The sequence below is a fragment of the Zonotrichia leucophrys genome, chromosome 18 (genome assembly GCF_028769735.1).
Source record: "Zonotrichia leucophrys gambelii isolate GWCS_2022_RI chromosome 18, RI_Zleu_2.0, whole genome shotgun sequence".
Classification (NCBI taxonomy): domain Eukaryota; kingdom Metazoa; phylum Chordata; class Aves; order Passeriformes; family Passerellidae; genus Zonotrichia; species Zonotrichia leucophrys.
In genome coordinates, this window is record NC_088187.1 from 10843122 (window position 1) to 10904069 (window position 60948).

Sequence of the window (60948 nt, forward strand, 5' to 3'; positions counted from 1 at the left end):
CCCATCCCATCATCCCATCCCACCCCAAATCATCCCTCCCATCCCATCCATCCATCATCCATCCATCCCATCCCATGGATCCCATCCCATCCCATCATTCCAATCCCATCCCATTCCATCATCTCAATCCCATCCCACCCCATCTCCCATCCCATCATCCTACCTCATCCCATCCCATGGATCCCATCCCATTTCATCCATCCCACCGATTCCATCCCATCCCATCCCATCCCATCCCATCCCATCATTCCAATCCCATCCCATCCCATCTCCCATCCCATCATCCTATCTCATCCCATCCCATGGATTCCATCCCATCCCATCCCATTTCATCCATCCCACGGATTCCATCCCATCCCATCCATCAGCAAGGACACTTCCACCACCCCAGCTCGCTCCAAGCCTCACCCTTAAAAACCCCTTTAAAAATGAGTCTTTAAAGGGAGATTTAAAACCCTATTCTTGATGGGGTTTTGCCCTTACAAAGCCTCCTGAACATCCAGAAATCCTCATAAAAAACGAGGATACGAGCGGAGAAATGAGCCAGGGAGGGCAATGTCACCTCCTGCAGCTCCTGCTGCTCCTCCAGGAGCCCAAGGAGCGCTGGCAGCTCTCAGATCCAGGTCCAGGCTGGTGCTGGGCTGATCCCCAGGGCTCAGCTCGGCTCAGCTCAGCTCCGTGCCCAAATCGCTTGTGACAGGTTTGGCCGTGGGCAGCGGCTGGGCCGGATTAACCCCGCGCCTGATGCGCTCCTGAATCCCCCGGGGCCACCCAGGGCACCGAGAGGCAGCCGCAGGCAGGGCCACCCTGATCTCACCCCCGAGAGGTCTGCAGAACAGAGAAAAGTAAAAAAAAACCACAAAAACGAAGAAAAAAACACCCCCCCGCAAAAAAACGAACAAAAAAAAAAAACACAAAAGAACCCACAAAACACCAAACCAAAAACAAAACAAAAGCAAACAAAAAACTCCCCCCCAAAAAACCTACCAAAGAAACCACAAAAGAACCCACAAAACACCAAACCAAAAGCAAGCAAAAAACTCCCTCCCAAAAAACCAAACAAAAAACCACAAAAGAATCCACAAAACACCAAACCTAAACAAAAAACAAATGCAAACTCTCCCCCCAAAAAAACAAACAAAAATGACCCACAAAAGAACCCACAAAACACCAAACCAAAAACAAAACAAAAGCAAACAAAAAACTCCCCCCCCAAAAAACCTACCAAAGAGCCCACAAAACACCAAACCAAAAAAAACCCAAACCAAATAAAAAACAAACAAAAAACTCTCCCCCCGCCAAAAAAAAACAAGCAAAAAAACCACAAAAGAATCCACAAAACACCAAACCAAAACCAAAACAAAAGCAAACAAAAAACCCCCCCCCAAAAAACCTACCAAAGAAACCACCAAAGAGCCCACAAAACACCAAACCAAAACTAAACAAAAAGAAATGCAAAACTCTCCCCCAAAAAAAAAACAAAAAAATAAACCACAAAAGAACCCACAAAACACCAAACCAAAACCAAAACAAAAGCAAGCAAAAAACTCCCCCCCAAAAAACCTACCAAAGAAACCACAAAAGAGCCCACAAAACACCAAACCAAAAAAAAAACCCAAACCAAATAAAAAACAAACAAAAAACTCTCCCCTGCCAAAAAAAAAACAAACAAAAAACCCCCCACAAAACATCAAACCAAAAACAAAACAAAAGCAAACAAAAAACTCCCCCCCCAAAAAACCACAAAAGAACCCACAAAACACCAAACCAAAAAAACCCGAAACCAAATAAAAAACAAACAAAAAACTCTCCCCCCGCCAAAAAAACCAAACAAAAAAACCACAAAAGAACCCACAAAACACCAAACCAAAACTAAACAAAAAGAAATGCAAAACTCTCCCCCCAAAAAAACAAACAAAAATAAACCACAAAAGAGCCCACAAAACACCAAACCAAAAACAAAACAAAACGAAAACAAATAAAAAACACCCTCACAAAACATCAAACCAAAAAAACACCAAATCAAAACAAACAGAAGAAACCCACAAAACACCAAAACAAAAAAAAACCCAAACCAAAACAACAAACAAACAGACAAAAAAAACCACAAAAAAACACAAAAAAACCCCCAAAACAAACAGCAAACAAAAAACTAAACCAAACCAATAAAAAAGCAATAATTGCAGAAGAAACCTGCACAGGGCAGAGATTTTGAGGTGATTGAGGCAGGCTCGTGTTCCCTGCCCTGGGGCTGATATTGGGGACACCAGAGCAAATAATAATAATAATAATAATAATAATAATAATAATAATAATAATAATAATAATAAGCCCACAATACGCATCTGGTGATTCTGAAGGGTTTTCACCCAAATGTTTCTGGGGTGATGAGGACACGGAGCTGTCCTGGTGAGGAGACACAGCCCAGCCTGGGGGGAACGGACACTGCAACCTCAGAGTGGGAATAACGGGAATAATAATGGGAATAATGGGAATAATGGGAATGGGGAATGGGAATAATGGGAATAATGGGAATAATGGGAAGGGGAATGGAAATAATGAGAATAATGGAATGGGAAATGGGAAAACGGGAATAATGAGAATAATGGGAATGGGGAATGGGAATAATGGGAATAATGGGAATAATGGGAATGGGAATAACGGGAATAATGGGAAGGGGGAATGGGAATAATGGGAATAATGGGAATAATGGGAATAATGGGAATAATGGGAATAACGGGAATAACGGGAATAACGGGAAGGGGGAATGGGAATAATGGGAATAATGGGAATAATGGGAATGGGAATAATGGGAATAATGGGAATGGAAATTATGGAATAATGGGAATAACGGGAATAACAGGATGGGGAATGGGAATAATGGGAATAACGGGAATAATGGGAAGGGGGAATGGGAATAATGGGAATAACGGGAATAATGGGAATGGGGAATGAAAATGAGGACTGGGAATGGGGATAGGGAAAGAAAATGGGGAATAGCAGTGGCAATGGGCAAGGAATGGAGATGGGCAGGGAATGGAAATGGGAATGGGAAAGTGAATGGGGAATGACAATGACCATCGCAATGGGAATGGGCAGGGAATGGCAATGGGGATGGGAAGCACAGCCAGGGTTTGGGGGCTCAGGACCCGAGAGTTCCCAGGGATTCCCTGTGAGTGCTGCTCCCCCTCATCCCCCCAGGAATGCTGGTGGGACAGGGGGAGCAGAGCCCAAACCCTGCCAGCCTGGGAGCAGCTGGGAGCACTCGGGAATGGGCAGGGAAGGGATCCTGGGGGGTTAAAGATTCCCTCAAAAAGTGATTGACAACATCAGGGAGGAACTCTGGGAGGTGGGGAGGGGTCCCTGGGGTGACCAGCAGGGTCAGGTTTGATGCGGTTTGATCACTCCCAGCTCTGGTGGGATGAGTTTGGGACAACATTCCAAGGGATCCTGAGGACCAGGCCCAGCACAACCCAGCAGAGCTCCCTGATGCTGCAGCGGAGCAAGGAGAAACCTCCAGGAACAGGCTGGGAGAACACCAGGACAGAGCAGACCTGCACCACTGCTGATGCCAAAACTCCTTAATCCTAACCCTTAACACCTGAGCTGCCAGGACCTGGCTCCTGTGGAAAACCTCCCTGCCAGGACCCTGCAGGGACATCCCCAAACAGCCAGCAAACCACCAAAACCCTCAAAAATATTCCTGCTTTTCCTACAAGGAGCTGGGGACATTTGTGCCCTGCTGCTGCTTGAGGAGGATGCTCCGCGTGGCACAGAAGGATCTGGAATCCTCTGGAGAAGGATTTTCCTGCTCTGCCTGGGATCCCATGGATCTGGAACAGTTTTGTTGAAACTGGCAATTTAATTAGTGAGGGGGGAAAAAAAAAAATCTCCGGCATAATTCAGGAAGAAACATCATTTCCAAGTTAATGAGAGAAATATTTTAATTACGGCGCTTAACAAGTTATGACTTTGCCAAGGGGTTCTCTCGGGGAGGCTGCACATTTTTTTCCATGGATTTCAAGCAAGGAAAAGTGGGAGAGGAGAGGGGAGGAAGCAGAGGAGGAAATCCATGGAAAGGGAGAGAGGCAGCAGGAAAGGCTTTGGTGGGAGCAAAAAATGGAGATTTTTCAAAATGAAGAGAGAAGGATTTTTCAGAATGAAGAGAGACCAGGGAACATCATCTCAGGGGGGCTCTGGAGAAGGATTTAGGTTGGATTTAGGTTTGAATTTTCCCCAGTGAGGGAGGGGAGGCTCTGGAAAAGATTCCCAGAGAAACTGTGGCTGCTCCTGGATCCCTGGAAGTGCCAGCAGGGAGCCAAGAAAATTCCATGATCTCCTCAGGATCCCACCACAGCTGGAATAAAAGAGGAGCTGGGATCAGAATGGAACAGGGTGGACACTGGGCTGCTCACAGAGGAACATCCAGAGCCTGGAGTTTTCCAGAAAAACATGAAAATCCAAGAGGAGGAAAACCATGGAAAGGGAGAGAGGCAGCAGGAAAGGCTTTGGTGGGAGCAAAAAAAAAAAAAAAAAGGAGATTTTTAAAAATGAAGAGAGACCAGGGAACATCATCTCAGGGGGGGTCTGGAGAAGGATTTAGGCTGGATTTAGGTTGAATTCAGTGAGTGGGGGGAGGCTCTGGAATGGAACTCCCAGAGCAGTGTGGATGCCCCTGGACCCCAAGGTCAGGCTGGACAGGGCTTGGAGCAGCCTGGAACATGGAACTGGATGAGCTTTGGGATCCCTCCCATCCAACCCCTCCCCTGAGTCCCTCCAGGCTCTCCCCAGCCCGTGGGTGCCAGGGCTGAGCCCTGGGCAGCTCCCAGGGCAGGAATTTCTCCCTTTGAAGGCGGCTCCTGGGGGTGAGATTTGTTTTCTCTGCACGGCTCAGCAGAAACAGCAATTTCCTCCTCCCAGCCGCAGCCCTGGCTCCTGGCAGCTCAGGTTTCCTTCCCGGTGAAGTCCTTCGGTGGCAGCCAGGTCTGTGCTCCTCCTGGGGACACCTGGGACTGGCTCAGTGTCCCCAGTGCCACCAGCCACCACCGCAGAACCAGTTCGATATGAGCTCAGCTTGACAACTTCACCATCTCTGGCAGATGATTCACTGGTGCCCATGAGCTCCTCAGGTCTTTATTAGTCCTGAATCACATCTGCTCATAAATACCAGAGGGGTTTTTCACACCTTGGGTTATTATTGAAGGAGGGCTCGTTTCGGCTGCCTTAGAAAAATATTTCCTGCTCTTTTCGGCTTCTGCGGGATTCCAGGAAGGGCTCGGCAGCAGAGGCTCCCCCAAACACATCCTCACATCTGCTGCAGCCACGCTTGGAGCAACTGAAAAGTTAAATAAGAGGAGCAGGAGAAAGGACTGGAAGCAAAGCAGAGTCATTGTTTACCTCCCGTGTTGGTTTTGAGATGATATCGAGCGGCAGAGCAGGAACTCAAACAGCAGGGACTGACTTTGATAAAACACATCCTTCCTTCCCTCCCTCCTGCACCTGGGCAGGAGCTGCTGCAGCCCGGGATGCCCCGAGAGGGACAGGGGCACTGCCAGCCTGGGTGAGGGACAGGGGCACTGCCAGCCCTGCAGAGGTGCCAAACACCGCCCTGGCACTGCCAGCAGGGAGCCAAGAAAATTCCGTGTTCTCCTCAGGATCCCACCACAGCTGGAATGAAAGAGGAGCTGGGATCAGATCCCACCACAGCTGGAATCAGGCTGGACACTGGGCTGCTCACAGGGGGACATGCAGAGCCTGGGGTTTTTCAGAAAATTCCAAGTTTCAGCACAAAAAGTGTTCCCCCAGCCCTCACCTAAGGGTACAGAACTGGCAACAGCCCAGGAAAATTTCCACCCCATTCCTTTGTGGGAAGCAATGGAGTGATTTCCCCTCTGCCTGGGGGAATGACTGGGCCAGGGAGGGGAAAGGATTCCCTGGAGGAAACTGAATTCCCTAGAGGGAACTGAATTCCCTTGGAGGAAACTGAACATCCTGGAGGAATCTGAATTCCTTGGGGGAAATTGAATTCCCTGCAGGGAACTGAATTCCCTTGGAGGAAACTGAAATCCCTGAAGGAGAATCTGAATTCCTGAGGAACTGAATTCCCTTGGAGGAAACTGAACATCCTGGAGGAATCTGAATTCCTTGGGGGAAATTGAATTCCCTGGAGGGAACTGAATTCCCTGAAGGAATCTGAATTCCCTTGGAGGAATCTGAATTCCCTTGGAAGAAACTGAATTTCCTTGGAGGAATCTGAACTCCCTTGAGAATGAATCCTGGAGAACTGATTCCTTGGAGGAATCTGAAATTTCCTTGGAGGAATCTGAACTCCCTTGGAGGAATCTGAATTCCCTTGGAGGGAACTGGATTCCCTTGGAGGAATCTGAATTCCCTGGAGGAATCTGAATTCCCTTGGAGGAATCTGAATTCCCTTGGAGGGAACTGAATTCCCTTGGAGGGAACTGAATTCCCTGGAGCCAGCCTGGCAAGTTCACCCACAAGCTGTTCTGGCTGCAAGCCCAGGAGCCCAGAAAGTCCCAAATCCCTGAGCTGACACCCTGAACCCACCTTGAGCAATCCCACAGCACAACCTGCCCAGGTGAGTGTCACTGCCAGCCAGGGCTGGCCTTGGCTGCAGCCTGTCACCCGTGTCACCTGTGTCACCCGTCCTGTTAAACCACAGCTCCCAGTTTCCTGAAACTGGAGAGGGTTGTTGGCTTTGGCCTGGCTGCAATGTGCTCCAGGCTTAACCTGGGATTTACCAGGAGCCCCTAAACCCCTTTCCAGGCAGGAAGGAGGCTCCAGCTGCCTTTCCCCAAGCTGCATTTTCCTTCTAATGCTGCTCCCTCCTGCCTCAAAGCAGCCCCCAAAGCTGCAGCTGGGACAAAGCCACTGGTGCAGCCTCACATTTTGTGTGTGCAGCCTTGCTCTCCCCCAGCCCAGAAAAACCCCCCAGAAACCAAAGGGAAAACTTTGGGAATCCATCCAGGATCCAGCATTTAGGGAAATCTCCCTGTAAAAGCTCCCAGACAGAACCCAGAGGCCTCAAGGCCAGGCAATGGGCTGCTAAAATTTGTTTGGGTTTTTTTAAGCCTCCAAGTTAGTATGGAGAAAATGTCCCTTATTTTAGAAGGCCCAAAGCTCCAGGCGTGGTGGGCCAGCTCTGAGCTGGATGTACACAAGGAATAAAGGAAGGGATTCCCAAAAGTGCACCAAAAACTTCTCCAAGCTGGAGCCAGGCCTGGCCTGGAGGCCTCAGGGCACAGGCCTGGTTATTTATTCCTGAATTTGGCTTTTCCCAGGGGGCATTTTGCAGGTTGGGCAGGCCCAGCTCCCTGGGAAGCTGCACTGGGATGGGATGGAACAAGGAGAAGGGAAATCATCCCTTTCCCCACAGGAGACTGCTCCACTCAGCAAAAATGACCCCAACCTCCCTCTTTTGGTGCAGCCAGCCTGGGAATGTCCCTCCTTTTGTCCTTTTGTCACATCCCCCACGAGCAGGGACACCTCCACCACCCCAGCTTGCTCCAAGTCTTACCTTGAAAAACCCCTTTAAAAATGGGTCTTTCAAGGGGATTTTTAAAACCAACTCTTGATGGGGCTTTGCTCTTTCAAAGCCTCCCTGAACATCCAGAAATCCACCTCAAAAATGAGGATATGAGCAGAGAAATAAACCAGGGAGGGAAATGTCACCTCCTGCAGCTCCTGCTGCTCCCTCGGGACCCCAAGGAGAGCTGGCAGCTCTCGAATTAAGGAAATATGGAGATGGGACATGGCTGTGCTGCCAGGGAGGTGCAGGACACCTGCAGCTGGCACTGGGGACACCGTGGAGGTCCCCAAGGTGTCCCCCCAAGCAGGACCCGGCTCCTGAAAACCCCCAGAGCTGGAAGGAGTTAAACTCCTCATTTCTGAGGGATTTCTCCCTAATCTGTGCACATGGCCCAGGGGATCAGGGCTGTGGGTGGTGGTGCAAGCCTGTGGCAGCGCTCAGGCCCTGGGCCCAGCACCTGACTGCTCTGCAAACCCTCTTAGCGCAGCACTTTTCAAATTTAATTAAGAGGCTCCTCTGAAGGGCTTAAAGCTGCTGCTGTGCCAGCCCCAAAGCGCTCCCAGGAGCCTGACAAGGGCAGGAGGCAGCAGGGACACTCAAATTTGCAGAGTTTCACCCAAATCACAAAGCTAAAAATGCTCCCAGGAGCCTGACAAGGGCAGGAGGCAGCAGGGACACTCAAATTTGCAGAGTTTCACCCAAATCACAAAGCTAAAAATGCTCCCAGGAGCCTGACAAGGGCAGAAGGGAGCAGGGACACTCAAATTTGCAGAGTTTCACCAAAATCACAAAGGCAAAAGCGCTCCCAGGAGCCTGACAAGGGCAGGAGGCAGCAGGGACCCTCAATTTGCAGAGTTTCACCCAAACCACAAAGCCACAGGAGGAAGGGGGGAAAATATAAAAAAAAAAACCAACAAAAAACCAAACCCTGAAGGTGATGCTGAGAGCTCGGGGTCAGATTCTTTTCTGTGGAGGTAATGGGGGAAGAGGGAGGAAATTCAGGTTAATAAAAAACGGGCTGGGGTGGTTAAAGTTTGCCAGCCCTGAGGATGGATGGGCTCAGGCTGAGCCATGGGGCTCCCAGGGCAGGGCAGGGCAGGGCTGGCAGTGCCAGGGCACAGGGCAGCCCTGCAGGTGGCAAAACTGCTGGAAATCCCCATCCCTCCTCACCTCCTCTGCCATCCTGGGAAAATCACAGCAGCAGCATGCCCTGGGTTAACAGCTGAAAAGAATTATATAGTTATAAATCAAGTATTATGTAGTTATACATATGTGTATATATATATATATATATATATATAAAAATACAGGTACAATATATGAAAATACACGTATGATATAGTTATAAATAGATATAAAAATACAAGTATAATATACACGTGTAACACATATATATACATCTATAAATACATATATATACATATAAAAATACAAGTATAATATATAGAAATACATATATGTAAATATATAAGAATACAAACATAATATATAAAAATACAAGTATTATATATTTATAAATATATATAAAATACAAGTATAATATACAAGTATAATACATATATATGCATATATAAATACATATATATACATATAAAAATACATATATATATACATATATAAATACAAATATAATATATCAAAATACAAGTATAATATATAGAAATACAAGTATTGTATATTATACTTGTATATATATATTTATAACTAATAATACTTGATTTATAACTATATATAATATCTGTATTTCTCTATATTATACTTGTATATTATACTTGTGTGTATATATATATTTATAACTAATAATACTTGATGTATATCTATATAAGTATTATATAGTTATATATATATATTTATATACACACATATATAAATACAAGTATATAACAATACAAGTATAATATATAGAAATACAAGTATTATAAATCCAGGGAAGTTCTGTATCACTTCCCCAGATTTCTCCCCACTCCAAACCCCAACCCAGCCCCATTCTCCTCTCTCTCCAGGAGGATTTCTCCCAGGAACAGCAGCTCGATGCAGGCAGGGAGCCCGGTTTGGCAGTGGCAAGGTGAGAAGCTCCAAGCACCACCCAGGAGGAAGATCCCAGCTCGCCCAAACAGCCTCTCCCTTCCCAAAATTAGCCCCAGACCGAGCTCCCACCTGCAAGTTCTGCCAGGAGCTGCAAACTCAATTACCTGCATGACAGCACCTCCATGCCCTGACTTGAAATTTGAAGTTTGGGGTTGAGGAGTTTGGGTTCCCGCCCCCACCCCCCAACCCCATTTTTGGGCTTCTTGGCAAAGTTCCCCCAGCAGGAAATTCGGAAGAGAAACAGTCTCAGTGTCAATAGTGCCCCGAGCTTATTTACCCAGGGCTATTTGCACGAGATAATCGCTCACAAGTGTCTCACCTCCTCCACTCCAAGTGATGTCATGGAAGTGGCATCCAGGGCAGGAGCCAAAGTGAACCAACATAACCCAGGCCCGGCAGGAAACGGCTCAGGAGCCTCTCCACGTGCAGGGAATGGAGCTCCCCTTCTCCCCAGGGCTGTTCAGGACTTGGAACCTGCTCCCCTTCTGCTCTGCGACTGTCCAGGACATGGAATCTGCTCCCCTTTTACCTTTGGGACTGTCCAAGACATGGAATTTGCTCCCCTTTTCCCCTGGTACTATCCAGGACATGGAATCTGCTTCCCTTCTCCCCAGGGCTGGCCAGGACTTGGAACCTGCTCCCCTTCTGCTCTGGGACTGTCCAAGACATGGAATTTGCTCTCCTTTTACCTGGAATAGAAATTCCTGTCCCCCAGAGCTCCCCTTCACATGAATCAGCTCCCCTTTTCCTTTGGAATTTCCATGTCCAGGACATGGAACCTGCTTCCCTTTTCCCCTGGGACTGTCCAGGACATGGAACCTGCTCCCCTTCTCCTCTGGGACTGTCTAAGACATGGAATTTGCTCTCCTTTTCCCCTGGGACTGTCCAAGACATGGAATTTTCTCCCCTTTTACCTTTGGGACTATCCAGGACATGGAATCTGCTTCCCTTCTCCCCAGGGCTGGCCAGGACTTGGAACCTGCTTCCCTTCACCTGGAATAGAAATTCCTGTCCCCCAGAGCTCCCCTTCACATGAATCAGCTCCCCTTTTCCTTTGGGATTGCCCAGGACATGGAATCTGCTCCCCTTCTCCCCAGGGCTGTCCTGGACATAAAATCTGCTCCCCTTTTTCCCTGGGACTGTGCAGGGCATGGGATCTGCTCCCCTTTTACCTTTGGGACTGTCTAGGACATGGGATCTGCTTCCCTTTTCTTTTGACTCTGTCCAGGAATGGAATCAGCTCCCCAGGACTGTCCAGGACTTGGAACCTGCTCCCCTTCACCTGGAATAAAAATTCCTTTCCCCCAGAACCCCCATTCATTCCATTCACATGGATTCATCTCCCCTTTTTTCCCCTAGGATTGCCCAGGACATGGAATCTGCTCCCTTTTCCCTCGGGAATTGTCAAGGATACGGAATCTGCTCCCCTTTTCCTTTGGGACTGTCCAGGACATGGAATCCGCTCCCCTTTTCCCCTGGAACCCACAGCAGCAGAGCACTGTTTTGCATATAACTGAAGGCAGCTTTTGTAGGAGAAAATAAATAAATTTAAAATAAAGAAATAAAATTTTGTATCGTTTCCCACAAGCACAGCCAGCAGGGTCCTGCTTGGAGGGCACCCCTGCACCTGGGTGGATTTCCAGAGCTCATTCAAACAAGGACGAGTGGGAAGCTGCCGTTCCCTCCAGCTCCTTTCAGCTCTCCAGTGTTCCCAAAAGCAGCTCAGGGACCACAGGGACAGCCCTGCTTGGCAGCCCTCAAAAAGAACCCTCTTGCCATTTTATCCCATTCTTTAAACACTAAAAGCCAAGAGGGAGGTGGAGCCCGGGGGGGTATCACACGATTAAATATCCCCAGCAGCCCGGAGAGAGAAGAGCACAGGAACAAAAGGGTGGGGAGGGAAAAAAAAAGAAAAAAAAAATCTGCTTTTTATTATTAAACTATTCTCTCAAATTTCTAATAAGCAGGTTGAAGTTTAAATTACCAGATCTCTGACAAAGTCAGGATCCAAACAGCTCAGGAGGCTGCAGATAACAATCGGCCTTCCCCCAGATCGCTTTCAAGGCCCTTTCTGCCGAGACAAAGCTCCCATTCAGAGGGGCACAGGCACCTCGGGGCTTCGGTTTCCCCCAGCCCTGCAGCCCCAAAGGCTCGGCCAGGGACAGGGACAGGTCCTGCACCTGCAGCAGGACGGCACAGAAAGGATCAGGAATGCTGGAAAACCCAGGAGCCACAGCAGATTCGCACAGCCCCTATAAATCCTCACACAGCCCCTACAAATCTGCCAGATTTGGGGGGTAAAAAATGAAGGAATGAGGAGCCCTGGGTGCTCCCAGAGCTGCCCCACAGTTTGGGTGCTGGGGAGGATGAGGCAGGGCCGGAGGATGTGCCACAGCTTGTCCCAGGTGGGATTAAAGCTGGAAACATTCCTGGCCTGGGAAGGTGGCAGGAAGGATGAAGCAAATCCCCGATCAGAAAAGTTCTGAGGGAATGGAAGGAAAAAGAGACATTTGATAGTGGATCAGGAAGGTGAGAGCGGGATGGGAGAAGGGGCAGGTGATAAACACAGAGCACCTGGGCAAAGAGCAGTGAAATCTTCTCCATTTCCAGCACCACAAACACATCCAGATCCCAAAAGCATGGAAGGATCTGCAGATCCTGGGCTGATTCCTTCTAACCCTGTGTCACCCTTCCTCTGGTGTGGTACAAGAATGCGTGGTGCAAACTACAAGAATGTAAAATTTGGTTGATGATTGGTTGATGATTTCCGATCATGGTTTGTATTTGGTTGATGATTTCTGATCATGGTTTGTGTTTTTGTTTGGGTTTTTTTGGGGGGGCTGGTTAGTTCTGGGTTAATTCTCTGTTTGGGGTGGTTATGGAGGGGTGGTGGCACAGGGTGACAGACACAGACACCCAACCCCATTTCCAGCTGGGGCCAAACCCATTTTCAGCTCAGACCCACGGGTTGTGTCACCATAGGAGCCCCGAGGTGCCACCAGCTGCTGGGCAGGGCTGTGCCCCAGCTCCCCCCAACCTGTGCCCCCCGAGGCACCAGCAGCGGCGCTAATTGGGGTTAATTAATCAGGAGCCAGCTGGGGGAGCCCGGCTCATCCCTCGGGATCAGCTGGCAAGCACCATCCCCATTCCTCAGCACGGGAATTGAGGATTCTCCAGGAAATGCCATCCCTTGCACCTCCCCTCGCCCCCGGGCTGCTCCTTTCCGTGCTGAGGATAATCTGCTGCTCCCAGCTCCCCCTGCTCGGCTTTGGGGCCGATAATTCCGATAATTCTGGCTGGAAAGGCTCCACATTCCCTTCCCTCTCCCCTGAGGAACCTGGGGCAGGTGAGATCCCAGGGATGCTGCACAGCCAAAACCTGCAGGAATTTCCCTCTTCCTTCCCGGCAATGTTCAGTCCCACCTGCCCAGCAGCCCAGGGAGGTGAAGGACAAGAACAAACCAACATCCCCTAAATCCTCTTCTCCTCTGGAGCTGAATTTCCTCCCCACGCAGAGCCCAGCACTGCTCAGCCTCAGGGTGCTGTGTCCCTCCTCCTCTACCTCAGAAAGCACCAAAACTGCCAAAAAGAGGGGAAATGCCCTGAATCACAGAATTTTTAGGTTGGAAGAGACCTTTAAGATCATCGAGTCCAACCCATGTTCTAGCACCTCAACTAGATCATGGCACCAATGCCACATCCAGTCTTCCCTTAAACACATCGAGGGATGGTGACTCCACCACCTCCCTGGGCAGATGATTCCAGTATTTGACCACACTTTCTGTGAAAAACTTCCTCCTGAAGCAGCATTTGGGATTTGGGACAGCTTCCCCAGGGAAGTGAGGTGAAGGACAAGAACAAACCAACGAACAAGAACAAACCAACATCCCCTAAACCCTCTTCTCCTCTGGAGCCTGGAATTGAGGCTGAATTTCCTCCCCCATGTAGAGCCCAGCACTGCTCAGCCTCAGGGTGCTGTGTCCCTCCTCCTCTACTCAGTAAGCACCAAAACTCCCAAAAAAAGAGGGGAAAAGCCCTGAAGCAGCGTTTGGGATTTGGGACAAGCAGTGCTCAGCACTTTCCCCCCTGCCCGCCCCAGTCGTGGCTGAGAGCGGCTCCAGAACCAGCCTGGGAAGGCAGAGGAAGGAGATTTAATTCCTGCTCTGCCAAGAACCCACAGATCACCCTGGAAAAACTCCCCCCACACCTTCCCAGCCCGGCCTGCCGTCACAATTCCTCCTAATTAATTCAGGAGAAAATTAATTACGGCGGGATTTGCGGCAGCGCAGCATCTAATGACCGACTCCAGTGCTCCAAAGCAGATCATCCCAGCTCCCGCCTGCGCTGCCAAAGCCGGCCCTGCCTCCTCCCCCTTCCCAGCCCTGCACAAAGCCCTGCTCTAAATTAGGCAGGGAAAGAGTGGCTTGGCAAAAACCAGGCAGAGCACCGAGGTCAGGCCCTGCAAAACAACAGCGGTGCCCAAAGAAACGCCGGCCTTAATCCCGTCATGCTTCCGCCAAAGATTCCCCTTTTCAAGGGTTTTCTTCCTGGTAAACAAAGTGCTCTCCATTGGGCTGTGAATTTTAGGACATGGTTGCTTGGTAATGCCAGGCTGCAAGGCAGGAGGTTTGTGCTGCACAGGATGGTTGGGGTTTAGTGAGGGAATTCAAAAGGAGTTGGAGTCTCGGGGCGGGCAGAGCTGATCTGCACCACAATTGCTCCAAACTGAAGCTGAGTTCTGCTCCTGAAAATTTGGGTTTTTGTGAGGATGCTCTCCCCATCCTTCCTCTGCAGCCGGCTCTGCCCATCTCCCCCTGCTCCTGAGGAAATTCCCAAAACTTTGTGATGCTGAGTGCCCAAAATCCAAGATTTACCTCTCCCACCAGGCTGGCACTGCCCCAGCCCTGCCCTGCACCTGCTCCTCCTCACCCAGGGGCTGAGGTGTCACCTCCCTGTCCTGGGGTCACTGCACCATCTGAGCCCCCTCCATACCCACACTGGCACCTCCATCCCCCAGTGCCATCCCAGTGTCCCTAAACATCCCCCAGTGCCATCCCCAATGTCCCTAAACATCCCCCAGTGCCATCCCAGTGTCTCCAAACATCCCCCAGTGCCATCCCAATGTCCCTAAACGTCCCCCAGTGCCATCCCCAATGTCCCTAAACATCCCCCAGTGCCATCCCAGTATCTCCAAACATCCCCCAGTGCCATCCCAGTGTCCCTAAACATCCCCCAGTGCCATCCCAGTGTCCCTAAGCATCCCCCAGTGCCATCCCCAATGTCCCTAAACATCCCCCAGTGCCATCCCAGTGTCCCCAAACATCCCCAATGCCCCCCAATGTCCCTAAACATCCCCCAGTGCCATCCCCAATGTCCCTAAACGTCCCCCAGTGCCATCCCAGTGTCCCTAAACATCCCCCAGTGCCATCCCAGTGTCCCTGGGCATCCCCCAGTGCCATCCCCAATGTCCCTAAACATCCCCCAGTGCCATCCCAGTGGGGTGAGGGGGTCACCAAGGGTGTCACACTCACAGGAGCAGAGGTTTGGGAATTCTGGAGCCATCCCATTGTCCCTGAGGGCACTGCAGCCACAGGAGCAGAGTTTTGCACAAGCCTGGTGCAAACCATGAGAGGAGCACTCGCTCCCTGTGCCTGCCTTGATTATTCCCAGCAGCTCTGAGAGCTCAGGAGGACCCAGAGATGTCCAAGATGCCCTTGGTCCCACAGCTGAGGCCAACAATGCTGCTGAGCCCTCCTGAAATGGGTCAGGAGCCTCTCAGGGCCGGGCTGGCACTGCCCTCACTCCCAAACCCCAACCCCACTGATCCCAAGGGAGCTCAGTGCCCAAATCCATCTGGCCCCAACTTCAGAGCATCCCCTGAGTCTGAGCAGCTCCTGGAGCCCCCAGCCCTGCAAACACCACCCTGGGCACCCAGCCTGGGCACAGGGCTGGCACAGCCTCTACCCCCAAACCCCAACCCCACTGATCCAAAGTGCCCGAATCCATCTGGCCCCAACTTCAGAGCATCCCCCGGGTCTGAGCGGCTCCTGGAGCCCCCAGCCCTGCAAACAACACCCTGGGCACCCTGCCCCTCTCCTGGGCCAGGGCACAGGGCTGGCACAGCCTGCAGCCGCCCCAGGAGCCTTTTGGGGAAGGGTTTGTTGAGCTCCTGCCAGCCCCACTCACTGTTATATAACGGGGGAGCCGTGCCAGGGCCCGAGTGGCACTGCCAGCCGCCAGCCTGGGGAGGGCACAGAGCTCAGCTCCAGGGCCACCCCAGCAGCAGAAAAATTTTCATTTTCAGCCCTAATTTATCCCCTGCTCGGATGAAATGTGAGGAGATCAAAGCAGGCTCGCACTTATTGCAGCCCCTGAAATCTCCATAAATTTTTGATGGAGTGACTTTACCCACGCTGGGGAGACACCAGCTGGGGCAGGGGCGTGCAGAGCATCCTGCTCCCACCCCCTCCTCTCCCCCAAGTCCATTTTCCCCAAATTTCTGCTGGAGGGAGCAGAACCAGGAGCGGCAGCCCAGGAAAATTTGCATTTTATCGATATTCCCACTGCAGGGAAAGCAGCCAAGGAAACTGCACAAAGTTCCAGAAAGGGCCAGGGGATGTTACAAAGTTACCTCTAAAGTTGTTTGGAATTTTGGGCAGTGGGGGCGTTTTTCATTAAAAACGAAAAAAAAAAAAATCCCAAAGCAAACTTAACTTGTGCACAACTCAGCTCTTCACCCAAACAGCTCCTAAACCCAGATTTGAATAAAAACCTGATAAGATTTGCAGGGAAAACAGAAAGGATTATAGCAGGAAAAGCCTCTCTCCCCTGAGAAAATGAGGGCTGAGGGAGCTCCCGCAGCCCCAAAAGCAGGGACTGAACCCCAACACGGCACTGGGGAGCCCCAAACGTGGCAGGGAGAATACAAAACCCCAGCTGCGCCTCCAGCACCCCCCCAGCTCCTCGGGCTGTTTGTTTTCCCAATTTCCCCGCAGCAAACCAGGCCAGTTGGAAAGAAAAGGAGCAAAAAACAGAGAGGAGGGGGAGGGAGGGAGGGAGGGAAGGAGGGGGAATTAACTCTTTGCCACCGCGCCGTCCATCTCCAGCAGGTTTTAATCCTGCCACAGCAAGGTCAGGGTTGAAGCCTGGGCTAAAGGGCTTTGTTTTGTCCTTGGGAATCGCGTGTGACCAGCGGCAGGTCGGGGCCGCTGGAGGAGGAGGAGGCGGCAGAGGCGCTCCGGGCACCAGCTGCTTTCACCTCCCACATCCCCAACACCTCACCCTTGAAAAACCGCGGCGCTTTCGCTAAACTGTTTCTTTTGTGGCGTTTGAAAAAAGTTTCTTTGCAGCTTTCTCCTTCGGCAGGCCGGGGATTTAAGGAGTGTGATTTGGGGGCTGGGGAGAGATTAAACCGCGCTGGAGGAGCTGAACGCGGCTCGTTTGACTCCCAAAGGAGGCTGAGGGTGGGAAAGGCGCCCCCGAGGTGCTGGAGGGGTGGGCTGGGGGCCGGAGGAGGCAGAGGAGCCTCTGGCACCCCGAATTCCATCAGGACAAACCCGAATTCCACCGGGATCAGCCCCGGGTGCCGTCACTGAAGGCACAGGAGCGGATCCCCGCCGGTCCCACGCTCCCCGCGGGCATCCCGTTCCCATGGCAACCCCGCATCCCGCCGGGATGGGAGGGGTGACGTCATCCCCCCGGCAGCCAATGGGAGGCCGCCGAGGTGATGTCATGGCCGCGCCCCGCCCGGCGGGAGCGACCCCCGGGCCCCGCTGGGGCGGCACCAACCGGGGACGGCGACACCGGGGACAGCCCGGGGACAAATCCGCGCCCGCAGCGCTGCGGCCCTGCCGGATTGGGGCCAAATTTTTGTTTTTCCTTTTCCTGAGATTTTCCCCGAGCTCGGCCAGGGGCTGGGAGCGCCCCAGGCCGGGCCCTGCCCGAGGTGATGCTCCGGGACAGCTCAGCCAGGCCGGGAGCTGGAGCAGAACAGGAGCAGGGAGAGGCTCGGTGGCACCAGAAGGGACCCCAAAAACCCTAAACCAGCTGGTGCCAAAATCCCAAACCAGCCAGTCCAAAAAAACCCAAACCAGCCAGTCCCAAAAAACCCAAACCAGCCAGTCCCAAAAACCCCCCCAAAAAACCCCAATCCAGCCTGTCCCAAAAACCCCCAAAAAAAATCCCAAAACCTCAATCCAGCCTGTCCCCAAAACCCCCAAACCAGCCTGTCCCAAAAACCCAAATCTATCCTGTCCCAAAAACCCCAATCCAGCCAGTCCCAAAAATCCCCCAAAAACCTCCAAAACCCCAATCCAGCCTGTCCCCGAAACCCCCAAACCAGCCTGTCCCAAAAAACCCCAAACCAGCCTGTCCCAAAAACCTCCAAAACCCCAATCCAGCCTCTCCCAAAACCCCCCAAAAAACCCCAAAAACCCCAAACCAGCCTGTCCCAAAAACCCGCCAAAAAACCCAAAACCCCAATCCAGCCTGTCCCAAAAATCCCAAAAACCCAAACCAGCCTGTCCCAAAGACCCCCCAAAAAAAACCCAAAAACCCAAACCAGCCTGTCCCAAAAACCCCAAACCAGCCTGTCCCAAAAACCCCCCAAAAAAACCCCAAAAACCCAAACCAGCCTGTCCCAAAAACCTCCAAAACCCCAATCCAGCCTCTCCCAAAAACCCCCCCAAAAAACCCCAAAAACCCAAACCAGCCTGTCCCAAAAACCCCCCAAAAAAAACCCAAAAACCCAAACCAGCCTGTCCCAAAACCCCACATCTCTCCTCTCTCCTCTCCCACCGTGAGTCACCTCCTGCCATGGATCAGGAATCTCTAAAAATAACCCAGATAAGGATCTCGGGCTCGGGGTGGCTCCCAGGCACGGCCAGGGCTGAGCCCCACCTGCGACTCAGCCAGACACCCATGGGTGCTGGGGGAGAACAAAACCCAAGAAGACAAAATAACCCCAAACAAGAACCAAAAAGAGAACAAAATAATCCCCAAAACAAAGGAACCCCAAAAAGAAGAACAAAATAATCCCCAAAACAAAGGAACCCCAAAAAGAAGAACAAAATAATCCCCAAAACAAAGGAACCCCAAAAAGAAGAACAAAATAATCCCCAAAACAAAGGAACCCCAAAAAGAAGAACAAAATAATCCCCAAAACAAAAGAAACCCCAAAAAGAAGAACAAAATAATCCCAAAGAGAAGAACAAAATAATCTAAAAAACAAAATAACCCCAAGAAAATAACAAAAAATCTAAAAAAAGAATGAATAATCAAAACAAAATAACCCCAAGAAAAACAACAAAATAATCCTAAAAAGAAGAATGAAATAACCCAAAGAACAAAATAACCCCAAGAAGAGGAACAAAATAATCCTGAGAACAAGAACAAAAAATAAGAGGAAGAACAAAATGAACCCAAGAAGAAGAACAAAATAATCCCAAAGAACAAAAAAATCAAGTAGAAGAACAAAATAATCCCCAAAACAAAGGAACCCAAAAGAAACAAAATTATCCCAAGTAGAAGAACAAAATAATCCAAAAAAACAAATACCCCAAGAAAAACAACAAAATATCCTAAAAGAAAGAATAAAAATAACCCCAAGAAAACAAAATAATCCCAAAAGATAGGAAAGAACAAAATAATCCTGAGAATAAGAACAAAAAAAATAAGAGGAAGAACAAAATAAACCCAAGAAGAAGAACAAAATAATCCCAAAGAACAAAATAATCCCAAGTAGAAGAACAAAATAACCCCAAACAGAAGAACAAAAACTAAGAGGAAGAACAAAATAATCCCAAAAAAAAAAGAACAAAACAATAAAAAAAAAATAATCCCAATAAGAAAAACAAAATCATCCCAAGAACAAAATAATCCAAAAAACAATATAATCCCTAGAACAAAATAACCCCAAGAACAACAAAATGATGCCAAGAAAATAATCCCAAGAAGAACAACAAAATAGTCCCAAGAACAAAATAATCCCAGGAACAAAATTTGCTGCCCCTCTTCCCTTTCCCGACAGGAATTCTGAGATTAAATCAGATTTTCTGCCCCCTGCCCTTTCCCGACAGGAATTCTGAGATTAAATCAGATTTTCTACCCCCCCTGCCCTTTCCCGACAGGAATTCTGAGATTAAATCAGATTTTCTGCCCCCTTGCCCTGTCCCGACAGGAATTCTGCGATTAAATCAGATTTTCTGCCCCCCTGCCCTTTCCCGACAGGAATTCTGAGATTAAATCAGATTTTCTGCTCCCTGCCCTGTCCCGACAGGAATTCTGAGATTAAATCAGATTTTCTGCCCCTCTCCCCTGTCCCGACAGGAATTCTGCGATTAAATCAGATTTTCTGCCCCCTGCCCTGTCCCGACAGGAATTCTGCGATTAAATCAGATTTTCTGCTCCTTGCCCTTTCCCGACAGGAATTCTGAGATTAAATCAGATTTTCTGCCCCCCTGCCCTGTCCCGACAGGAATTCTGAGATTAAATCAGATTTTCTCCCCCCCCTGCCCTGTCCCGACAGGAATTCTGCGATTAAATCAGATTTTCTGCCCCCCTGCCCTTTCCCGACAGGAATTCTGAGATTAAATCAGATTTTCTGCCCCCTGCCCTGTCCCGACAGGAATTCTGCCGGCTGGGCAAGGGGAGAATTCTCAGTTCTGGTCACTGAGAGGGAAATCAGGAAATGTTTCATTCTCCATTTGGAATAATCCTCCCCTGAGGGTTTTGGATACCCCCGGGCATCCCTGGGGCTCCTTTGGGTGATCGCTGATCCAACCCCTGGAATCACCACCCTTGCCTGGGGCTCTGCTTTAATTAGCAGGCACTAATTACCATTTCAATCCCCGCTGGGATGTATTTTTAGCCCAAACCCAGGAGATCCATTGGGGTTTCTTTCAGCACCCGAGCCCCAAAGCCACAACCCCACGAGCACCACAAGAACCACGGGAGAACATTCCAGCGCTTCCCACACCCACACCATCCCCGGCAGGGCCAGCCAGAGCTCCCCAATTACAGCAATTAACATTATTAATAAACCAGCCCGGCTTTCCTAACAGGGGAACCTGCAGGGGCTTGTCAGAGGAATGAGAATTTCGGGAATAATTGGAATTACAGGATGACACCGTGGGGTCTCCAGATGTTTTGGAAACACATCCAGGTGTGGGGAGACCACGAGTGTCCTCCCCACCCCTAAAGTTCTTGCAGAACCTGGAACCAGGAAGGTGAAGCTCCATTCCCATCCAGGAAGGTGATAACTGCACCTTTATAAATTAGAAATATACTACATAAATATATGATATAAATACGTATATATTATATATACTTATATTTATAAAAATATATAAATATACATATATTGTAGAAATAATATATTTATTATAATTCTATTTATTATAATATATATATTATAATAATTTATTCATTATATTTATTATTATAATCCCCCCTTCTAATTCCTCCATGGAATTATCCAGTGGGGATTTCTTATAATTATATTTATTACAATTATAATATATTTATTATATTAATATATTTATTATTATAATCCCCCCTTCTAATTCCTCCATGGAATTATCCAGTGGGAATTTCTTATATTTATTATAATTATAATATATTTATTATATTTATATATTTATTATATTTATTATTATAATCCCCCCCTTCTAATTCCTCCATGGAATTATCCAGTGGGAATTTCTTATATTTATTATAATTATAATATATTTATTATAATAATATATTTATTATATTTATTATTATAATCCCCCCCTTCTAATTCCTCCATGGAATTATCCAGTGGGGATTTCTTATAATTATATTTATTATAATTATAATATATTTATTATATTAATATATTTATTATATTTATTATGATAATCCCCCCCTTTCTAATTCCTCGATGGAATTATCCAGTGGGGATTTCTGTGGGATTTATGGGCCCCCACATTCCCTGCAGGAATGCACTGCAGGAGGAGAGCAAGGAGACAGAAAATTGAATATTTCCTCCTGCGGGGCCAGCGGCAGCTCCTCACCCTCTCCTTCCAGCCTGGGAAGGTTTATCCCATTTTATGGGGTTTTTTTTCAGGTTCCAAGCCCTGCCCTCCCTCCTCTCTTTCCCAACACCTCGGTGCCTGTTTTCCTTTTCCAAGCACCCGAGAAAACACTCGGGAGCAAGACCAGACACAGAGAGAGGAAGCAGCAGCTTCCTTCCCCATCCAAACCAATTATCCCAGCGTTGCACAGGGCTCCATCCCCACCCCAAACCTTGGGATTGGGATCCTCCACCTTCCCTGGAAATGCCCATCCCGAAGGAGATTTCACTGCAAAATCCCCAGGTGGAAAATTCCCTGGAAATCCCGGGATCCCCAGAGCTCCCCTGAGCCCAGGCATTTACATCCCATTTTATATGGAAAACACTAAAAACGGGATCACACCTTTTAAAACAGATATTTCCACCTCGCTGCAGCCCAGGCCCTGCCTCTGCCACCACCCCCCCTTCCCACCAGGCCTCAGATTTTAATTGAAAAAACGTGATTTAGGTTAATTGGCTGCAGATGAGTTACGGGGGAACATTTGATGCAGATTTGCAGATTTATGGGACTCGACCATCCCAGGTTTTGCATCCCCCTCACAGCCCCACTGCCAGAACGGCTCAGCTGGCCAAAAAAAAAAAAAAAAAAGTAAAAAAAAAAAGTAATTAGTGTTTAATTTCTTAACAATTTTTTTTTTACCTTCCTTTTAATTGCTCCACATAAAACTGTCCTAGAATTTTACAGCCTGGCCCAGTCCTCATCGCTGGATTTAATTAGGCTGAGGCAGGGCTGGCACTTCATTTGGAGAGGGGGAGGATGCTCAGAGCAGGCGTGGGGAAGGTTTGGCCATTCCAAGCACCCAGCAAACATCAGCAGGAGCACCAGGGAGAGGAGCAGGGTTCCAGTTGGGGTGTCCCTCTGTCTCATCCTGTTCATGATTCCATGGAATTTCTGATGGAAAGGAGCAGAGCTCTCTGCCAGCCGAATTTCCTCTCCTTGAGGGCGACCAAAGCACATTTTAGAGGGAAAATGAGCTTAGGTCAGAGCAGCTTTGGGGTAATTCCCATTCCCAGCCCTTCCTCAGAGAGGGGATCTGACGCCTTACAGAGATCCCAAACCTCTCCCAGCCTGGAGGAGCAGCCAGGGAATTCCCTGCAGGACACCAGAATTCCCTGCAGGACATGAGAATCCCTGCCCAGCAAGGGTTAATGTTTGCATTTGGGAAAGCAAACCCACAAACCCATGGATTCCCCCTTCAGGACACCAGAATTCCTGCCCAGCAAGGGTTAATGTTTGCATTTGGGAAAGCAAACCCACAAATCCATGGATTCCCCCTGTAGGACACCAGAATTCCCTGCAGGACACCAGAATTCCCTGCAGGACACCAGAATTCCTGCCCAGCGAGGATTAATGTTTGCATTTGGGAAAGCAAACCCACAAATCCATGGATTCCCCCTGTAGGAAACCAGAATTCCCTGTAGGACACCAGAATTCCTGCCCAGCGAGGGTTAATGTTTGCATTTGGGAAAGCAAACTCACAAATCCATGGATTCCCCCTTCAGGACACCAGAATTCCCTGCAGGACACCAGAATTCCCTGCAGGACATGAGAATCCCTGCCCAGCGAGGGTTAATGTTTGCATTTGGGAAAGCAAACCCACAAATCCATGGATTCCCCCTTCAGGACACCAGAATTCCCTGTAGGACACCAGAATCTCTGCCCAGCCAGTGTTAATGTTTGCATTTGGGAAAGCAAATTCACAAATCCATGGATTCCCCCTGTAGGACACCAGAATTCCCTGCAGGACACCAGAATTCCCTGCAGGACACCAGAATTCCCTGCAGGACACCAGAATCCCTGCCCAGCCAGGGTTAATGTTTGCATTTGGGAAAGCAAACCCACAAACCCATGGATTCCCCCTGCAGCCAGGCTGGGTTTCCTTCCAGCTGCTCACCCAGCAAGGTCCCACCTTTCCCTGGCTCTGTTCGCTGGGGGATCCAAAGGGGAACATTCCTTAGGAAGCCCAAAAATCCCAAATCCCACATCCCTGGATCCATGCGGGATTCTGTGCTGGAAAAGGATGGCACAGGGGGAGCAGAGCCTCAGTGCTCTGGTTTAATGCACAAGGTGGGGATCAGCCTTGGAAACCTTTCCCAACCTAAATAATCCTGGCAGAAACTTCCAGTCACCCTGGCTGCTCCCAAATCATCATTCTGAATCCATGCTCATCACTCTGTGCTTTTTATATAACAAGAACCCTTTTTTTGATTAAATAATGCTCAAAATCCTAAAAAAATTAATGATCATAAATGGATATTTCCACCACCTAAATATCCCTTTCATGTTCTGTCCCCACAGGGCACCTGCTGGTGCTCCCAGGGTAGGAGGGAACAGGATCCAGGCACGATTAACAACGGGATTTTAGGGAAATAATTTGCATTTCAGTGGCTTTTGGGGCAGGAGGGGTGGCAGTGGTGGGCAAAGGCTGGAAAGGAAAGGGGAGAACTTTCCTGCAGAATGAAGGTGCTCAACTGCTGGGCTGGCTTTGTTAGCTTGAGTTTCTCATTCTCAAGGTTTCCTGGACAATCCAAAGCATCCCCAAAACCCCCTGGAAATGTGGGAAAACAACATCCAGCACTCACAGAGCCAATGGGGTTTATTAAATTAATTAAATGCAGTTTAATTGTCTCTGAGGGTGACACTCCCCATGCTGGGTTTGGCTTCCCCCCATTCCCACCCTGGGATCCTCTGGGATGCTCCAGCTGTGGCACCAGGACCCTCCTGAGCCCCCCAGCCCAGAGCCCCAGGCCCAGCTCAGCTCCTGCTCCTCAAAGGCTCCAGTCCCACCATGGATCCACTGCAGCTCCAGCAGCCTCAGGAAACACCCAAACCCCAAAAAACAGCAAAAATAAAAACCAAAAATATCCATTGGAAAGCAGGGAAGGGCTTGGTCCTTGCCAGAGAAAAGCACTGAGCTCCTGCTTGAGCCAGGAGCTCTTCAGCATCCATCCATGGCCAGGATCCACAAGGAAAATTCCCAAATTCCCAAAGTCCAGCAGAAATTGCTCCTGAGTGCTGTCAGTGCCATGGGGAGGAGCTCAGCTCCTGCAGGGATGTGCAGCCCAGCACTGTCTGTCCTGTCCTTGGGAGATGGTCCTGGCTGTCCTGGATGTCCTTCTGTCCCTCTGTCCAGCTGCAGTGTCCATCCTGTCCTCAGGAGCTGTTCTGGCTGTCCTGGCTGTCCTTCTGTCCCAGCTGCAGTGTCCATGCTGTCCTTGGGAAATGCTCCTGGCTGTCTGTCTGTCCCAGCTGCAGTGTCCATCCTGTCCTCGGGAGCTGTTCTGGCTGTCCTTCTGTCCCAGCTGCAGTGTCCATGCTGTCCTTGGGAAATGCTCCTGGCTGTCTGTCTGTCCCAGCTGCAGTGTCCATCCTCTCCTCCTGGCTGTCTGTCTGTCCTTCTGTCCCTCACTCACCCCGAGCCTCCAGCAGGGACCCTGCAAAGCAAAAGCAGCGTTAATGGAAGGGCCAGGCTGGGCTGGAGCTGGAGCCGGGGCTGATCCTCCCTCAGCACCAACTCCAGGGTTTGCAGGGATGTGGGAAGGAGCAGCAGCCCCAAACCCTTCTCCTCCTTTCCCCCAACCTCTCCTGGGCACTCCCAGAGCTGCTGGGGAGCTGAGAGTGCAAATCCTCCTGCCCCAAGCACCACCATGGAGCCCTGCAGGGCACTGACCCCAAACCCCCAGGGCTGGGCACCACTGCCCAGTGGGATCTGGGATGGGCAGGGAGGCAAAACATTGATGGGAGCATCCCTGAGCTCTGCAGGGCACTGACGCTGAACTTCAGGGGCTGGGGGTCACAGCACAGAGGGATCTGGAACGGGCAGGGAGGTGAAAAACTGCTGAGGACACCCCTGAGGCACCTCCTGAGCTCTGCAGGGCACTGGCCCCAAATTCTCAGGGCTAGGGACCAAAGACCGTGGGATTTGGGATGAGCAGGGAGCTCAAACATCAGTGGTGGCATCCCAGAAGCACCCAGTGCCCCCTAAGAAGGTCTAGAGGACCCTCATGAGCATCACTGGGATTTTCAGGGCACCAACCCCAATTTTCCAGGCTCTGGAGATCTGCGCACAGCAAGATGTGGGACAGACAAGGACACTGGTGACACCCCAGAGGCACCCAGAGCCCCCTAAGAAGGTCCAGACGGACCCTCATGAGCATCACTGGGGTTTGCAGGGCACCAACCCCAATTTCCCAGGCTCTGTGCACAGCGGCATGTGGGACAGGCAGGGACACAGGTGACATCCCAGAGCACCCAGTGCCCGAGGAGAACATGCAGAAGGTCCAAGCCCTGGGCTGGCAGCTCACAGGGGCTCAGGGGGTGCAGGGTGGGTACAGGATGGGTGCCCCCAGCCCGGGGGTGCAGGTTTGTGCCCCCAGCCCAGGGTGGGTGCAGGATGGATGCAGGGTGGGTGCAGGTTTGTGCCCCCAGCCCAGGGTGGGTGCAGGATGGATGTATGGTGGGTGCAGGTGTGTGCCCCCAGCCCAGGGTTTGTGCAGGATGATGCAGGTGGGGCAGGTTGTGCCCAGCCCAGGGTTTGTGCAGGATGGATACAGGGTGGGTGCAGGTTTGTGCCCCCAGCCCAGGGTTTGTGCAGGATGGATACAGGGTGGGTGCAGGTTTGTGCCCCCAGCCCAGGGTTTAGGGTGGGTGCAGGTTTGTGCCCCCAGCCCAGGGTTTGTGCAGGATGGATGCAGGGTGGGTGCAGGTTTGTGCCCCCAGCCCATCCCAGCCCAGCCCAGGGAGTGCCGGGCACGGCCCCGTTTGAAGGCGCCGCGGCCGGGAGCGATCAGAGGCCACGGGCCGATAGCGCAGCCCCGGGGCTGCTCTGATCTTCTGATCTCTTATCTCGGGCTCCGGCGGGGGAACAGCCGCACTTCAAAGCGCTTCCTGCCCAGCCCAGCCCAGCCCCGAGGGGCCGCGGGCAGCTCGGGATGCGGCCGGGGCTCGGCGAGAGCCGGCACTCGGGGAGGGAGGCACTGGAGAGATGTCCCCTCTCTGTCCTGGGGACATCACAGCACTGGACACACCAGGACCAATGTCCCCTGCCCATCCTGGGCACACCACAGCACTGGACACATTGGCAGCGACGTCCCCTGCCTGTCCTGGGGACATTACAGCACTGCGGGGAGAGAGGTACAGGAGAGATGTTCCCTGTCCATCCTGGGGACATCACAGACTGGACACACTAGGGGCAATGTCCCCTGCCCATCCTGCCCTGGGGACATCACAGCACTGAACACATTTTCCATTTTCCATCCATTTTCTCCAGCAGCAATGTCCCCTGCCTGTCCTGGGCACATCACAGCACTGGGCACACCAGGAGAGATGTCCCCTGCCTGTCCCATCCTGTCCTGGGGACATCAGCACAGCATTGCAGGCAGAGAGGGACACACCAGGAGCAATGTCCCCTGCCCATCCTGGGGACATCACAGCCCTGCACACACCAGCATTGATGTCCCCTGTCTGTCCTGGGGCCATCACAGCCCTGCACACACCAGCATTGATGTCCCCAGTCTGTCCTGGGGACATCACATCACTGGGCACACCAGCATTGATGTCCCCTGTCTGTCCTGGGGACATCACATCACTGGGCACACCAGCATTGATGTCCCCCTGTCTGTCCTGGGGCCATCACAGCCCTGCACACACCAGCATTGATGTCCCCCTGCCTGTCCTGGGGACATCACAGCCCTGCACACACCAGCATTGATGTCCCCCTGTCTGTCCTGGGGCCATCACAGCCCTGCACACACCAGCATTGATGTCCCCTGCCCATCCTGGGGCCATCACAGCCCTGCACACACCAGCATTGATGTCCCCCTGTCTGTCCTGGGGACATCACAGCCCTGCACACACCAGCATTGATGTCCCCCTGTCTGTCCTGGGGCCATCACAGCACTGGGCACACCAGCATTGATGTCCCCCTGTCTGTCCTGGGGCCATCACAGCACTGGGCACACCAGCATTGATGTCCCCCTGTCTGTCCTGGGGCCATCACAGCCCTGCACACACCAGCATTGATGTCCCCTGTCTGTCCTGGGGCCATCACAGCCCTGCACACACCAGCACTGATGTCCTCTGTCTGTCCTGGGGCCATCACAGCCCTGCACACACCAGCATTGATGTCCCCTGTCTGTCCTGGGGCCATCACAGCCCTGCACACACCAGCATTGATGTCCCCAGCCCATCGTGGTGACACCAGCACATCCTGACTGTGTGAATCCAGTTCAGTGCCCACTTTAACCCACAGGACAGAGCCCTCTGCTCTCTCCCAAGGAAAACCCACCCAGCTCCCCCTGCCATACCAATCCCCGCTCCTCCCCAGCGCAGCCCCCAAACCAGGCAGATTCCAGGTGCAGTTTTCTCCGTTTTCCTGCCCCGTTCCCCAGGAGGGCCCATCTGCTTCCCTGAGCCCCAGCAGCACAGCCAGGCCACACACTGAGGGCCACCAGCAGCTCCTGGCCACCAGCCCCGGGGTTTTGTCCTCTCCAGGATCCCCCACAACATCCCAGGAGAGCAGGGATGGAACAGCAGCATCCCACAGGGGAGAGGATCCACCCCGAGCCAACAGAGCAGGTGCTGGCTCTGCAGCAGATGGGATTTGCCTCCTGCCCATTTTGGGATGGGATTTGGGGTGGGATTTGCCTCCTGCCCTCCCCTGTTCTCCAGGAACAGGAATAAAATGGGAATTTTGGCTGTGGAGGGTGGGAGCATCCACAGACAGCAAAGCGCGAACTGTGTGGGCAGCAAAGGCAAACAGGAAAGGATCCAAGAGGCAGGAACAGGATTCTGGCAGCTCCCAGCTCCCTGCTGCTCCCTCAGACCCCTGGCCCTGCTCAGACATGTCCCAGTTCCGCTTTCACTGCTGCAGCTCCTCCATCCAAAGGGCTGGATCGACAAAAATGCAGCTGCAGAGCCACGGCCCCACTGCAGGAGCTGCTCCCAGCAGAGCTGCCTCAGCACCCTGGGCCTGCACCCACACCCAGGCTGGGCCCAAAAAACTGGAAAAGGGAAGTCCTGGCATGGCTGTGTCCATCCCTCTCTCCTTGTTTCTACCCCTCTTTCCCTGCTTCCATCCCACCCTCCCTGTTTCTTTCTCTCCATTTCCACCTTTCCCTGTTTCCATCCCTCTCACCCTGTGTCCATCCCTCTCTCCCTATTTTTTTCTCTCCTTGTTTCCATCTCTCTTCCCCTTGTTTCCACCCCTCTCCCTGTTTCCATCTCCCTTTCCCTATTTCCATCTTTCTCTCCCTATTTTCATTCCTCTCTCCCTATTTCCATTCCTCTCTCCCTGTTTCCAGCCCTCTCTCCCTATGTCCATCTCTCTTCTCCTTGTTTCCATCTCTCTTCTCCCTATTTTCACCCCTCTCTCCCTCTGTCCATCCCCCTCTCCCAATTTCCATCCCTCTCACCCTGTGTTCCTCTCTCTCCCTGTTTCCATCCCTCCCTCAGTGTCCCACCTGTCCCATCTCACAGGGGACCCTCCCCGCTCCCCCACAGGCAGAGCCCCCCAGGCTGGGCCCCCTCACATCCCCAGCCCGCCCAGGATCCCACCCGGGCTGGGAATTTGGGATCCTGGGGAAGAAATCCTCTCCACGCTGCCTCCTCCACCACCAGCACTGCAGGATGTGGAGTCATGGAATGGTTTGGGGGGGAAAAGGGACCTTCAAATTCACCCAGTGTCACCTCCTGCCATGTCCCACTGTCCCAGGCTGCTCCTTGGACACCTCAGGGATGGATGGAGCAGCTTCTCTGTGGGTTCCCCAGGGCTGGAGCAGTGCAGGAGGGTCTGAAGGTGCCCAGAAGGAGCAGCCAGGCTCGGGGAGCTCCTCACCACAGACAGAGCTGCCCCAGCCCCGTTCCCAGGGATTACCCCCAAAGGCAGCCCTGCAGAGGTGGAGCAGAGCTTTGTCCCCAGGCTCAGGGATCTCCTCACCACAGCCACAGCAGCCCCAGCCCCATTCCCAGAGCTATCCCGAGGATTATCCCCAAAGCCAGCCCTGCAGAGGAACCCACAGAGAAGCTGCTCCATCCATCCCCGTTCCCAGGCCAGGCTCGGGGAGCTCCTCACCACAGCCACAGCAGCCCCAGCCCCATTCCCAGAGCTGTCCCCAGGGATTATCACCAAATCTCCCCCAAAGGCAGCCCTGCAGGGGTGTGCTCACAGCTCGGTTCCCAGGCCAGCCCTGCTGGGAAGGTGTCAATGAGTAACCGTGACCCAGACAGGCCGTGAGTCACACGGAGCCGCCTCTGACTCACCTGAGCGTGCGGGGGATGCTCACTCGGTGCTGGGGTCAGGGTGGGTGAGACCTCCCAAACTCTGCTTCTTTAACCCCAAAATGTCCTGGGGAGGGGGGGAAGCTGCCCTCAGATGTCACCACAAAAACCTCACATAAGTGCAGGAGGACCTGCAGGAAGGAGGGGATGGCCCAGGGGAGATCCAGGGATGCCCTTGCTGTGTCAAATTCACATTTTCTGAAAAATCCCTCTGCCAGGATTTCTCTCCTGGGAAGCTGAGAAGCCTCAGAGAAAAATGAAAACAACAATTGTCTGATTGCTTCTCCTGTGTTTGGCTGCTTTGGAATGTGGTTGGAGATTGTTTATCCAACATGTGAATTGTTTTAACTTAATGACCAATCAGGGCCAAGTTGTGTCCGGACTCTGGAGAGAGTCACGAATTTTTCATTATTATCTTTTTAGCCTTCTGTAAGTATCCTTTCTGTATTCTTTAGTATAGTTTAGTATAGCATTCTTTAATATAATGTAGTATCATAAAATAATAAATTGTTATTTATTATTTTATAAAATATATAAATATATAATACACTAGAATAGAATAATAAATTATTGTGCATTACTTTATATAATATATACATATATTATAGATTATATTTTAATATAATATATATTATACAATATAATATATAATATATAATATATAATATATAATATATAATATATAATATATAATATATAATATATTATAATGAAATAACAAATTATTATTTATATATTATATAAATATATAATATGTATTGTAATATATAAATACATAATATATACTGTATTGTAATATAATACAGTATATAATATGGTATCATAAAATAATAAATTATTTGTTACTTTACATAATATAAAAATATAACATATTACAATATAATAATATTATAATATGATAATGATATAATATGATATGATAATATGATATAATATATGTAATATAGTATAATGAAATAACAAATTATTATATATTATTTATTATGTCTTTCTAACAACATGCAGTCAGACTCATCATTTCCTTCCTGCCACGGGGGGACCCCAAAAACAACCACCCAGAAAATACCCCATGGGTGAGTCCTGGCTCATTCCCAGAGGATGCACTCACAGCATGGCAGCCCCTGCTCCCAGCTCCATCCACAGCTCCCTCCTCAAATTCCAGCCCTGACCAAGCCCCCACACCTGAGCACAGGTGGAAACCTAAAAATGGAACCCTCACCTTCCCCCCGGGCCCAGCCTGAGGGCTCTCTCACCACACACTCCAACCTGTTCTGCCTCCTGCTCTTTCCAGCAATTTCCCCTCGGCAAGGGCCACCCTGGCCCTGCAGAGCCCCAGAGCTGTCACAGGGCCAGGAATGAGGAAAGTCCCATTCCCCTTCATTCCAGAGAAGGGTGACAAGCACAGGTGACGTCAGCCCGGGCCAGCCCACGCTGCCCCAGGTCTCAGGAAGGTTCTGGCACCTGCTGACTGTTCTGGGTTATTTATTCCAGTGACAAACCCTGCAGGCTGAGGGATGGCCCTGACCTTGCAGGGACGTTTCCTGAGCAGGAGCTCTGCTGATTTCCCAGCAGAAAGAAAGAAACTTTCTGATTTTGTCATCTCTCTCAGAGCGGTGGTTGCTCTGTTCTCAGTCCCTCCGGCGCTGGGGCAGCTGCTGCAGCCCAACGGTGCCAACCCTCGGTGTTCCCAGGTCCCAGTCCAGAGCAGGTTCGAGATGGTCACAGAAACAGGAGAGGAGAAACAGTCCAGGAAGGAGTTTGGACTGTTTAGCTAAACTAGCTAATAAGCAGAGGCCAAAGCAGAGCAGAACCAAGAGCAGAAAAGAGAGCAAGCAAAAGCAGCAAGCTGAAAGCAAAATGAAAAACAGCCCTAAGTACTGCCCATCTCTGTGTCCCTGATAAGAGAAACCCAAACAAAACTTCCACTCTTCAGAGCCGGTCTCAAAGGCACAGAACAGATGAATGGGGATACCAGCATCATAACGTCACCCCAGGACACAGCTCTGAGCTGATTTCCAGCCTGGGGATTACCCATTTAAGCAGTGTTTTTTCCTGTGCTGACCCTAAGCTGATTAATTCTCTGTGCCCCGCTCTCTCCTTTCCCTGGAAAGCAAAGTGCAGGAATTGTTTTCCTGCTGCCCCCCAGGTGCAGAGCCCAGAGCTGGACAATCCCAGGCAGGATTGGGGCTCTCCCTGTCAAACAGGACCTGGGGCTGTCCCTGCCACCCCTCTGGGTGTGCCAGGCAGGGAGATCCACCTGGCTGTGCCTCGGATGGTTCCCTGTGCTGATTTCTGGGATTTTTGGGATTTGTGGGATGCCAGGAGCTCAGCCAGGCTCTCCAGCAGCTGCAGCATCCCTCAGACCCCCCAGCCCTGAGGCTTTTGGCCAGAAGGGGCTCCTGGGGGTTGCAGAGCAGATGTTCCAGCACCACAAACGTCCCCTCTGTCCTCTCCAGCTTCCTGCCTGGACTGGGGGCTCCAGCTGGAAAAAAGCAGCTTGGCTTTGGGGCTGTTCTTATCCTGGAATGCAGAATTCCCTGCTCCAGGGAATTTGGTCCTGGCCCACACAAACAGGGATGAGCCAGAGCATCACCTGCAGGGATGAAGTATGATTATTATCCACACCTCAGCAGTGTGGATAATCCAAGGAAAAAACCCTTGGAAAGAGGGGCAGGCATGGACACCACAGCAGGGCAGCCACGAGGATTTAGGAACCACGGGAATGGTAAGAGGAGAAGGGTTCTGAGACAATGCTGACCTGTTTGCATGAGCACAGGTGGTTTTCCTGGGAAAACAGGCTGGAAACCATGGGAGAAGCCGTGCAGGAATAGGAGAAGGGAAGAGAGCAACGGCAGCTCCATCCAACAGCAACAGCCTTTGGAAAAATTCATAATTCTGCAAGATTTCACCAGCAGGGAAGAGGGGGGAAAAGGCAGTCTGGAAATTCAGGAATTCCTTAAAATTCTCTCCCCAAGCCCAAGCAAGGCTGGGAAAAAGGAGCAACACAACACATTGCTGATGACTTTTCCATTAAAGCCCCACTCTAAACCCCCTCTTTGTGTCCCAACATTTGCTCACAGCTCAGCAGGCCCCGCTTCTTTATTTATTTTATCATCCCTCCCCTCCTCTCCCTCCTTTTTAATAATAATAACAATAATAATAAAAAAAAGTTATATGACTTTAATTAAATGCCCTTATTAAAGGCTGGGCTGTGTGCAGGGGCTGGGGTTGTGCTGCAGGCACATTTTGCAGGGAGTGTTTGCATCCGCCCGCCCCGGGCCCTTTTTAATGCCCAAATAAATCCAAAGCCGAGGTGCTGACAGCTCCTCATGCACCCAGGCAGCCAAAAAGCAAACACAGGGCAGGGATTTAACCCTTGTAGGCACAGAAAATGCCCCCAGGTAGGCCGGGCTCAGGGGGGAAGGCCCAGCAGGAAAAGTGTCCTCCCAGTGTCCCCCCAGTCGTGTCCTCTCAGGGTCCCCTCAATGTCCCCCAGTGTCCTCTCAACGTTCTCTCAATGTCCTCTCCCAGTGTCGTCCCAATGTCTCTCCAGTGTCACCAGAGTGTCCTCTCAGGGTCCTCCCAGTCACCCCCCAGTATCCCCTCAATGTCCCCCCAGTGTCCCCCCCCAATGTCCTCTCACTGTTCCCCAGTGTCCTCTCCCAGCATCCTCCCACTGTCTCCCCAGTGTCCTCTGAGTGTCCCCTAAATGTCCCCCCAGTGTCCTCTCAATGTCCTCCCAGTGTCCCCTCAGTGTCTCTCCCCAGTGTCCTCTCCCAGTTTCCTCTCCCAGTGTCCCCATAATTTCCTCCCAGTGTCCCCTAAGTGTCCCTGCCAGTGTCCCTCTGGAATGCAGGGCTGGGGAGGTGTCGGGGATGGAAAACCTCCTCTCCTCCCCAAGGGTTGGGGTTCTGGGGTGCCAGGCTGGGCCTGGCTCCACAACACCCCCACATCCCCAGGATTTGCATCCCTGTTCCAAGCCCAGCCTGGGGTTTGCAAATTGTCCATGGTGGAGCAGATAATGAGCTCCAAACTCAAACAAACCCAGCAGGGAAGGAGAGGAACCAAAGCTATGAAATGCTGCTTTTTCCCTGGGCAAAAATTGGTGTTCCCCCTCTCCAGTGCTGGACAGGAGTTCCACCAGAGCTGCCACGCTTGGAAACAGCAACTCTGAATTCCAAACGTGTCCAATTCCCAACTCCCAGCGCAATTAACAGCCACTAATTAACTCCGTGTGCTCAGGGCCTGCCAGAGCTAGGCCGGGCTCCTCAGAGCTGCCAAGAGCAGCAGATCCCAAAGCCTGGATGGAGAAACTGCTCCTGAGGATCCCAGGGTGCTGCAGCCCCTCCTGGGCCAAAAACCAGGAGAGGCCAACAGCTCCTGGGGCAGGAATTCTGTGGGAAAAGAGAGGGATGGGATGGGATTTGGGATGGGATGGGAATGGGATGGGGATGATGGGGATGGGATGAGATTGGGATGGGATTGGGATGGTTGGGATGATGGGATGGGATAGGGATGGGAAAGGGATGGGAAAGGGATGGGAAAGGGATGGGAAAGGGATGGGAAAGGGATGGGAAAGGGATGGGAAAGGGATGGGAAAGGGATGATAGGATGGGGATGGGATGAGATTGGGATGGGATGAGATTGGGATGGGATGAGATTGGGAAGATTGGGATAGGATACGGATGGGATGATGGCATGGGATGATTGGGATAGGGATAGGATAGGGATGGGATGAAGGGCATAAAATGATTGGGATGGGAGAGGATTGGGATGATGGGGATAGGATTGGGATCGTTGGGATGATGGGATGGGATGATTAGGATGGGACGGGATTGGGATGATGGGATGGGATTGGGATGGCTGGGATGATGGGATGGGATGGGGATGGCTGGGATGATGGGATGGGATGGGATTGGGATGGCTGGGATGATGGGATGGGATGGGATGGCTGGGATGATGGGATGCCATGGGATGTCACTGCTTCCCCTCCTGCAGCACACACAGATCCCTGGGAGCCAGGGAGCCTCACCCCTGCTCCAAAGGGAAAATCTGGGATCCTCTGGGATGTCCTGCAGAGCACCAAGAGCTGGATTCACCTTGTGAGCCCCTTCCAACCCCCATCCAAATATTCTGGGATGCTCTGGCACCTTCCATCCCAGCCACAAGTGGAAACCAGCGGGATCCTCCATCCTGCCAGCAACAACACTCTGCTGCACTGCTATTTTAAACAACTTTTTAGGGAATCTGCAGCAGCCCAGCCCTCAGTGGGTCACTGGGGCAGCGTGTGGCAGGGCTGGGCTCCAGCAGGAGCCTCCCCCTTGTCTGGAAGAATTACAGCCCCAGCAACGCTCCCACATCTGACAAGACGCCGCATGCTCGGCTAATCCTGCTGCAGATTAACTCTGCCCTTGGAATTCCTGCCTGAGCAGCAGAGCTGCTGCTGGGGGGGCTCCTCCCTGCCCCGAGCTCTTGGCAAGGCCACAACTGTCCCCAGGGCTGCCTCAGGGTGGATCTGGGGTCACTTCCCCTCCCGGAGCGCCCAGGATGTCCCTTGTCCCTGCTGTCACCCCAATGGCGAGAGGAAAGGAGAAGATTTGGGATGGATTTGCTGCCAAAAGATCCTCACCAAAACCTGCTGCTCCTCCTCTGGTTCAGGAGCCCCCAAAGTGCCACATTTCACCCCAAAACTGAGATCCAACAGGGGATGCAATAAGGGCACAAAAGGGATCAGCTGCTCCAAGGAATCCCAAAAGGCCTTCAGTCACAAAACAGCAACAATTCAACCTAAACCAAGATTTAAGAGAGGAAATCATTCCAAAAACATGAGGACATGATTTTTCATGGAAAACCCAGCCTGGTCCCATGCAGATCCCAATCCCACAGGCACTGAGTGACTCCAGCAGCTTGTGGGAAACCCAGGAAAGCATTCCCTGAACAGAGCAAACACAACTCCTACTGTACACTGAGAAAAAGGCAAAAAAAGGGGATAAAAAAGGAGAAAAAAAATGTATCAAGTGCCTGGAGCTGTCAGAAAGATTTCTGCAGCTCTGGCAAGACAGACACAACTAATTTAGCACGGCCTGGCTGAGGAATATTAAGGAATATTAAGCTGTCAGTCTGGATGATAGGAATTTAATCACTGGGAGCAGATCAAAGCTCAGCAGCACCATCGGTGTGGGCTGGACACGCAGGATCAGAGTGGGATGGGCAGGAAAAGCCTGTCCTGCAGGGACAGCCCCCTCCGGGATGTCACTGTCACTTTGGGGTGCTGGGTCCCTTCGGGAATGCCATGGAGAGGGAGGATGAGGCTCAGGATCCCACAGAAATCCCTGCCCAGAGGGTGGCAAGGCTGGCACAGCTGGGACTGGAAGTGTCCCAGGCCAGGTGGGATTGGGCTGATCCCAAATTCCATCCCCCTGTGCAGGAGGAGCTGCTCAGACAATCCCTGGGATCCCCCAGATCCAACAACGGCACCACAGAGCCAACGATGTCCCTTTGTGCCACCTCCTGTCGCAGACATCTTTTATGGAAAATCCTTTCCTTGGGATTTTTCCTCCTGAGAAGCTGAGAGGCCTCAGGAACAAAATGGAAACATTGATTATCTGCTGCTGTGGAATGCAACAGGTGCATCTGGGATTGGTCTCATGTGGTTGTTTCTAATTAATGGCCAATCACAGTCAGCTCAGAGACAGTCAGACAGAGAGCTGAGCCACAAACCTTTGTTATCATTCTTTCCTATTCTATTCTTAGCCAGCCCTCTGAGGAAATCCTTTCTTCTATTCTTTTAGTATAGTTTTAATGTAATATATATCATAAAATAATAAATCAGCCTTCTGAAACATGGAGTCAGATCCTCGTCCCTTCCCTCATCCTCAGACCCCTGTGAACACCGTCACAACCTCCCTCACAGGCTGAGGAAGGGAAAATTCCCAACCAGACCCCATTGCTGAAGGGGTTTAACCTGGGGCGTTCCAGCCTTTGGCTGCCCCAGTCATTTTTCCTGGTTTTTTTTTTGGGGCAGGAAACAGAATTCCCATAAAATCTGCTCACATCTGCGCCTGGGATAACCCAGAGCTCATTCCTAGGGGGACAAACCCCTCTGGTACAGGGTCAGCCCAACCCCTCCTGGTGCAGACAATTCCTGGGAGCCTCAGCCCCTGCTCCAGAGGGAAAAGCTGGGATCCTGCTATAGGGTTTGTAAATGCTGTAGGATTTGGAAATGCTGTAGGGTTTGTAAATGCTACAGGGTTTGTAAATGCTGTAGGATTTGTATCTCGGACTAGACTGGTTGGAGAGAATTGGAATATTCAACAGAGAAGAAGATTTATGGCATTGTAACAGGAACCTCACTCTCTTACACTCTAACACTCTTATCCTCTTATCCTCTCTCTCTCATCCTCTTTCCCTCTCTCTTTCCTGCTCTGAGCTGTGCTGGCAGCCCCCTGCACTTGGCCCTTTGCAATAAATCCCAAATTTCACAGCCTGGCTTCAGAGAGATCTCTCATCTCCATCCATCCTATCCCCATCACTCCCACACCAGCTCAGAGCCCCCATCCTGCTCCCCAATTAAGCGCTGCCCGGTTACATAACCCTAATTAGCAGGGCTCCACTTGCAGCAGGGCCACGGGCTCTGCTAATCCAGGATTTGTCCCCCAGGAGGTGACGGGAGCTGGCAGTGCCAGCCAGGCTGCTCACGTGGGCCAGCACAGCACGGGGATAGGGGCAAAAAACCTCCCAAAGGCTGGGGAGGAAGGTGAGGATGAGGGGAGGAAGGTCAGGGTTAGGGGAAGGATGCAGCAAAAATATCCCAAACTGGGGAAGGTGAGGATGGGGAGAAGGTCAGCCAGAAGATGGACTGCTGCAAAATACCCCAAAAACTGGGGAGGAAGGTGAGGATTGGGGGAGGAAGGTCAGTCCCAGACAGGATGGACTGCTGCAAGAAAACCTCACAAAATTTGGGGAGGAAGGTGAGGATTGGGGGAGGAAGGTTAGGGTTAGATAGGATGGATTGCAGCAAAAAAAAAATACCCCAAAAACTGGGGAGGAAGGTGAAGATTAGGGGAGGAAGGTGAGGGTCAGAGGAGGAAGGTCAGCCCCAGAAAGGTTGGACTGCTGCAAAAAAACTCCCAAAAACTGGGGAGGAAGGTGAGGATGAGGGGAGGAAGGTCAGGATTAGGGGAGGATGGACTGCAGCAAAAAAAAATACCCCAAAAACTGGGGAGGAAGGTGAGGGTTAGGGGAGGAAGGTCAGCCCCAGATAGGATGGATTGCTGCAAAACAACTCCCAAAAATTGGGGAGGAAGGTGAAGATTAGGGGAGGAAGATCAGCCCCAGATAGGATGGACTGCTGCAAACCAATTCCCAAAAACTGGGGAGGAAGGTGAGGGTTAGGGGAGGAAGATCAGTCCCAGATAGGATGGACTGCTGCAAAAAAACTCCCAAAAACTGGGGAGGAAGGTGAGGATTAGGGGAGGAAGGTGAGGGTTAGGGGAGGAAGATCAGCCCCAGACAGGTTGGACTGCTGCAAAAATCTTCCCAAAATCTGGGGAGGAAGGTGAAGGTTAGAGGAGGAAGATGAGCCCCAGACAGGTTGGACTGATGCAAAAAAACCTCACAAAAATTGGGGAGGAAGGTGAGGATTGGGGGAGGAAGGTCAGGATTAGGCTGGAGCAAAGCTGGATCATTCAAAGCTGACTCAGCTCCAACTTTTTGGAGTTTTTTGGGATGGGGAAGAGGCTGCAGCCACTCTGCTGGAGCCCAAATTGTGCATCCCCAAAATGCACATCCCCGGGAAATCTGGAGTCGGGGAAGTTCCTGAGCTGCCAAGCTGAGCAGAAGCAGCTCTGAATTAAGCTAATCTTAATTAGGGATCTCCAAACCAACCCCACATCAATTGCAGGATTCCCCAGGCACTGCAGGATGGCACCAGCTCGTGGTAATTGGATCACTCAGGATTATTCCCACTGAAATAAATCCCCACATCTGACCGCAGAGAAAATTCACATTCTGTTCCTTTTTTTTTCTTTCTTTCCTTCCTGCCTTTTCAGACTTTGTTATCAAACTCAATTTACAAACAGAAAAGCTGCAAAATAGTTTAATAAAACAGAAAAACGAGGTTGCAGAGCCCTCAGCTGACAGCAAATCTCAAATTTTAAGCAAAACCATCACCCCAGAGCCAGAGGTGATGGTTTCGCTTAAAATTTGAGATCTTTGCTTAAAATTTGAGCCCAGGAGCAGGAGAGGTCCCAGCTCTGGCTGCTCTCACCCTGCCCATCCAGAGGGAGCAAGCAGGGCCCAGCTGGGATGGATTTCATGGATTTTCCTGCTCACACTCCTGCCCTGAGCCGAGTTTATTCCCTGCATTGTGGGGAGGTGAGGCCAGGACAGCGCCCAGAGCTCTGGCAGCAGCATTTCCCTACAGCAATCTGAATTTATAACCTGCTCGTGGCAGCTTGGAGAAGGCAGGCACTGGGCTCCTAAATCCCTGAAATTAAAGGGGATCCAGAAATCCCAAAATTTGGGAGTTTTCTCCCTCCTGAGCTTCCCACAGACAACCAAAGGCAGCTTTCACACACAGCCTTAAATAAGGATTAAACCCCACACTGACACACGGCTCCATCATCCCAGAGGATCCCAAAATTCCCCTGGCAAAGGAGCCCAGAACTCTGGGAATTCCCAGGGATCCAGAAATCCCAAAATTTGGGAATTCTGTCCTTCCTGAGCTTCCCACAGACAATGTGCTGCTGCCTTGCCAAAGGCAGATTTCACACACATGTGGGATTTAATCTTTATTTAAGGCTGACACATGGATCCATCATCCCAGAGGATCCCAAAATCCCCTGCCAAAGGAGCTCTGGGAATTCCCAGGGATCCAGAAATCCCAAAATTTGGAAGTTTTCTCCCTCCTGAGCTCCCCACAGACAACCAAAGGCAGCTTTTACACACAGCCTTAAATAAAGATTAAATCGCACACTGACACACGGCTCCATCATCCCAGAGGATCCCAAAATTCCCCTGGCAAAGGAGCTCTGGGAATTCCCAGGGAACCAGAAATCCCAAAATTTGGGAATTCTGTCCTTCCTGAGCTTCCCACAGACAATGTGCTGCTGCCTTGCCAAAGGCAGATTTCACACACATGTGGGATTTAATCTTTATTTAAGGCTGACACATGGATCCATCATCCCAGAGGATCCCAAAATTCCCTCTGCCAAAGGAGCTCTGGGAATTCCCAGGGATCCAGAAATCCCAAAATTTGGGAGTTTTGTCCCTCCTGAGCTTCCCACAGACAACCAAAGGCAGCTTTCACAAACAGCCTTAAATAAGGATTAAACCCCACACTGACACACGGCTCCATCATCCCAGAGGATCCCAAAATTCCCCTGGCAAAGGAGCCCAGAACTCTGGGAATTCCCAGGGATCCAGAAATCCCAAAATTTGGGAGTTTTCTCCCTCCTGAGCTCCCCACAGACAACCAAAGGCAGCTTTCACACACAGCCTTAAATAAGGATTAAATCCCACACTGACACACGGCTCCATCATCCCAGAGGATCCCAAAATTCCCTCTGGCAAAGGAAACTCAGAATTCCAGGGCAATTCCAGCCCTCCCTTGGTCCTTAGGGCTGCTCCTGCCTCCAGGTGATGCTCCCAGCTCCCAGCAGACCCTGGAGCAGCCCCGGGGACAGGGAAGGGACCAACCCCATCCTCCCCCTTCCCTCAGGTGAGCCCTTATCAAACAGCCCCACCCCCCCCAGGTGAGCCCTTATCAGCCCGCGGCACCACAAAGGGCCATAAAGCACCGGGAGGTGACAGCTGTGCTCCAGGTGTGCCCCAGGTGGGGCAGCGCCCTTTCATCTCGCCCCAAACCAGGAAAAACCCACAAGGATGGGCTTGGGGAGAGCTTGGGAATTTGTGATTCCCAATAAAACCCAGCAGGATGGGCTTGGGGAGAGTTTGGGAATTTGTGATTCCCAATAAAACCCAGCAGGATGGGATTGGGGCTTGGGGAGAGCTTGGGAATTTGTGATTCCCAATAAAACCCAGCAGGATGGGCTTGGGGAGAGCTTGGGAATTTGTTATTCCCAATAAAACCCAGCAGGATGGGCTCGGGGCTTTGGGGAGAGTTTGGGAATTTGTTATAGCCAGGAAAAACCCAGAGATGGGATTGGGGCTTGGGGAGAGTTTGGGAATTTGTTATAGCCAGGAAAAACCCAGCAGGATGGGCTTGGGGCGAGTTTGGGAATTTGTGATTCCCAATAAAACCCAGCAGGATGGGCTCGGGGCTTTGGGGAGAGTTTGGAATTTGTGATTCCCTGGCATCCATCATTGGGAGCAGCAGGAGCAGGGCTGTGCTGGCACTGCCCCATCCTGAGGGATTTAGGGGGGACATTTCAGCACGGAGAGCCCCAGCAGCATTCCCAAGGGAAGGATGGGGCTGTGGGGACAGCAAAACCCGGGAAAAACAGCAAGTGGGAGCTCCATTTGGGATCAGAGCTTTCCTGTGGCCAAACTCCCTGAGGGCACAGCACTGCGGGACTTTAACAACAGCGGGGTTTTCATTTTAACCACAGTGGCATTTAAACCACAGTGAGATTTCAACCCCGATGGGAATTTAACCACACTGGGATTTTAACCATAGTGGGATTTCAATTCCAACCCCAGTGGGATTTCAACACCAGTGGGATTTTAATTTTAACAACAGTGGGATTTTAACCACACTGGGATTTTAATTTTAACCCTAGTGGGATTTTAAAAACAGTGGGATTTTAACCTTAACCACACTGGGATTCTAACCACAGCGGGATTTCAACCACACTGGGAATTTAACCCCAGTGGGATTTTAATTTTAACCCCAGTGAGATTTTAACCACACTGGGATTTCAACTACACTGGGATTTTAACTTCAACCCCAGTGGGATTTTAATTTTAACCCCAGTGGGATTCTAACAGTGGGATTGTAACCCCAGTTGGATTTTCATTTTAACCCCGGGGGAATTTAACCCCACTGGGATTTTAACCCCACTTGGATTTTAATTTTAACCCCAGTGAGATTTTAACCATACTGGGATTTTAACACCACTGGGATTTTAATTTTAACCATACTGGGATTTTAACTGTAACCCCAGTGGGATTCTAACAGTGGGAATTTAACCCTACTGGGATTTTAATTTTAACCCCAGTGAGATTTTAACCATACTGGGATTTCAACTGTAACCCCAGTGGGATTCTAACAGTGGGAATTTAACCGCACTGGGATTTTAACCCCAGCAGGATTTTAACAGTGGGATTTTGATTTTAACCGCAGGAGGATTTCAATTTTAACCCCAGTGGGATTCTAACAGTGGGATTGTAACCCCAGTTGGATTTTCATTTTAACCCCGGGGGAATTTAACCCCACTGGGATTTTAATTTTAACCCCAGTGGGATTCTAACAGTGGGAATTTAACCACACTGGGATTTTAACCCCAGCAGGATTTTAACAGTGGGATTTTGATTTTAACCGCAGGACGATTTCAATTTTAACCCCAGTGGGATTTCAACCCCAGCCAGGCACATCCCTGGGGCAGAGGCGCCTCCTCCCTTTTCCCTCTCCAGCCCCAGGTGCCAGCCGTGCCCATGGGCAGAGCAGTGCCAGCCCCGCCAGATGTCACCACAGGTGTCACCCCAGGGCTGGGGACCTGTCCTGCCCGGGCAGGGCTGGCCCTGTCCTTGGGCTGGCAGCAAACACCCCTTATCTCCCATCCCTTATCTCCTGGGCAAACAGCGGGGTCGCTCCGTGCCCGGCCCGCACAATGTTCCATTACCCCGGTGTTTAATTACCCCGGTGTTTAATTACCCTGCTCCTCCTCGTGGGAAGGGGCAGCAGCGGGGAGGTGGGAACTGCAGGGGAATTCCACAACGGGAGATGAAACGGAGCTGGGAAAGCAACGGGTAAACAGCCAGGGAATGTCCCAGGAGCTGCTCACCGGCAGGGCAGGCTCACAGCATTCCCAAATTCCATCCAGGAATGTCCCAGGAGCTGCTCACCACCGGGGCAGGCTCACAGCATTCCCAAATTCCATCCAGGAATGTCCCAGGAGCTGCTCACCACCGGGGCAGGCTCACAGCATTCCCAAATTCCATCCAGGAATGTCCCAGGAGCTGCTCATCACCAGGACAGGCTCACACCATTCCCAAATTCCAGCCAGGAATGTCCCAGGAGCTGCTCACAGGCAGGACAGGCTCACAGCATTCCCAAATTCCAGCCAGGAATGTCCCAGGAGCTGCTCACAGGCAGGGCAGGCTCACAGCATTCCCAAATTCCAGCCAGGAATGTCCCAGGAGCTGCTCACCACCGGGGCAGGCTCACAGCATTCCCAAATTCCTGCCAGGGAATGTCCCAGGAGCTGCTCACCCGGGCAGGCTCACAGCATTCCAAATTCCATCCAGGAATGTCCAGGACTGCTCATCCCGGAGGCTCACAGCATTCCCAAATTCCAGCCAGGGAATGTCCCCTTCGCCAGGAAGGCTCACACAATCCCAAATTCCAGCAGGAAAGTCCAGGTCTCCAGCTACAAAGGCTCCACACATTCCCAAATTCCACAGGAATGTCACAGGATCTGCTCAGCCTACAGGAAAGGCTCACACCATTCCCAAATTCCATCCAGGCAATGTCCCACTGGGATCTGTTTCAACAGCAGGAAAGGACTCACAATCAGATCCCAAATTCCAGACAGGAAATGTCCTCAGCTCCCAGCAGGTACAGGCTCACACCATTCCCAAATTCCAGCGAGGCAATGTCCCACTGGGATCTGCTCAGCCTGAGGGAAGAACTCATACCAGATCCCAAATTCCAGCCAGGAAATGTCCCACTGGGATCTGCTCAGCCTTAGAGAAGGGCTCTCATCATATCCCAAATTCCAGGCAGGGAATGTCCCACTGGGATCCGTTCAGCTCCCTGCAGGAAGGGAGCATTCCCAAATTCCAGGCGGGGAATGTCCCAGTGGGATCTGCTCAGCCTGAGGAAAGGGCTCACACCATTCCCAAATTGCAGACATGGAATGTCCCACTGGGATCTCCTCATTCCCAAACCCCAGCCAGGCAATGTCCCACCTTTCAGGAAGGGCTCACACCACATCCCAAACACCACCAGCCCCAATCCCAGGATGTTCCCTGCCCGTTGTGTGAGGAGTTCCCTTCTCCTGGAGCTGGGAATTCCCAGCGGGAGCAGGGGCTGTTCTGCACCACCTGGATGGATGCAGGAACATCCAGTGCTGGCTCCCCAAATCCCTCCTCACCCCTTTGAGGGGGTTCCTGATCCCGCAGCTCCATCCCAGCCATTCCCAGGGCTCATCCAGAGCCAGGAACGCGGGGCAGGGCAGGGAGCACATCGGGGAAGGTGTTAAAGAGCCGCGAGTTGTTTACAGCCCCGATTACCCCTTAATCCTCTCGGAGCGCCGCTTTACGAGCCCGGCGTCCCGCGGAGCTGCGAAACACCTGGGCCAGGAACCCTGAGCACAAAAACCTCATCCTCACCTGCCCAAAAAACCCTGGAGCACAAAAAACCTCATCCTCACCTGCCCAAAAAACCCTGGAGCACAAAAACCTCATCCTCACCTGCCCAAAAAACCCTGGAGCACAAAAAACCTCATCCTCACCTGCCCAAAAAACCCTGGAGCACAAAAACCTGCCCAAGGAACCCTGGAGCACCAAATTCCCCTGTCCTCATCTGCCCAAAAAAACCCTGGAGCACAAAAAACCTCATCCTCACCTGCCCAAAAAACCCTGGAGCACAAAAATCTCCTGCCCAAGGAACCCTGGAGCACCAAATCCCCTGTTCTCACCTGCCCAAAAAAACCCTGGAGCACAAAAAAAACCCTATATCCTCACCTGCCCAAAAACCCTGGAGCACCAAATTCCCCATCCTCACCTGCCCAAAAAACCCTGGAGCACAAAAAACCACATCCTCACCTGCCCAAGGAACCCTGGAGCACCAAATCCCCTGTTCTCATCTGCCCAAAAAAACCCTGGAGCACAAAAAACCTGCCCAAAGAACCCTGGAGCACCAAATTCCCCATCCTCACCTGCCCAAGGAACCCTGAGCACAAAAACCTCCCATCTTCACCTGCCCAAAAATCCCTGGGTCACAAAATCCTCTGTCCTCACCTGCCCAAGGAACCCTGGAGAACAAAAAAATCTCATCCTCACCTGAGCAAAAAACCCCTGAGCACAAAAACCTCATCCTCACCTGCCCAAAAAACCCTGGAGCACAAAAAACCTCATCCTCACCTGCCCAAAAAACCCTGGAGCACAAAAACCTCTATCCTCACCTGCCCAAAAAACCCTGGAGCACAAAAAAACTCATCCTCACCTGGGCAAGGAACCCTGGAGCACAAAAATCTCCTGCCCAAGGAACCCTGGAGCACCAAATTCCCCATCCTCACCTGCCCAAAAAACCCTGGAGCACAAAAACCTCATCCTCACCTGCCCAAAAAACCCTGGAGCACAAAAATCTCCTGCCCAAAAAAACCCTGGAGCACAAAAACTTCATCCTCACCTGCCCAAGGAACCCTGGAGCACAAAACACCTCATCCTCACCTGGGCAAAGAACCCCAGAGCACAAAAATTCCCCATCCTCATCAGCCCAAGGAACCCTGGGCAGTTTAAATGCAGAGCAGATGTGGAAAGCATCATCCAACACTCCAGCCATGGAAAAAGGGCATTTTCCCAAGGAAAAGGGGCATTTTTCCCATTGGAAAAAGGGCATTTTCACAAGGAAAAGGGGCATTTTTTCCATGGAAAAAAGGGCATTTTCACAAGGAAAAGGGGCATTTTTCCCATGGAAAAAAGGGCATTTTCACAAGGAAAAGGGGCATTTTCACAAGGAAAAGGGGCATTTTTCCCAATGGAAAAAGGGCATTTTCACAAGGAAAAGGGGCATTTTTCCCCATGGAAAAAAAGGGCATTTTCCCAAGGAAAAGGGGCATTTTTCCCATTGGAAAAAAAGGGCATTTTCACAAGGAAAAGAGCATTTTCCCCCAAGGAAAAGGGAATGCAAAAGCAGCACCCACAAAATCCCAGCCTGCAGAGAAGAGCTGAGCAGCAGCTCCAAGAGGACACAAAGTTCCTCCCCTGTGCCCCCCAAAATCCCCCCCAAATCCAGAGCTGCTCCTTCCCCTCCCAGACGTGTCCCCACCCAGAGGCAGCTGCTCTCCACCTGCCCACGGATTTGCCTGAACTTTGTTTTCCAAGATTTGCTTATCACCCCCATCCCAGATCTCTCCCACCCACGGGAGGGAAAATATCAGAAAAAATAAAATAAATAATAAAAACACATAAAGAAAAAATAAAGGAAAAAAATAAAGGAAAATTAAAGAAAAAATAAAGAAAATTAAAGAAAAATTAAAGAAAAATTAAAGAAAAATTAAAGAAAAATTAAAGAAAAATTAAAGAAAAAATTAAAGAAAAATTAAAGAAAAAATTAAAGGAAAAAATAAAGGAAAAAAATAAAGAAAAAATAAAGGAAAAAATTAAAGAAAAAATAAAGGAAAAAATTAAAGAAAAAAATAAAGAAAAAATAAAGAAAAAATAAAGAAAAAATAAAGAAAAAATAAAGAAAAAATAAAGAAAAAATAAAGAAAAAATAAAGAAAAAATAAAGAAAAAATAAAGAAAAAATAAAGAAAAAATAAAGAAGGGAATGACTCAAGGGAAAACTCAGAAGGAGATCTCCATGTGAGGGACAAATTCTGTCTCAGCCCCATCCCCTGCACCCTTTACTCCTTTAGACCATTCCCAAATCTGATCCTGCCCTTTCCTAAGAAGATCTCCCACCCTGTGTGGGACAAATTCCATCTCAGACCCATCCCCTGCATTTGGAGCGTTCCCAAATCTGATCCTGCTCTTTTCCCAGAAGGAGGAGATCCTGTGTGGGATAAATTCCATCCCAGACCCATCCCCTGCAGCTTTTATTCCTTTAGGGCATTCCCAAATCTGATCCTGCCCTTTCCTCACAAAACAACAGAATCCCTGCACAGCCAGGCCAGGCCAGGCTCCTTCCCAAGGGCAGGGAAAAGCCTGGAGAGCTTTTTAATTTCCAAGTTACTTAAACGTATTTAATTTTAAAGTTCCTGCAAGGACAGCAAAGCCTCCAAGGGAAAAACAGGAATTTCACAGGACCAGGGAATGGTTTGGCTTGGAAGGGACCTTAAGGATCACCCAGTTCCAAACCCCTGCCCGGGAAGGAGGACTGGAAACAAAGCAGAGGGAGGGAGAAGGTGAAAGGGATGGACAGAGGGAAGGATTTGCTGGGAGCCTGAATTTGCTGCTGCCGAACCCTGCAGCCCCCGTGCCAGGCGCTGCCGAATACTAATCAGAGCTGAAAAAACACCGAACAATTAGGAAGGAAAGTCTGCTGGCAGGGTTTCTCCTGGAGACGTCGGGCTGGTTTTGTTTATGAGCGGGAGGAAGTGGGAACCGCTCCTGTTTGTTCTGCGGGAGAAAAGAGAGAGCTCCAGTGTTTTAATTTCTCCGCTGAAAACCCTGGAGATTTGGCCTGAAACGGAGCAGAGAGGCTGATCCAGATTCACCCGCAGCCTTTTGTTACAAGAAAATATTTGAGTCGGGTTTTTTTTTTTCCCCTCCCTCCCCTTCTGCGTGGGCAAAGAAAAGGGGCAGTGGATACAAAGCCGGCATTTTTTTGTTCCCAGAAAATATCAATGAAAAGAGCATTCCAGAGGCCAAGGGCACAGCACAGCTCCCAGGGCACTGGAGGTGTCCTGGCTGAGCCCAGGAAAGGCAAAAATACCACCTCAAAAACTCCTTTTTTTTGTTAGAAAGGCAGGTGAGCAATACTCGGGAAGCCTAAATTGGGTTTTAAACCAGGTTTTTGCCTCCCAAGGACACACATGAGGCTGGGAGGGAATGAGGCCACATAAATTTCATTTACTCGGAGGCGCAACTTGCAGCTCCTCAGATGCAAAATCAACATTTTCCTTCGGTTTTGACACGGGAGGGCCTGAAGCAGCACCTCAGAAAATGAAATAAATCGGGTTTAGTGTGGGCTGTAAGAGCAGGAGGAGCTGGGGAAGGAGCTGGGACAGTTCCTTAAGTTTTCAACCAGGTTTTTGCCTCCCAGGGACGCACACAAGGCTGGGAGAGGATGAGGTCACATAAACTTAATTTACTCAGAGGTGCAACTTGCAGCTCCTCAGATGCAAAATCCCTGGATCAACGTTTGGTTTTCACACAGGAGGGCCTGAAGCAGCACCTCAGAAAATGAAATAAATCGGGTTTAGTGAGGGCTGTAAGAGCAGGAGGAGCTGGGGAAGGAGCTGGGACAGTTCCTTCAGTTTTCAACCAGGTTTTTGCCTCCCAGGGACACACACAAGGCTGGGAGAGGATGAGGTCACTTCATTTGCTCAGAGCTGCAACTTGCAGCTCCTCGGATGCAAAATCCCTGGATCAACGTTTGGTTTTCACACAGGAGGGCCTGAAGCAGCACCTCAGAAAATGAAATAAATCGGGTTTAGTGAGGGCTGTAAGAGCAGGAGGAGCTGGGGAAGGAGCTGGGACAGTTCCTGGGTGAGGAAAAGCAGATCCCAGGACAAATCCCAGCATCCCAGGGCCAGAGGGGACTCCTGGAGTGCAGAGCACTGTGAGAACTGAGCTCAGGCTGTCCCCAAGGCTCTCAGGGCTCTTTCAAAGCTCTTTTTCCCCCCACAGGGAGCAGCCTGGGGATGGACAAAATGTGCCATTCCCGGCTGAAACCTTCCCAAAAACCCGGCTTTTCACAGCAAACCCCAAATGCCTTCACCATGGAAACCCAGCCCCGGGCTGGTATCGCCGCTGGAATTCGCCCTTGGCTGCAGCTCGGGAGGAGCCCGGACAGGGAAACCTTTGAGCTCGGGAAGTGCCAGCCCAGGAGTCTGAGACTGCTCGGGAAGAGCTTCCAAAGCAGGCCCAGACAGGGGGTTATCCCGCAATAATTCACCCTTCCCAAATATGGGTTATCCCGCAATAATTCACCCCCTCCCAAATATGGGTTATCCCGCAATAATTCACCCCTCCCAAATATGGGTTATCCCGCAATAATTCACCCCTCCCAAATATGGGTTATCCCGCAATAATTCACCCCCTCCCAAATATGGGTTATCCCGCAATAATTCACCCCCTCCCAAATATGGGTTATCCCGCAATAATTCACCCCCTCCCAAATATGGGTTATCCCGCAATTAATTCACCCCTCCAAATAGGGATTATCCCACATAATTACCCCTCCCAAAAGGGTTATCCCGCAATAATTCACCCTTCCAATCAGGATTATCCCCAGTAATTCACCCCTCCCAAATATGGGTTATCCCGCGATAATTCACCCCCTCCCAAATATGGGTTATCCCTCAGTAATTCACCTCCTCCAGATTTGGGGTTATCCCGCAGTAATTCAGTAATTCACCCCTGTCAGACACGGAATTATCCCACAGTAATTCACCCCCTCCCAAACACGGGGTTATCCCGAAATAATTCACCCCGTCAATTCACCCCTCCCAGATTTTACCCCACAGTAATTCACCCTTCCAAAACTCGGGGTTATCCTGCATTAATTCAGTAATTCACCCCTTCCCAAACACGGGGTTATCCCGAAATAATTCACCCCTCCAAGACTCGGGGTTACCCCACAGTAATTCAGTAATTCACCCTCTCCCAAACATGGGATTATCCCTAAGTAATTCACCCCCTCCAGACTCGGGATTATCCTGCATTAATTCAGTAATTCACCCCCTCCCAGACTTGGGGTTACCCCACAATAATTCAGTAATTCACCCCTTCCAAAACACGGGGTTATCCCTCAGTAATTCAGTAATTCATCCCCTCCAGACTCGGGGTTATCCCTCAGTAATTCACCCCCTCCCAAACTTGGGGTTACCCCACAGTAATTCACCCCTTCTAAACTCGGGGTTATCGCTCAGTAATTCACCCCTCTCAGAATTATATGGGATTACCCACATAATTCACCCTTCCCGTGTGCAAGCAGAGCCAGCCCAAGCTCCCAATCCCGATCCCTCTTTTTCCCGGGGAGCTGGGGAAGGGAGAGGCAGAGCAGGAGCTTTCCAAGCTTTTCTTTGGGAGAAAGGAGCAGGTTGAGCCATCCCACGAGGAGCTGGAAGTGCTGGGGCCATCCCAAGCAAACCCACCCAGTGTCCTTCTCCACGCTCCCCAAACCCCACATTCCTGGATCAGCCGCACTCCAGATCAAGTTTCAAAGGTTTCCCAAGTGCCACAGGTTTTTGGCTAAAGGCAGATCTGTAAAAGTCACGGATCTGCTCCCTCCTCATCCTCATCCCTCTGCTCTGGGGAACCAAACTGGGCTTCTCCAGAACCCTGAAACACCCAGAGCTGGAAGACACCCACAAGGAGCAAGTCCAGATCTGGAATAACCGCTGGGGTTTGGGGCATCCATGGGCATCCCAGGAGTTGGGAATTGCCCTTCCCGGGGAGCAGCAGCCTCGGGAACCCGCGGTGCAGGAGCAGGAGCAGGGGATGGATGCGGCCGATGAGGCAGCCCCGGGAGCGGGGGATGGAGGCAGTGCCAGGAGCGGGAATGCCGCAGATCGGGAATGCCGCAGATCGGGAATGCCGCGGAGCTCCGCTGCCATCCAGCGGCAGCGGGATGCGGCTCCGGCAGCGCTTCGCTGGAAGCCGCTCTCACCTCCCGGGCGACTCCTGACACAGCCAACACCCCCTGGATGGGTTTTTCCCAATATCCCACCTCGTCCGGAGCGGCCCTGCGGTGTTTAATTGCTGCTCCCAAAGATATGGGTCGCTCCATGGGGTTTTTACATCTTTTTCCAGCTTTTTCAGCTCAGAGAGCAAAGGGCTGGAACACCTCAGCTCCAGAGTTAGGCTGGGAAAGCTGGGAATGTTCAGCCTCCAGGGAGAATTTAAAACCCCTTCCAGAGCCTGAAGAAGCTCCCAGGAGCTGATGAGGAGATTTGGACAAGGGATGGAGTGACAGGACACAGGGAATGGCTTCCCACTGCCAGAGAGCAGGGAGAGATGGGACACTGTGAAGGAATTCTTGGCTGCCCCATGCCTGGAAGTGTCCAAAGGCAAGCTGGACGGGGCTTGGAGCAGCCTGGGATGGTGGAAGGTGTCCCTCTCATGGCAGGGGTGGCACTGGATGGGATTTAAGGTCCGGTCCATCCCATCCCATCCCATTCCAGCGAATCCCGCGCGCCCCCTGCGGGCCCCGCCGGGCACTGCAGGCGCTGCCGCTGCTGCCGCCAGGGGTCAGCGCGAGCCCGGGAGAGAGACCCCGATCCCACTGGAATCCCTCTGGAACCCCGCTTGGATCCCCCTGGAACCCTGCTTGGATCCCGCTTGGATCCCTCTGGAACCCCGCTTGGATCCCCCTGGAACCCCGCTTGGATCCCACTGGGATCCCTCTGGAACCCCGCTTGGATCCCCCTGGAACCCTGCTTGGATCCCACTGGGATCCCTCTGGAACCCCGCTTGGATCCCACTGGGATCCCTCTGGAACCCCGCTTGGATCCCCCTGGAACCCTGCTTGGATCCCGCTTGGATCCCTCTGGAACCCTGCTTGGATCCCCCTGGAACCAACCCTGTATTTCCCACCCGGAACGTGCCCCCAAGCCCCCCTCAGCATCCAGCATCCCATACCTGGGATGTGCTCCCACTTTGGTGGTGCCCAAGCCGTGGGAAATCCCTTCTTCCAAAGGGAACCTGTGGCACTGGGGACATGGGTCAGATCCATGGGAAATCCCTTCCAAAGGTTACAACCTGTGGCAATGGGGGCATGGATCGATAGATGATCCTTGGATCAAGAGCTGCTGCAGCCACTCAGAGCTCCAGGTTTGCATTTTCCTCCTCTGGGAAGAGCAAACAGCAGACCTTCCTGGATTTGTGGCCAACAGCAGCTCATTCCCCACCCGAGAAATCCCATTCCATGAACAGCAGCTCATTCTCCATCCAAGAAATCCCATCCCATCAACAGCAGCTCATTCTCCATCCAAGAAATCCCATTCCATGAACAGCAGCTCATTCTCCATCCAAGAAATCCCATCCCATCCTCCCTCGCCCAGACCAAACCCCCTCAGTCCCCCAGCTGTCCCATGTCACACCCAGGTCACAACACCAGCACAAGTCCCCTCAAAATCCAAAGTCTGGCACCATTTTCTATCAGGAAAATGGATTTTTCAACCCAAAGAGGTTCACAGCAGCCTCCCTTCCAAAGGGAGCCACCAGGGGCCCTCAGGACATTGTCACACATTGTCCCCAGTGACCCTGACAAGGATCCCCCTGCAGCCACCACTGGCTTGGAGAGTGGAAAACCACCAGGATTCCCCTCCTGAGGGAAAGAAAGCAAAACCTGCTGGGAAGCTGCAGCCTTTTTAACCTTCTATCCATTTCTCAGCAATAAAACTCCAGGAAGAGAATTCCTGTTGGGGATTTCAAGCTGGAATGGCACTAAAAAATTCATGTATTGATTAAAGCAGCCAGTCCAGCTGTCAGAACAAACCTGGCTGCTCCCTCATTCCCACCCAGGTTTGGGCAGATTTTTTCCTCCAGACAGTGAAAATGTAATTTCCAAGAAGTCCAACAGGAAGGTGCTTAAAACAGAAACAAAAAAGGAAAAATCCATGTTCTTGACTCACATCAGAGCAGCAGGATTTGTCCTCCAGCAGGGCATGGAACCCTTCCTCCTGCAGAGCCAGCACGCTCAGAGCAGCCCAGAAAAAGAGGGAATGGCAGGCTCAGGCTGCAGGTGCTGCTTGTCCCCATCCGTCCCTCGGAGATTCCCTGTGCCAGAGCCAGTCCCAGCAGGACGATGGAAAAGCAGCCAGAAGCAGTAAATCCACGGGATTTGGGAGGAGCAGGAGGAACGGCCCTGCCATTCCAGCTGCGGACAGAAGGGAGCATCCAAAGCCCAGGCGAGGCCCAGAGGAACCATCGGGGACAATCCAGCCTCGGGAGGGGACAGGTGCCATCCTGCTGTGTGTCCTCACCGGGTGCCATCCTGCTGTGTGTCCTCACTGGGTGCCATCCTGCTGTGTGTCCTCACCGGGTGCCATCCTGCCCAGTGTCCTCACCGGGTGCCACTCCTGCCCCGTGTCCTCACCAGGTGCCATCCTGCCCGGTGTCCTCGCCAAGGGCCATTCCTGTCTGTGTCCTCACTGGGTGCCATCCTGCTGTGTGTCCCATGTCCTCACCGGGTGCCATCCTGCCCGGTGTCCTCACCAAGGGCCACTCCTGTCTGTGTCCTCACCAGGTGCCATCCTGCTGTGTGTCCTCACTGGGTGCCACTCCTGCCCCGTGTCCTCACCGGGTGCCATCCTGCTGTGTGTCCTCACCGGGTGCCATCCTGCCCCGTGTCCTTGCCAAGGGCCACTCCTCTCTGGGTGCCATCCTGCCCCGTGTCCTCACCGGGTGCCATCCTGCCCAGTGTCCTCGCCAAGGGCCACTCCTGTCTGTGTCCTCACCGGGTGCCATCCTGCCCCGTGTCCTCACTGGGTGCCATCCTGCCCCGTGTCCTCACTGGGTGCCACTCCTGCCCCGTGTCCTCACCAGGTGCCATCCTGCCCAGTGTCCTTGCCAAGGGCCACTCCTGCCCCGTGTCCTCACCAGGTGCCATCCTGCCCAGTGTCCTCGCCAAGGGCCACTCCTGCCCCGTGTCCTCACCAGGTGCCACTCCTGCCCAGTGTCCTCACCGGGTGCCATCCTGCCCCGTGTCCTCACCAGGTGCCACTCCTGCCCCGTGTCCTCGCCAAGGGCCACTCCTGTCTGTGTCCTCACCGGGTGCCATCCTGCTGTGTGTCCTCACCGGGTGCCACTCCTGCCCCGTGTCCTCACCGGGTGCCATCCTGCCCCGTGTCCTCACCGGGTGCCATCCTGCCCCGTGTCCTCACCGGGTGCCACTCCTGCCCCGTGTCCTCACCGCTGGCACGAGGGGGTTCCAGCAGCTCCTGGAGCCCACGGGAGCTGTCCCTGCAGGGATTCCAGAACCTGTGGAGAAACAAAGGTCAGGGTGAGGGACAGGAGTGACCTTGGACACTGCAGCACAACCTCATGTCCAGCCCTTGCCCTGCTCGGGGCACCTGAGCACATCCCACAATGCAGAGCTGCAAGAGGTGCCCAAATTCAGCACCCAGGTGGTGCCAAACTCCAGAATCCAGATGGATTTCCCTGCTAATGGACTGGTCCCACTGGCTCCTGGCACATGGGATTCCTGCTTGCATCCACCATAGTCCAGGATTGATTCCTGTTTGGATCCACAAGAACCCAGGATTGATTCCTGTTTGCATCCACCATAGCCTGGGATTGATTCCTGTTTGGGAAAAGAGCCCAGGATTGATTCCTGTTTAGATCCACAAGAGCCCAAGACTGATTCCTGTTTGGATCCACCGTACCCTGGCATTGATTCCTGTTTGCATTCACCATAGCCCAGGGTCGATTCCTGTTTGCATCCACAAGAACCCGGGGGGTTGATTCCTCACAGGAACCACAGCAAACCCCCAGAGGTGACAATTCCCAAGCCGAATTCCCGTGGGGAACAGGAGCTGAGCCCCCTGAGGATCTGAGCAGGGCTGTCCCTTCTCTCTGGTCACAACCCCAGCACAGCAGCTCCTCCCCAAACCGGGAGCAGGGACAGGGGACAAACAGCAGAATTTTTGGGGGTGTTTGGGGTCCTTGCCATGTGCCAGGTCCCTCCAAGGACAGCCACCAGATTTTTGGGGGGCTTTTGGAGTCACTGCTGTGTGTCAGGTCCCCCTGGGGACAGCCAGGAGGGACAGGGGACAGCCAGCAGATTTTTGGGGGGATTTGGAATCTTTGCCATGTGCCAGGGACAGGGGACGGCCAGGAGGGACAGGGGACAGCCAGAAGATGTTTTGGGGGGTTTTGGAGTCCTTGCCATGTGCCAGGTCCCCCCAGGGACAGCCAGCAGATTTTGGGGGGCTTTTGGAGTCATTGCTGTGTGTCAGGTCCCCCTGGGGACAGCCAGCAGGGACAGGGGACAGCCAGCAGATTTTGGGGGGCTTTTGGAGTCCTTGCTGTGTGCCAGGTCCCCCTGGGGACAGCCAGCAGATATTTTGGGGGGATTTTGGAGTCCTTGTCGTGTGTCAGGTCCCTCCAGGAACAGTCACCAGGGACAGGGGACAGCCAGCAGATATTTTGGGGGGGTTTGGAATCTTTGCCATGTGCCAGGGGACAGCCAGCAGGTTTTTGGGGGGGTTTGGAATCTTTGCCATGTGCCAGGGACAGGGGACAGCCAGCAGGTTTTTGGGGGGGTCTGGAGTCCCCCCTCACCCCTCACGTGGCCACCCGGGCTCGCAGCAGCCCCGCTCGGGCTCGTTAGGGCGCCGCTGCCGCCGGCACAAAGTCCGTATTTGTTTCCCCGCAGGGGTGGAAAGAAAGGGGGTTTTGTGTTTTCTTCCTCTGCTCTTTGCAGGCTGCGGGGAGTTTATTTGACACTCCAGCACTCTTTGTGAGCTGAGTGGCCCGGGATAAATGCTACCCTTAAGAGTTACTTGGCGTTAGACAGAGGGACCCTCTTCAGAGGAGAATGGGGGCTTGTTGGGATGGGGCACGGGGAGGGGGGCCCGAGGAGAGCCCTCATAGAAGGGTCTCTGTCCTGGCCTCACAATGGAGCGAATTCTTCAAGATACCGGGAGCTGAAAGGAAGGAAGGAACTTTCCTGCTTTTAAAAAGGATTTTCAGGAACAATTGAAGAAGCCATAAAAAGGGGAGCATTATTCCCCATCCAGGCCGCTGGGCTGGGAAGCTTCTCCCTCCCCCTCCGAGCCCTGGGCTGGGCACATCCCACAGATCCCACAGGGCTGCCAGGAGGGTCAGGGGCACTTTATGGAGGGGCCTGTCCAGCAGGAGATGTCCTGGTCCTTGTCCTCCCTCCCCCGGCCAGGTGTCACTTCCACCTTGTCCTGCCTCCACAGGAAAAAGGGATTGTCCCAGGAACAGGGATTAAACACCCACAATTAAACACCCACCATCCTGCCAGGGCTGCAGGAACCGCTGTCCCCAGGGATCCCTGCGGCCTGAGGGTGGCATTTCCATGGAAAACAGCTGGAGAGGGCCCTGCCAGGCACTTCCAGGTGTGCAGCTCCTCCTTCCCTTCTCACAGGGAGTTTTCTGCACACCTTCAGCCTCACACAGCCCAGGAAGAGGAGCTCAGCTCCAGATGGGGAGCTTCACCTCCAGCCTGGCTCCACCACAAATCCCAACCCCCTTTGGGGTGATGGATTCACCTCCCACTCCCTCCCAGTGGCCACTGGTGGCCGGGTCCCCCCAAGCCGGACCCTCCTGTCCCCATCCCACCCCAGTGCAGCATCTCCAGCCCCTCCCCAGAGCCCCAAATGGAGCCCCAGAGGATCCCTCCTTCCCTCTTCCCCTCCAGTTGCTCAGGAAATGCTGGAACAAGAACCAAACTAAGCCCAGGGAAGAGCTGGCTGTGAGGAAGCCTCCTGGAGCTCATCCCACCCCACCAGCAGGGAAGGGAGCTGCTCTCCAGGCTCTGGAATTCCTGCAGTGCCAGCCTCGGGAACAGGCACCTGCCTCTTGGTGTCACTGGCAGCCCAGGTGCCAGCGCTGGCAGCAGCTCCTGTCCCTCCAGGGCCACCTTCCCTGGTGCTGGGGCAGTGCCAGCCCCGGGTTTGTGTGCAGGGAACGAGGATGGGCAGGGAGAGCATCACAGGAACCCCCTGAGCTGCCACCCCACAGCTCCCAAAGCGCCCCTGGCTGCACCTCAGAGTTCACAGAATCACAAAATCACCAAGCTGGAAGAGACTTAAAGATCATCGAGTCCAACCCAGCCCCAGTCTGTGTTTTTAAACCCACCCAGGGATGGTGACTCCACCACCTCCCCAGACCACTCCAGAACTTTAACACCCCTTCTGTAAAAAACTTCTTCCTAATATCCAAACCTCCTGTCTGCCAGCGGGATCTCACACCCCAAAAACCATCTTTTCTCCTACAACCTTAGGAAAAACTTCCAAAACCCCTCATGCTTTGGCCTGAGAGCGCAGCGTAAAGAAGCAGAAGCAGCTCCAGAGACAGCAGCGACACCACAGCCACCCCAGACTGGGGACAAAGTGACACTGGGGTCCCAGAGCAGCTTCTACACCCAACCCTGAGCAGGACCAGTTCCAGGAGCCCACAGGATCCAAGAGATCCAGGTCAAGGAGACCCAGGAGCCCAGCAGGATCCAGGAGCCCAGGTCCAGGGGACCCAGGGAGATTCAGGAGCCCAGCTCCAGGAGGATCCAGGAGATCCAGGAGCCCAAGCCCAGATCCAGGAGATCCAGGAGCCCAGGGCAGACCCTCCAAGCCAGCCTGAAGCTCCTGCAGAGCACAGAACCCCTCAGGCCCCGCTAATCCAGGCTGCCTTAGGCTGAGCTTAACCCAGCAGAGCCCTCCGGAGCTTTTCCTGCAGCTCTGATCCCCTGCCAGGGAATAAAAGCAGGAATAAAACCTGAGGAATCAGTTTAGGAACAACCCAAGCAAACGACGTTTGCTCCCCATACAAAACCCATTCCGAGATTGATTTTTTTTTATTTCTTTTAACTCAGGAAAGCTGCACAACCACCCAGGGATCAAACATATTTATTTAAAGGCTTAAGTTTTAGCCCTCAAAAAAAAAAAAAAAACCATCAGCGGCTTGGCAGGAGGAGCAGCCAATTGAATGGGGAAAATGTTCTTTTCTGAGGGCACGGCAGCGGCACGGCCCGGGCGAGGCCTTCGCACCTCATCAGCCCCGCCGGAGATCGCACCCAGGAGGGGCCCGAGGTGACAGCGAGCCCCTGCCAGGCCAGCAAAGCTCTGACTGCAATTCCTGTGCTGCCAAAGATGGGGGGAAACACAAAAAAATGGGGAAAAGGGAAGCCTTGGAGCGCTAAAATCAAACAGAGGCGCAGAGTCCCCAAGGAGTCGTGAGGGGACAAACCCCAATCCTGCGCTGAGAGATTCCCTCAGAAAGGAGCAGCATTTATTAAATAATAAAAGCCTTTCCATGCCGTGTTTACACCAACACAGGGCACTTTTTTGCCTCCTCATTTCAGCTTTAAACCCATCTTTGGTGGTGGAAGCAGCCCGGCTGAACAAGGCCAGGCTTTGTAAAGCGGCTCCAGCTCTGGGCACTGGCAGAGCCCAGGGCTCTCCTCGGCCTCTCTTTTGTTGCTTTTATTTTCTGTTCAAAGTTCAAACAACCCCCAAACCCCCCAGGAAGCTGCATTGTGTTCCTGGCATGATCCCCCTGCTGTCTGCGGGGCGGGTGTGGCGCTAAACTTCTGATCTCTGAAAATTTAAGGATCATTCCTTATCCAGGAGAATTCCCAGATGGAGGAGCTTGAGTCCAAAACCGTCCTGCCACAAACCACCAGGGAGAAGGGATGCTGCTGGATCGAACAGATTTAAACCAGGCAGGAGGGGAATGGAAAAAGCTCAGCCTTGGAAGAGCCAGGTCAGAGCTGGAGGCTTCCAGATGTCACAGGCAGAGCGATCGTGAAAAAGCCAGGTCCAAACATTCCCCAAGCCCTCCCAAAAAAAGCCAGGTCCAAACATTCCCCAAGCCCTCTCTGCACCTGTAACCCAGAGCCCAGCTCAGCCAGGCGCAGGTGAGGTGACACCTGAGCTTAGACCCCAAACCCTCCCAAAATCCCAACATTTAACACTGAGCTGTCCCCCAAACACTGCAGGTGACACTGCTCTGCTCATGTGGCCATTCAATGTCCCAGGCTGCTGGGACACTCCTCATTTTCCAGCCCTTCAGGGCTGAACACACCTTCCTAAGGATATTCCTCATTTTCCAGCCCTTCGGGCTAAAATCCAGCAGGTCCCAGCCATTCCAGAGGGATCTGGAGAATCCTTCAGCCAAGGGGAGCAGCCCCAGCTCAGCAGCTCCAAACCAGGTCCTGCCAACAGCCCAGAGAGTGGGATGAGCCCATCTGGGATCTTTTGCCTCTCTCAGCAGGCAGGAGGATCCTGCTGGAATCCACAGCCACGAATCCCTGGCTCAGCAGAGTGAGCAGGGACACTCCTGCTCCCAAATCCCTTGGGTAGGAGAAACACCTGCAGCTCCTGAGACCAGCACCTGAGCCTGCTTACCCTGCCCAGGTCAGCCTTCCCAAAAATCTCTTTTTCCTCAGGAGACGCCACACAGGTGTCACCACTCCTGCCCACAGGGGGATTTTGCCTCCTCATGACCCCAGAAGAAATGGGATTTGGGGTTCACTTCACACAGCTGGGAGCCTCTTCCCAAAGGATTGATATTCCCAGAGCCAGAGTGACCCCACAGCCTCAAACAGGGCAATCACTGCCACATCAAATGGAGTTTGAGGGGTGCCATATCTCCCAAAACTTTGACTTAGGACACCTGAACATGGAAAGCACCTAGTAAGCTTAAAAAAACCCTCAAATTTTGATAGAGCTAGTTTTGCAGCAAAGCCTCAGAAAATGAGAGCACAAATTGATTGTCCCCATATCAGAGCTCCAACTCCCCTCACACGGCAGATCCCACACCTGGGGGTGATGCCTTCAATTTCAGCGTTCATATTTAAAGGGTTGAGGCGAACCAGGAAGATTTCTGCCCCTCAGCTCTACAGGGAAATGAGAAATTCGCCATGCTGACAGCATCGCCTGCCTGCCAGCAGAGAGGGCCGCTGTCCCTGCGAGCCCTGCTCGTTTCCCAGCCGGGATCTCCCCCCACAGCCCCAAACGCAGCCTCTTCCCAAGGGCTGAGTCACCAACGCTCTGCCCCCACCTCCCTCCCGCGGCTGCTGCGCCCGTGATTATTAAAAGATGTCTCAATTAGCATGAGCTGAGCAACTCCCGCAGCCTCCAAAGCCTTGCGAGGAAATTCCGAGCAACACCAACAATGTCCGGGCAATAAAACCTCCTCTTGTTGCTATCGGGGTAACCTCAAACATCCTTTCCCCTTCCAAAGCAGCAGCCCCGGCTCTCCGGAGGGATCCCGGGCTGGAGCTGCCCGGGACACTCCATGGAGCGGAGCAGCCAGCGCTAATTTCTGTCTGTGCCGTCGGCTGCAGGTCTAGACTGGTGTGGTCTTTTTGTTGCAGCCAGCTAAAGAAGGGAGTCATTCATATTTTTTTTTTTTTCTTCCGGGATTCACACAAAAGTGCTCTTGTGCATCCCCGACCCCGCGACGGGGCTGGGACGGGCTCCGAGGGGCTGCGGGCACTGCCCAGAGCCCCGCCCGAGCACCTGCCCCGGGGCGAGACTTTGGGGAAAGAATTCCCACGGCAAGGGAGGGAAAATCCGTGTGCGAGTCCCTAAAAATAAACCAAAAAAAAAACCTAAAAAAAATAAAACCGCGAACGGAGAAGGAAAACAGCGGCCACACGCTTTTCCTTGGGGAGAGAGAAGGGGAAAACTCCACCAGGAGCATCCCGAGCCCCGGGCAGGGGAAGGGACACAAAGGGGATGATGGCACAGCGGGGGAAGCGACAGCGGGTGCGGGCACCGAGGGGACCCGCAGTGCCCGGCACAGCCCCCGGTACCGGGCAGCGAGTGCGGGGGTACAGGAGCCCCGTGCTGAGCCCCGAACCGAGCACGGCACCCACCTCCACATCCGCATCCTCCTCATCCTCCGTCCGCAGAGCCTCAGCCCGCTCCGAGGGTCCGGGAATATCCCCGGGAGCGCCGGGATCGGGAGCGGCTCCACCGCAGCCAGGGATGGATGCTCCGACTGCGGCTGCCGGGCCATTCCCCCTTTTATGGCCCCGCGGGGCGGCGCGGCTTCACGGGACTTGTAGTTCCTCCCCCCGGCCTGGAGCCGCCTCCCTCGGCCCTTCTGTCCCTCCCTCTTTCTCTCCGTCCTTCTGTCCGTCCGTCCGTCCGCGGGCGGTTCGGGAGGAACCGAAGGTCGGGGCTGTCCCGCTCCTCACCGGGACCCCGCCGCCCTCCAGGGTGCAGGGC

At 52.1% G+C, this 60948-nt stretch overlaps 2 long non-coding RNA genes across 3 annotated transcripts; both read right to left on the reverse strand.

Moving 5' to 3' along the window:
* Window positions 1–4553: 4553 nt before the first annotated feature.
* LOC135455407 (uncharacterized) lies at window positions 4554–10127 on the reverse strand. 2 transcript variants are annotated; one of them, XR_010442319.1, is made up of 3 exons: window positions 9957–10127; window positions 8720–8771; window positions 4554–5335 (listed from the first exon to the last, which is right to left on the reverse strand). It is a non-coding gene; the product is annotated as an uncharacterized LOC135455407 (long non-coding RNA). The 2 variants fall into 2 exon arrangements; XR_010442318.1 differs by having other exon boundaries at window positions 4554–5667.
* Window positions 10128–24309: 14182 nt separating this feature from the next.
* On the reverse strand, window positions 24310–60720 carry LOC135455346 (uncharacterized). Its single transcript, XR_010442309.1, has 3 exons — window positions 60594–60720; window positions 52660–54007; window positions 24310–25165 (listed from the first exon to the last, which is right to left on the reverse strand). It is a non-coding gene; the product is annotated as an uncharacterized LOC135455346 (long non-coding RNA).
* Between the last annotated feature and the right edge of the window lie 228 nt (window positions 60721–60948).